General features: G+C 43.3%; 4 protein-coding genes and 1 long non-coding RNA gene across 5 annotated transcripts; 2 read left to right on the forward strand and 3 right to left on the reverse strand.

Annotated features, from left to right (window-relative positions):
• Positions 1-4,614: 4,614 nt before the first annotated feature.
• Positions 4,615-7,060, forward strand: LOC136487549 (uncharacterized). The gene is made up of 3 exons (XM_066484677.1): positions 4,615-4,804; positions 5,438-6,369; positions 6,661-7,060. Exons 2-3 carry the CDS (start codon positions 5,461-5,463, stop codon positions 6,760-6,762), a joined length of 1,011 nt encoding a protein of 336 aa, XP_066340774.1. The 5' UTR covers positions 4,615-4,804; positions 5,438-5,460; the 3' UTR covers positions 6,763-7,060.
• Positions 7,061-29,039: 21,979 nt separating this feature from the next.
• LOC136487550 (uncharacterized) lies at positions 29,040-32,850 on the forward strand. The gene is made up of 9 exons (XM_066484678.1): positions 29,040-29,196; positions 29,320-29,426; positions 31,062-31,164; positions 31,281-31,340; positions 31,610-31,672; positions 31,765-31,965; positions 32,046-32,157; positions 32,239-32,453; positions 32,594-32,850. The coding sequence occupies exons 2-9, from the start codon at positions 29,320-29,322 to the stop codon at positions 32,684-32,686; spliced, it is 954 nt and encodes a 317-aa protein (XP_066340775.1). The 5' UTR covers positions 29,040-29,196; the 3' UTR covers positions 32,687-32,850.
• Positions 32,851-43,445: 10,595 nt separating this feature from the next.
• On the reverse strand, positions 43,446-45,260 carry LOC136487552 (NAC domain-containing protein 45-like). Its single transcript, XM_066484679.1, has 3 exons — positions 44,952-45,260; positions 44,551-44,840; positions 43,446-44,404 (listed from the first exon to the last, which is right to left on the reverse strand). Exons 1-3 carry the CDS (start codon positions 45,136-45,138, stop codon positions 43,736-43,738), a joined length of 1,146 nt encoding a protein of 381 aa, XP_066340776.1. The 5' UTR covers positions 45,139-45,260; the 3' UTR covers positions 43,446-43,735.
• A 12,448-nt stretch (positions 45,261-57,708) lies between these two features.
• Positions 57,709-59,946, reverse strand: LOC136487553 (NAC transcription factor 29-like). Its single transcript, XM_066484680.1, has 3 exons — positions 59,621-59,946; positions 59,215-59,516; positions 57,709-59,129 (listed from the first exon to the last, which is right to left on the reverse strand). Exons 1-3 carry the CDS (start codon positions 59,817-59,819, stop codon positions 58,461-58,463), a joined length of 1,170 nt encoding a protein of 389 aa, XP_066340777.1. The 5' UTR covers positions 59,820-59,946; the 3' UTR covers positions 57,709-58,460.
• Positions 59,947-64,001: 4,055 nt separating this feature from the next.
• On the reverse strand, positions 64,002-66,402 carry LOC136484794 (uncharacterized). Its single transcript, XR_010766220.1, has 3 exons — positions 66,061-66,402; positions 65,477-65,552; positions 64,002-64,443 (listed from the first exon to the last, which is right to left on the reverse strand). It is a non-coding gene; the product is annotated as an uncharacterized lncRNA (long non-coding RNA).
• Positions 66,403-71,530: the final 5,128 nt, after the last annotated feature.

Below are 71,530 nucleotides of genomic sequence, written 5' to 3' on the forward strand. Positions count from 1 at the left end.
TATCGAATCTTTCGACACATGCATGGAGTACTAAATATAGACAAAAAAAAACTAATTGCACAGTTAGGTGAGAAATCGCGAGACGAAACTTTCGAACCTAATTAGTCCATAATTAGACACTAATTGCCAAATACAAACGAAAGTGCTACAGTTGCCAAAACCAAAAAATTTCATCATCTAAACGCGCCCTAAGCAGTGTGTGTGAGTATGCTAGTTTTTTAGTACCACCTCGACGTCCCAACCAGCGACAAGGCAGCAAGCTGCTTATATATGGCGCCACAACACTAGTGAGGGAGGGCACAACCACACTGCAGCTGGGTTACGCTGAGGCCTGAGGGCACAATCAGTGAGTGGACTGGGCTGTCTGCAGTGGGCCAAATTCGGTTCAAACCAAATTTTGTAATCAGGATATTTTTGAATTAAAAGTAGAAAAATAGAAATTGGTCGAAAAAATGTCTAAACTGTTTTTTTCCTAATTTTGAATTTGGTGTTTTGGATTTTGAACTGAATTTGAATTTGTTTTGATCGGATTAAATATAGAAAACGATGCGGTCGGATATTTCCGTTTTCATTGTAGGTGCCTTTAGTCTAAAAAAAATGCCACCCCGGTCGAGTTAGTTTAAATTTGATCAGTTTGTAATAAATAGTATTAACATTTACGTATTCTATAAAATTTACTATAAAAATATATTCTATAACTATTTTAATAAAATTTACTTTTTATCATAAATGTTATTATATTTTTTATATAACTTTAATTAAAATTCAAACGGAAGCAACACAAAGACACACAGGGTCAGGTGGTCTGTGTGTTGTGTGCTCTCGTTGCTGCAGCCTCTGGTCAGCTAGAGCATGGCTAACGGTGTGTCTGCCAGGTATTCCTAAAACAGTTTTAGTTACAACTTATCTGATAAAATAATTTTTTTAGCTCCAACTTCTCTTAAAAAACATTCGATAAAACACATTCTTTTTAAAAAGAATAGAATGTCCATAATACCCCTCTAGTTTTATTTTTTCTTTTTAGATTTATTTTTCTTCTCTTATATCTTATTTCTTTCCTTTTCGATTTTATCCGGTAGGTACATCACCCACGCAAGTTGGTTCTCTTCTCCAGCCTTGCCTCCGATCGCCGCCCCTCCCCTCCTAATTCGCCGTAGCTCGGCAGCCCATCTCTAACCCGCCTCTCTCTTCTCCGGACTTGCCTCTGATTGCCGCCCCTCCCCTCCTGCTGCACCGCAGCCTCCAACGGCCCTATGCCCAGTACAACTGTTGCTCCTGCGCATGATGGAGGAGGGTGGCAACGCCTCGTCTCCAACCTCCTGATCATGCCAAAGCTTGATTTAAAGTGGCCCATTTGGTCGCAACGCACGCAAATCAACTTCTAGCTACCAAACTTGACCTAAGACTGTCTCCAACAGTCCGAACCCATACACGAGACGCATTGGGTGGATTGGGTAGCGTACAGCAAATGGGTGCGTGACCCAAAACTCTCCTTTTCCAACAGCCCACACACACTCCACGCGAGCCCTGACTTCATCGCCCCCATCCCAATCTCCGACGAGTCCGCCGCCCTCGCGGGTGGCATGCCGGTGGCCCCCTCCGCCTCCGCCTCCTTCCTCCCTCTCTCTCTGCTGTGATTTGGTGTAGGAATGGAGACCTGAATCCTCTCGTGTCCTCCGTGATTCGTCACTCTATGATTTTCATGTGATTTTGTTCTTCACTGTGTTCTTCGTTCTCGTTTCTTTCCCCTTCTTGATTCGTGCTCGATTTGAGTTTTGCTATGAGATTTGTTTAGTCAGATTGATGCTTTCACGAGTGTTGAACAATCCTACCAAGTGATTTGAATCAATTCCACTCGTGCATCAAGATCCAAGCCGATCTTCATTTTGGGGGAAAAACTCGTTCTTGCTCGAATTTCTTCGATTTACAGAGTTACAGTTAAAATTGAGCAATGATCTCATAGGAGTAGCTTTTTATCTTCATTGCGAATCGTTGTGCAAAGTTTGGGAGCGATCCATGAAGATTTGAGTCAGATTTCATCGATTTTCTTGGACGCTCCTTTTCTGTTCTTCGCGTGCGAGCTCTCTCTTCGTCGTGTGCTAGTTGATTTGGCTCCTGGCCGAGCACACCAGCAGCGCCCAGCGCTGATTGGCTCCCGGCCGAGCAGTAGTTGCCCGCACTGCTCCTGCCGCGGAAGACTTTACGTCTCGGAGAAAGACGACGCAAATAAGCGTCCTGGTTGGCCTCGTACCCAAAATGCATCCTGCTTTTGCGTCTTCTGTCGGAGTCGGTTTTCTTCAGCTAAAACACTGTGCATGACCGATTTTGGATTTATGTCACCCTTTGCATGAGCTATTGGAGACGGTCTAAGTCACGCTAGTCTTGGTGTGGAGGCCTTGCCTTTGGTTTGAAGAGGGCCCCATAGGTTTTCAATCTTCTACAACTAAAAAGACTAAAAGTAAGACTACTTTTTGGTGCGATTTTTTTTAGGGTCGCTCCTCCCAGCCATGCGATACCCCGCGCGATAGAAAAAAAAACTGCCATCCCTGCGATCCTCGCCTGCTTTAAAGGAAATAAATCGATCACCTGAGGCTACATGCATGGAAGAAAATAATAATCATGCATGGAATGAAACAATTGGCAAAGATCAAGCAGGACTCCTCCCTTCCGGTCATGCAATACCCCGCGCGATAGAAAAAAAACTGCCATCCCTACGATCCCCGCCTGCTTTGAAGGAAATAAATCGATCACCTAAGGCCACATACATAGAAGGAAACAATAATCATGCATAGAAGGAAACAATTGGCAAAGATCAAGCAAGACGATTCAATGAGGTTGGCCCTTAATTTTAGTGTTTCCAGCATGCAAACCTGAAATTGAAAAGTGGCTGCTCCTTGAGAACATCAGTGGTGCCAAATAAAAGATGTGTAGATTATGAGACTGGTGAACCTTCTGCAATTTCCTAAACGAATATTCCCACCATTCGTATATAGGTCCATTCCCCTGCGTTTCTTCGTGCTCCAATTAGCATATAATATGAAAGTATTGTTGTGTTCATCACGACTTTCAGTTGACTACTCCCATTAGCATATACTTTCTCTGCCCCAAAATATAAGTCGTTATGGGATGTGTGTAGGTCAAACTTTCTCAACTTTGACTAGGTTTGTAAAAAATATGTGCAACATTTATATCTCCAAATAAGTTTATTATGAAAATATATTCAATGGTCTATGTAATGATACTAATTATGTATTATAAATATTAATATTTTTTTATATATAATTGGTCGAAGTTAAAAAAAAGTTGACTTCTCGGGAAGTGAGAATGAATTCTATTTTGTGACATATGGAGTATACGAAAGCAGTGTTGAAAATATTTTAACAATCAAGTTCGTCTCTGTCTGATTGGTAAGCTTAGACATCATAATGGCATAAAAATTTTTGACTCTCATGGACACCCTCATGAATCAGTGCAAAGCATCCCAATCCTACAGCATACACAAATGACAACCTTAAAGTTATGATATTTTCAAAGGATGGACAATAAAGACCATCTTAAACATTCTGGCATTAGAGTATATACGTGCAGACACATAGGCATGGTGGTGCAAGTGAGCAGCCAACAAAAGTCCAGAGTTAGATGTTTTTTGATCCCAGGACTAAACTTTAGTCCGTGTCATATTGAATTTTTAGATATCAATTAGGAGGACTAAACATAAGCTAATTATAAAATTAATTACATAAGTTGTGGCTAATTCACTTGCCAGCGCCGTGTACAAGATGGTATGGAGATGTGGTGGAACTTATTCGTGGATTTGTTGGCACACGAAAGAAATGGATATCGGAAATATTTTCCTACCGGTATAAAAAATGATCTTAACCGCATCACCGAAAGATCTACACAGCAGAGTTTGTGAGCCTGCGACGCCATGCTCTCTGTGACTTTGTAAATTTCACGAACTTAGCCTTTTGGATTAAATATCACTTTAACGTCGGTCATATACTTTTACAGTATTATTATCTTATAGTGCGATCCGTGCGTTTTTAGTACAAAAGTTTAGCTGTCCCACAGCAACGCACGGGCACGAACCTATTTACATATATACTCGAACCTGTGTGTACATGATTATATGGAGATACAGTGAAACTTATTCATGAATTTGTTGGCGCATCAAAGAAATGACTATCGTAAAATTCTTTCTGCCGATATAAAATATTATCTTAGCCGTATCATGAAAAAGTCTATACAGTAGAGTTTGTGAGCCTGCGACGTCGCGCTCTCCGTGACTGTGTTAATTTCACGAACTTTGCTTTTTGAATTAAATGTCACTTTAACGTCGGTATTTAATTTAACATTATTATAATCTTATCGTACGATCCGTGTGTTTTTAGTATAAAAAATTTAGTTGTCCCGTAGCAAAATACGGACACACTACTAGTTAAATATATAAAAAATAAAATGAAATGAAAACAGAGCACCGCGTCCTCCTCATCCACGTAGGCGGAGGGGAAGGGACAGGCAGCTGCATGCTCGGTTGACCGCTCGCCGGCCGTGTCCGTATTTGGGGTGGAAGCCTGGGAGGTGGGAGGTGTTGTGTTCTGCTTCCCACGACTCCTCCATTCAGACAAAGACAGAGACAGGCCTGCCTACCTCTCCCTCTCTTCTCCTCTCCCCGCGCCCAACAACACGCCACCCGATCCACGCCGGCCACAATCCGGGCTGCCCAAGGTGTCCTCCCCTCCCCTCCGTTCCTGGACGCCGCCCTCCCGCCCGCCGCCGGCTGATTTCTTCTCTCCTTCCTCAGGTACGTACGGGAACGGAACCCCCCCTCCCCTCCCCTGCGTTGCTCCGACCTCCGATCCATCGGTGGTGGTCTGGTGGGTGTTCTCCACTTCTCCTCCGCGGTCCTTGACAGGCAAGCAGACACGTTTCTTCCCGCCTCGTCCGCGACGAGCCGCTTGGCCGCCGCGGCTCTCTCCATGCGCGGCGCCGCCCGGCGTGCTCTGTCAGCGCGGTCTCCGATCCAACCAGGGAGGCAATGCAATGCTCTGTAGAACAACGCGCAAGCCAATAAGGGTTAATTAATGGATAACTAACATTCCACAGGATTGAATGCGCTGCACTGCAGTTCGTTCCGGATTAGCCCCCGGCCTGCCCCTTTGACTTTCTTTGATTTGATGGAAACAGACTGACCCGATCCGAACCCAAAAGCTTCCTTTTTCGGGATGGGAGATGGAATGGGATCCAGACCACATTGCCACAATCTTGTTATGCATTTCTTTGCTGCGAGCCCTCAAATCCCCCCACCTAGAATCGGAAAATGCTTCATCTGGAAAATTAGTTGCAGAGATCGAGCCACGGCTGTATATCTCTGCATTATCTTCCATCCCTCACATGTTCATCTGAAAAATTCAGAACGCTAATCCTCCGTATGCAGGTTCCTGACCACAAGTAGGCACGATGGACCTCCCGGTGGCGGACCCCGGAACGGAGCGAGGCGAAGGCCCGCTGATCCAGTGCCCATACTGCGACTCAGAAGCGATGCACAAGCTAGCCCAGATCCTCCTGCCCGGTCTCGCCGCGGTCTGCGTGGACGGCACGACGGGGGACCTGTTCCGCAACCCGTCGGTGGTGGCCGTGGACCTCCGGAAGGAGATGGTGGACTACATCACGCAGCGGAGCGACACGTTCATCGCGGACGCGCTGATTGAGTCGGAGGCGAACCAGGACGGGCCCGAGGCGGAGATGCCCGACGACCCGTTCGAGATCGTGTCGGTGTTCATGGACGACTTCAGCAGAACCAAGCGCAACATCATCGGCCACGTCTCCGGGTGGCTGCTCAGCGACAGCCGCGACGACAAGATCGACGACTTCGTGCAGGAGATGGAGATGACCAAGTTCTGGCCGCTGGAGCGCCGGGAAGCCATCGCCGAGGTGCTGCTCAAGAACGTCGACCTCAAGACCAAGTTCCACTGCCCCGAGAAGTACGAGAACGAGGAGCGGTTGGCGGACCACAAGGAGCAGTGCAGCTTCAGGCCCGTGGTCTGCCCCAACGACGGGTGCCGGGCAAAGGTCTCCGTTCGGTGCATGAAGGACCATGACGCCGCGTGCTTGTACAAGGTGCTGCAGTGCGAGCAGGGATGCGAGAAGCGGCTGCTCAGGAGGGATATGGATCGCCACTGCGTCACTGTGTGCCCCATGAGGCTCATGAAGTGCCCCTTTGGTTGCGATTCCTCGTTCCCTGACCGTGATCTTGAGAAGCACTGCGCCGAGTTTCTTCAGGCGCATTTGGTTAAGGTGCTTAAGGCGATTCATAAGAAAGGGCGTTCGGAAGATGAGCTCAAGGAGCTTGCTCAGAAGCTGGAAAAGGTTTGCCTGCCTTTTCACTGACCTTTGTGAATTACATATATGCTTTTGAATTGATGCTATTTGCTTCCCAAATATTTCTGATGAAATTGAGTTAACAGGATGCCAATCTGATCTAATCGCTTTGCCAGTCTTTTCATCTGATTATAGAATAAACCTTTTTTTTTGACAAAAACAGGTGCCATTTAATTTGGTGACAATTTTTTTTTCATGAAATTAGATGCACAGGTTGATCTGATATCCCTTCCCACTTTTTTACCTTAATAACCTGACTGTCCATTCTACTTTCTGCAGTTTGATGCAGATGGTAAACTGGCTAAAGCTCTGGATGCAAGACCTCTTACTAATGTTGTGAAGGACCTCGAAGCCAAGATGAAAGCTGAACACTCAAGTTAAAGGGGTGGGTCTTTTATACAGACAAACTTCACAGGATGGATAACTAACATTGTTTAGTTGAAGGGGTGGTCCTACGTGCAGCATATATACAGAGAAGAACATAAGTTTTGTTTTATTCCTATCTCCTTTATGATTTTTTGCTTCATTTTCTCCCCTCACAATCAAATTAATTCTCAGTATGTATAGTCCCTCTTGCTCTGTACCTTGAATTTTGTATGAGGATATTGTTTGTTTTGGTATATAAATCAAAGATCGGGTCATGTTTCCAGCAGGCTTGTTCTGTACCAAATTATGACTTGTTAATTGTGATGAATGAGCTCTGCTGATATTCAAATTCAATGTGTGTTAGGTTAAGATTCACATTTAACAGCAGCTAGGTTAGTGAATTGCCTGGACCAACCAGTTGAGCTAGTTAATCTGAACCATTATTTACATACACTGCCTTTGACGCCGCAGGTTCCTGGTGTGACAAAAATAAACATGTTCTCTGTCCTCGACTCCTAGTAACAAATGCTATTCTACTGCAAAACTGTAATGATTTTTTTTGGAATGTTAGCTGTGAGAACCATAGTTTACAGATAGTGTTTGATGATCCAGGGTGCACTCAAATAATGCGAGCATTCAGCCATTCAGGGATCATTGCAGCTTGGAAGTCGCATGCTCTATTCTGCAGTCCATGCTCATTGCAATAGATGGCCTTGTGGTCTTGTGGACTTGGTTGATGTGATCTTGTACCTCCGACTGCAGTTGATACGACCTTGATCTTGTTTCTTTGATCCATTGATTGATCGGCATCGGCTACAAGGATCTCGCTGGGCACTTCAACTCATCTGGCATCGCCTGGTAGATGCCACCTGCGATGGAACAGGCAAATCTACCACATACTGACACAGGCATATGTTCCTTCTGCTATCAGTCACGGTTCACATACGACCTATCTATTATTATCTTAAGAAATAAGTATTTTTTTTTATTATCGAACTATTGTTGAAGTTTTATTTTGGCCATCAAACTCAAAACTAGGATACTTTGACCATTGAACTTTGGCCATCGTACTCAAAACTAGATGTTTTTACCATTGAACTAAATCTTTACAAAATGCTTTTTGAAAATGCTAACTCAGTGCTAAAGGAATTATTGTCATTTGTACATCATTTAGGGAGTTAACCATTTGAAAAAGGTTTTTGAAACGTTGCTTGGTGGAGTGTTTCTGCCACCACCGGAATAGTCTGGTGGTGCCCTACAGAAACCACTAGAGAAAGCAGTGTGTGCCCGGGGTTGTGTTGTTTACTGTGCTGTATGGACACCGATTTTTGGTCATGTCCTTAAGGGTCCGTTCGGTTGATCAGGAATGCACCAGGAATTATTACAACCACTCAAAACTTATATAAATTTGGCAACCAATCCAGGCAGAAACGAATCTAGGGCAGGATTCACTGCTAACCGAACAAGGCCTAAGGGGGAACCGGAGAAAGAGGTGATCATGGGCTGTAGCTAGGGTTTGCTACTGGAAAATTTTTATGGCCCCTGCTACAGACCACCGGAGAAAGCGGTCCAAAGCGAGGACACGAGGATTCAAACATGTTTGCAGTACTTTGTCCAGTGCTAGGCACCAAAGTTTTTCTGGTGGTGGCTCGACCCTCTCGGGTTGTTCACTAGTAAGGTTCTGAGGCCACTAGATTAGTCTGGTGGGTCCCACTAGAGAGACATTGGAGGAAGCATGCCAGTTGGGCCGCTTAACAGAGAGTGAGCATGGTCGCAGAGATGTCTAGTGATCAGGCACCTAAGAACAGGCACTCCAACAGTGAAGTGACTATTTGAATTTGACCGTTGGATGACTGACACGTGTTAGACCCTTTCCTCCCGTGGTGTTTTCGGTGGGGCATCGGAATTTCTGGTGCTGCCGAAAAAGCTATAGTTTGTTCCCAACAGCTAGTTTGGGTGAGCAGGCTATTGTATATGTGGGTTGGCGGGCCATTTCAAGGGGCTGAGTTTGTTGTGAATCCAACAAATTATAAAGGAGCCCGAGGAACACTCTCCACTCACATACACTAGTAGTAGAGATCATATTCGGGGTAAGATTGGAGTGATCTCATGCATTTGCTTGAGAGAGATAGCATCTAGTGGCACTAGGGTTTTGGTTAGCAAGCTTGAGGGCTTTTTACTCTTGGAGATTGACACCTCCTAAATAGCTTGGTGGCAAGAGGCTCCATTGAAGCACATAAGAAGTTGTGCGGTGCTTCGAAGAGAGCAATTGTAAGGGGCACTTGTGCTCGCCCTTGCGGGAGATCACGAAGAGCAACTCTAGTACAAGCGAGATCTGAAAAGCACCATGTGGTCTAGCTAGGTCAAGTGCTATTGCTCACGTTGAGGGCTGGGAAGAAAGCAAATCACCTACTACGAGGAGCACACAAAAGTGGTGGCGGCGGTGTGATGAGGCCAGGGCCGGGAAGACGATGGCTGGAGGAGGCGGCGGCTCTCGGTGCGGAGCCACGGAGATCAGCCGGTGGAGGGAGTTAGGGATGTCGGCAGAGGGATGGGTCACACCGGCCTCCGGCGTTGGTGTGGTGGCGGGATGGGCAGATCCAAGCACCGGCGGTGGTGTGGCGGCGGGATGGGCGGCTCCGGCCTCCAGCATTGGTGTGGCAGCGGGATGGGTGGCTTCGGGCACCGGTGGAGATGTGGCAGCGTAATGGGTGGCTTTGGGCACCGGCGTTGGTGTGGCGGCGGGATGGGTGGCTCTGGGCACCGGTGGAGGTGTGGCAGCGGGATGGGCGGATCTGGCCACCGGCGGAGGTGTGGCGGCGTGATGGGCGAGTGCTGGTGCTAGGTTGAGGGCAGGGAGGAGGAGGCCATGGTCTGCGGGGAGTGGAGATTTTTCCCCTTTGTCTGAGCGGCCAAGAGGATAAGGCAGGTTGCGGCCGCGAGGGGAATTTTGCCCTTCTTAAGCGGGAGGCGTGGTGGGTCCCATGTGTCGGTGAGCGAATTAGCGTGGGAGAGCTGTGAGGTAGCGGCCAAATTTTGGTCTGGCGCGGTGGGTCCGCTATGTCAGTGGCAGAGCCTGCGCTGGCCAATTTTTGGTCCTGGCGCGGTGGGTCCGCTATTTCAGTGACCGTATTAGTAGTATTAGGAATTCAAATAGATTTTTGGGATAATAAATGATTTCAAATGGAAAAAATGTCAGAAACAAAGTTGTATAACGCATCGAGATCTACCACTTTGATTTTGGTCATTTTTTCATATGACTTTGTTTCGACAGTTTGAATTTTGAATTTTAAAATATTAGAACTTCGAACAAAATTTTGGGGTACTATGTAATTTCAAATGAAAAAGTCATGAACATAAAAGTTGCACAACTCATCAAGATCTAGAACTTTTATTTTGATCATTTATTCATCCGACAAAGTGATAGTAACATAGTTCATAAATTTTACATCTCTCTTATATAAACTATAAGAGAGATACATAAAATTTGTGAATAAAGTTACTATAACTTTGTCGGGTGAACAAATGACCAAAATAAAAGTTGTAGATCTTGATGAGTTCTACAACTTTTATTTTCATGACTTTTTTAGTTGAAATCATTTGGAGTTTCAAATTTTGGTTTAAAGTTGTCATTTGTTTGAAATTCAAAATTTAAATTGTTCAAACTTTGTCACATGAAAATATGACCAAAATCAACTCAATAAATTGATATATCATGATTTTAGAAAAATTTAGGGAAAAAAGCATCACATTTAGTGTTAGTATGTGGGAGAAATACTAGTTACAACTTTTTGCCATAGATTAAAAAGAGAAATGATGTTTGCACAATGAATTCATTACAAGAGAGGCTAATTAGCATGCAAGGCCCACATGTCATTCAAACGTTGGACCCATATGGCAGTCAAGGCTAATTAGCATGCAGGGCCCACATGTCGTTACCAGGGGGTACTTTGCATGCTGTGGCTAAGAAGCAGAGCAACAGAGGGCAGAGGTCGGCCACGTGAGCTCTGGCCGGCCACATCTCGGCCACTCTTGTCATCGACCACCAGCCTGCCATCTCGCCGACGACCCCACCTGTAGCCTCACCAGCCCCCCTACCAGCAGCCTCGCCATCCACCCCAGCTGGCAGTTGTTGCCTCGCCGGCCATTGTACAAGGTGAGCTGAGTCAACCATAGCTCTTCCCCTTTAGATTTGTTATTGTAGTGCCTTTAGTTGAATTGAAGGATAGAATCTCGATTTGTAACATTTTGGCACCTAAATTTATCCAGGTCGAGATGGACAGAAGCTGGATTTATAATAGTACACCATTTCATGATCCCGATATGTCTGGTGTTGAACAATTCATGGAACATGTCAGAAGTAGATTTAGTGTAGATGAAGAAATCAAGTGCCCATGCCATCGATGCCTGAACCAAGTAGAAAAAAGTCAAGATGAGGTAGAGGAGGATATCCACATCAATGGTATTTCTAGGTGCTATACAAGGTGGATTCACCATGGAGAGGGAGATAATGATATTGAACAAGATGATGGCACACTCGCTGTTGGTACTGAAGATATATCATGGGATGGAAATGACCAGGCTCCACTTGATGATGAAGGACAAGCTGAAGATGTCATAGAAGATAGTGCACGGGGAGTTTAGGGGTTGATTCAAGATTTGTACACCGCAACAAGCCATGGCTTCAGTGGTAACTTATATCGAGAAATCTTGGAAGAGGCAAAGCATGAACTTTATCCAGGTTGCACCGAGGAGTCTAGGTTGACTTTCATTATTAAACTGCTGCATATAAAAAGTGTACAATCGGATGACAAATTCTGGGTTCAATGCATTCCTTGAGTTGCTTTCAACATCGTTGAAGAATGTTCCTGGCCTCCCTAAGTCCTATAACAAAACTAAAGCTCTACTTAGGAAACTTGGTTTTGGTTATGTTGCTATTCATGTGTGCAAATATGATTGTGCCTTATTCTGGAAGGAGCATGAAAATGATGATCATTGCCCAGTTTGTGATGAATCAAGATGGAAAGTGAATAAGGAGAGCAGAAGGAAAATTCCTCACAAGGTCCTGCGTTACTTTCCAATAATTCCATGCCTTCAAAGTCTTTTTATCTTAAAGCAGCGGGCACAGTATGCAAGATGGCACAAGGATAAGAGGGTACCAGTTAAAAATAAAATGAGACATCCTGCTAATGGAGAAGCTTGGAAATAATTTGATGATACTTTCAAGTCTTTTGCAGATGATCCCCATAGTTTGAGGTTAGCCATTGCTACTAATGGATTTAACCCATTTGGTCAGATGAACAATTCATATAGCATATAGCCAGTGATAGTGGTTCCATATAATTTTCCACCATGGATGTGTATGGACCAATCCAATTATATGCTTGCTTTAATTATTCCAGGCAAAAAATCACCAGGCAAAGATTTTCATGTGTTCATGCAACCTTTGATAGCAGACATGCTTACCCTTTGGGAGGGTGTCTCTACTTATGATGCATATGAAGGCAAAGATTTCAGTCTACGTGCAACGATTTTGTGGAGAATCAATGACTACCCTGCATTAGGCACCATGTCAGGCAGAACCACTAGGGGTTACTTCACATGTGTGCACTCTGATGAGAATCCATGCTCCGAATGTCTGAGAAACAAAATTGGGTTCATAGGCCATAGATGTTTCCTCCCAAACAACCATCCCTAGAGGAAAAACAGATCTTTCAATGGCCACCATGAAAATAGAGAGCAGCCAAAGAAATTTAGTGTAGATGAGGTTATGGCAAGGTTGGATGAAGTTTCCTATGTTCTAGGCAAGATTCATGATAAGCAAAAAATAAGAAAACGATGCCGTAATGGAGAACCAATATGGCATCTCAAGGTTAGCTTGTATGATTTGCCATACTGGTCAAAATTAAAGCTATAGTACAACCTAGATGTTATGCACATAGAGAAAACATATGTGAAAATATTTTATCAACTCAACTTAATATTCCGAAGAAGACAAAGGACATAGTCGCTGCTAGACTAGATTTGGAGGACAAAGGTATAAGAAAAGAGCTTCATTTGCTGGAAGAAGCTGGTAATTCATCCACAAAGCCCAAAGCTTGTTACGTTCTAACACCAGAAGCAAAGAAGTTCTTGCAGTTTGTTAGCAATGTTAATTTTCTAGATGGCTATGTCTCTAATATATCAAGATGTGTTAATATGGAGGGAGGAACAATGCATGGGCTGAAAACACATGACTATCATATACTGTTGCAGCGTATTTTACCAGCTAGCCTTCGCGGTTTGGCGTGCAAAGATGTATATGAAGTAATTGATGAATTGGGTAGGTTTTTTAGACAACTTTGCTTGAAAACTCTAAAGGTTGATGCACTACACCAGATGAAGAAAGATATTATAATTATCCTTTGCAAACTAGAGAAAATTTATCCTCCTGCATTCTTCGATGTTATGGTTCACCTAGTAGTACACTTACCTGATGAGGCACTCCTTAGGGGACCGGTTCAGTATGGATGGATGTATCCCATTGAGAGAAGATTGGGCACCTTTAAGCGTTTCATCCGCAATAAAGCAAGATCCGAAGGATCTGTTGTAGAGGCATACACTGCCTATGAGTGTATGACCCAATGCTCAACATATTTCAGTGAAATTATTACTAAGTTCACTAGGCCTGAAAGAAACTTAGATGGAGCACAGAACATCTCACTCATTGATTTCTCTATTTTTGGTCATGGTATTAACTTGTTGTGTGCTTCAAAACTTCATTACTAAGATAATGACTATGACTCCATGGTTTGGTTTGTTCTAAATAATTGCGAAGAGGTTGATGAATACAAAGAGTGAGTAATTGTTGTCATTTCAATTCTACCAACTTTATTCAATATTAATGTCACAATAAACTATTTAACTTCTTCCTTTGCAGCATGTATAGGGAAGAATTGGAACAACAACAGGTCAACAATATTGAAAAAAATGATGTCAACACAATTCGCTGCATGGTTCGAGAAACATGTGCGTGCAACTTTTACAATCTGGCTGAATCATTTATGATACAATAAATTTCCAAACTCACCAATTCTCTATGTTTTCCTGTAGATTACCAGATTGAAATACAAAGGCACAACAAATGTTGATGAAGACCTATACTCACTCGCATGTTGGCCTGATAGGCGTGTGCGATCATACACAACCTATATAATCAATGGGGTATGGTACCACACTATGGCTTGTGAGGCACACAGGAAAACACAAAATTCCACCATCAAGACTGCAGGTATTCACAATGATGACACTATTGACTTCTATGGGACAATCACAGACATTATTGAGTTGAATTACACTAAGAACAGCAAAGGAGATAGATCTGTTATCTTACTACGGTGTCAATGGTACAATCTTGAGGGAAGGACATACCAGATGAAAGATGATGGTTACTTCAAGAGCATTAACATCGAAGGTCGATGGTATAAGAATGATCCTTTCATTCTAGCCACAGAAGCTTCACAAGTATTTTTCTTAGAAGATACAAAGTTAGGTCCATGTTGGTGAGTGGTACAAGAATTTAACCACCGACATATATTTGATGTTGAAGAGTCCGACGGAAAACAACAAATCAATGAACAAGTACAGATGAGATGTCAGGAGGCATACCAAGAGGACAATACTTCGTCGAAAGATTGTACAGTGGGAGACATTTATCCTGATATGGATTTGTTGCACATGGATAATCAACCAGGCAGCCCTATTAGTGCAGACCTTGTCAAGAGCATCCGTCGACATCAATAAACACCTCAAGGTGATGAAACAGACAGTGAAGATGAATATGAAACCTTCCTTGAGTACCATAGTCAACACGAAGCGAGTATATTAGAAGAAGATAGTGATGATGACTAACCTTTGCATTTCTGGAGCTATTTGTGAACCATGAACTTCTATTAGTGATTCTGTTGTATCTGAATTATGAAATTATAAGACCTTGTATGCAATGATTTTGTTTCAATGTTAAACTTTATTTATGAATTCTATTCTATGCACATGTAACCTATTGGAAGTTACATATAGGCTATATGCTGCCAAAATATCATGGATATGTTATATGCTGTCTAGAATTCATTGAGATGATATATACTACAAAAATTCTGGGTTTTTATGACAACCTAACAGTGTCATGGAAATTACAGGATCTGTCATGATATATATACGTTGGAAGTTACATACATGCTGCCAAAATTTCATCACACATAGGTTACATGCTACCAAAATTTCATCACACAGACAGGTTACATATCCATGCACACAAGAGATGTCCAACAGCACAAAGGCACATATTTCATACCAACTGCAAATACATCCTGGATAACAGGTTCAATACAACATGTCCCACCCTACTTCATCATCATAACCAAAAGCATATCAAATGTGGCCAACATATCCAACCTACTTCACAACATGTCCTACTTCATCATCATTGCCTACTTCAACACTACAGTTACAACCAAAAGGATGGCCAACACCAGGAATGTTACATTCAGACAGCCACACACAAGACAAATGCAGCTTCACATGCATTCCCTATTCTTGCCAACCATTTCCTTCACCTTGTTCAGATTCTGCTCTAAGCTATCAATTTTTTTTCACCAGCTCAGGAACTTCTATTGTTGAAGCTGCTGCAATGGTCGAGGAAGCTGGTAGTAGATAACCATTATCATGAAGGAACACCACATATTCTTCCTTGAACCAATACCTAGTACATGTCCCCTGCATTCAAATTAAAACAATAGGCAAATTAACATCTATAGTGCAGCCACTAAATGTTAAAGACACTACCATTCTCAAGCATGCCCATTCCAACAAGAATGAAATTTGGCCAATGCAAAATGATTATAACACTGACATTTCGATAGTTCTTCCTAGAGCACTTGAAAAATCCCTTTCTAGTGTTATACTCAGACTACATGGTAGTGGCAGCAAACACCCTCACGTCCTTGCAATCTAGGCACATTATCAATGGCAACCCGGTCACATCATCAATCAGCGCCTGTAGCTCGACAGCAGTGGGTGGAGGCACTACAGCAACAACAGCAAGGGGTACGGGTTACAGGGAAACCCTAGCTGTGCTTGACCACCGAGTGCGAGTGGTAGATGACGACGCCTACGACATGAGAACTTGAGAGAGCGGGGATTGATTAGGCCTCACACATCAACTGGAAAGGGGGAAGGTAAGCGATGGGGAAGGCAACAGAAGGGGGACAGGAAGGGGATGAGGGTAGCACTACCACAATGGTGCAACTGGGGACTAGGAGCACGCCGTCGACCAACGAGATGGAGTCATCGCCGGTCACCGAAGATCCGCGCTCCGTCGGGCGGGCTTGCAGCGGATCTACGCGCTGGCTCCGCCCAGAGGCCGCCGCGCTATCAGTTGGGGAGATGGGGAGCTGGCTCCACTTAGAGGCTGCCCACCACCCACCGCACTCTGCCCAGAGGATGCCGTGCCGTCAGATGGGGAGATGGGGAGCTGGCTCCACCTAGAGGCCGTCTGCCGTCCGCTGTCATCTTTAGTTGGGGAAATGGGGAATGAAACTAGTCGATAGAGAGGGGTCAAGGGTCCACCTCCTATTTGAAATAACAAATAGTGATGCTCCACAGCCATCACATAAAAACAACATGTATCATCATAAAAATGCCACCGTCAACTGGCTCCTGTCAACTTACATTTTGTGACGACACTTGGTACCTTTATGTGACAAAAAGAACAGTGTCATCATAAATAGTTCTGGCTATCCTGATTTTATGACGCTATAGACTTTTATGTCATATTATGATATATTATATGACAAAAATTTGCCCCATCATGAGGATTTTTGTCATAGAAAGAAGGATTTCTTGTAGTGTGTAGTCTCTGCTTTTGCCGAATTGGTTAAGTCACATGGTGGTTGGTTATTGATAACTGATACCTTGCTCTTGAGTAGTTCCTCGGGATTGAGTTGGTGTTGATGATATCAATAGGTTGGATCCTAATCCATGTTGATGTTCTCTTCCAATCCGGATATGAGCCTGACCATGGCCATCCGGGGATTTCCACAAGGTGCTTCATGGGGTTATTGTAGTCAAGCATCACGTTGCGCGTTGCGAGTCTTCATGGAGGGTTGATGGTCAACTCCTTTCGATCATTAAAATGGTTGCCTAGTGTTACAGCGAACTAGGGTCGTTATAGAAAAACACCAACAGAACCAAAACTTTATTTATTCTTCTCTAGCCTTATGCACATTGGATCATGATAATTGTTGATGTTATGTGCATTGTTCATTCTTACAACATGGGTGATAAAATTAGGATGATTGTGACATTTGAATACATTTATCAAAAAGAGTGGAGTTGCTTAACCTATGGAAGGATTGTCCATCTTTACAAAATGTATCAAACTTTATATGATTATAACTATCATCTTCCAAAGATAAGATATGCAAAATTTTAGCTCGTTTGGTTAAGACTATGAGATCAAGAAAGTGGTGCTATGGACAAGCTTAAGGAACAAGACATGTTGAGCTAATCAGGTTGAATCAAGCAAAGCTGTAAACATGTTTGTTTCTTCATTTGTGTAAATAGCAAGATCAGAGGGAAGCTTTTTAAATAATGAACACTTACCTTAAGATGTTACCTTCTTCATTGGAGTGTGATGACACCCTATGATGAAGGGTAGATGACTTGTGTGGTGATATTTTCTTCCTACTTGAAGCTTTCCTTGCTTGAGTTGTTCATGAGCATCTTGTCTCTTATGTCGCACTCATTCTTTCTCATCCTTTTATCGTACCATCCTTTTGTCCTTTCTTTCAACACTTTATTTGGACCTTATGCTCCTCTCTTCCTATCAATGAGGGCTTCATGGCTTTGGGTCCATTGAGCAAGACCTCTTCTTTCATTTAGCTTTTCTTTGCACCATCCGATCCTAGAGATGAGGATACAGACAACTGCATGCTCTTCTTCCATCAACCTTTCTTGATTTCTGTTGATTCTTGGTTGACGAGTTGGGGTTCATTGGAGATACAAACTCAAGTTCCTTTTTGATTGTCTAACGGCGTGGTGGAGAGTTGTTCTTCTTTGTTTGTTAGCGATACACCAGCCATCTTGATAGTCAAAGAAGGAACCTTATTGGTACTTGTATGAAAGCTTCATCTCTAATGGCTTAGGGATGACTTCCTATGCCCATGATTTTATGAGACACCATTGGCAGACCACCATGGATTGATGACATTGATACGAGGATACATGCCATGATGTAGTGGCATTTGTCATCCTAGTCCTTGCTATCGACGTGCGAGATGGTCTTTTCGAAAATGATGAAAGCAGGCATATTTTGGCTAAAACAAGGTGGGTTGCATCCTGCTTCTCATCAACATCCTAGCTTGAGTCTTGGGAAGGCTCAAAGCTAGGTTGTCTTTGATGTTACTCATAGCCCGTCGATTTGTTCGTCCACTTCCTATGAGTGAGTGCTTTTATTATAGATCCGTTTGATGGCACTCTCCTTCTTCCACAGCTGTAGTGATGGTTTGGATTGGGTTTGCAGGTTCATACCAAACCATAAACAGGCATAGCTTATATTTATTCTTCCTGCAAAATGTTATTGGACACATACCCGAGGGAATATAACAAATTTGAAGCTTGGGTTGTTATCCATAATTTTTGTGATTTTTTCCTCTATGCTAGTGAAAGGATGGTTTTTAGAATTACCTTAGCATAGATTTTGTTTATCATGTCTTATAGCAATTTTTATGTGGTTGCTGCATTCTAGCATGGTTCAAGGCAAAGATAACTTGCAACAAAAGATAAGTGAATAAACCTTGATACTCATAGTTCTTCCATTTGTGATGAATGAGCTGTGTCTTCTTGGTGCAAAGTTATTGAAATTCATCATATGCCTTGCTCCATCTACCCAGATTGGATTTGAGAGTTTCCTATAGGAGTTAGTCCAACAAAATATCTAGTGTCTACACAAGCAATTTTTAGTTCAATAACCAAACTAGACTCCATGTCTAATTTGATTAAGGAAGGCTATTTAACCTAAGCACCATGCTTAATTTAAATGCCTACGGAAGTATGTGCAGTACTTCCAAACCAAAACTTACTATGGCAGGCAAAGGTAGCATGAAAGCACTATAGAGATGTATTCAATTTAGAGATGAAAGAGCATGATCATTGTGAGATTTTTTTAAATATGCAAGTGGGATGGATATATGAACGGAACTCAATGAGATGGATGCATGGATTATTTGAAGTAAACATGCAGTGGAATGCAAAAAGTTAAAAGATAACTACTCATCAAATTTAAAGTCCATGAGCAAGACTATCTCACCTTTACTGATCAAACTCACCATGACTCACAAGATGGAATTTATGAGTAGTGCAGCATTTGTTTCCATCACTTGAGATGTGATTTGAATTCTTGTGATGTTGATCTTTTTCTCCAATGTACATATGGTTAGAGAGTATATATATATATGTCCATACAAACTTGTGAGATGGCAAGGTTCCAGTGTTGATGGATCTTGAATGCTCAGGCACCCTAAGTTCTTCAATATTTCTTCTTTTCTTGTGAAAGCTTGCCGGAAGGTCAAAACCACATGTGTTGTCCTATCTATTTCACAATATAACAGAATAAGAGCAATCCTACTAAAGCTAACAGTATGTTTATGACAAATCTTTACGTCAATTGTTTCCCCGGCAATGGCGTCAAAAATGCTTGTTGGTATTTATAAGTGCAAATAGAATATAAAGGATTCCGCAAGCGCACAGAATACCATTGTAGCATTTTACTAGGAGTATTCTAGGTATTGTTATTTATATTTTACCACAGGGACACAATGGAGTAAAGATTTATTGGGTAATAGCAAAGGAGTATCTATTAACATACCAACATAGCTAGAGCAGGGGATAAATGTAATGATAGGAATTAAGCATAATGACACTCAGGGGATAGATCGTTAATGATAAATAACTAGTTAACTCGGGAGAACAACGGGTGAGGTAGATTCTTGTGACATTCTTATTACATGGTCCAAGTACAACCAACTATAGCTAAGACTAACTCTACTCTTGTGCACTTCGAGACGCCGCTAGACGGTAGAGTTCCACAAAAGATAACTCTACTAACGCGACTATGGTCCTACAATTTAAGAACCTGCTCACATGGGGTGGACTACAGAGGATAGACGGGGATGTCACCTCCTGCTGCTACCACACGGCTAGGGAATAGGGTGCACTCATAGGCAGGGCATCGTATAAGCACCATGCTTACATGAGACTCGGCTACTTAGCCTTACCGGTAAACTAGCAAGCTAAGCGCTCTATAAACCCGCACACAAAAGTAATGATAACCTTAACTAAGTAAGATATATATTCAAAGTAAGCATAGCCATGCATGTAGATAGGAATATGATAAATTAATAATAAGTCTTACAAGATATAGAAGTGAAGATACAAGGCTTTACCGAGCCTCCAAGACTAGTTCCAAAACTTGAGCATGAGTCCAACTCGACCCTCACTTCCGAGCTACTAATCTACTACATTAGAGAGTTCTAGACCTAATCCTCCTGGTGTGTGTTGATCTGAATGAGAGATATGAATTAGGGTTTTAGGATAGCTTTAGGGAGGGGGCAGGGGCTGCTATATATAGGGGGAACAACCAATTCTGAGCCCTCGGATCAAACTGACTAGAAACAATAGCGTAGATTTGATCTTTAAGGCGGTGGAAAACTGACGTACGAAGGAGAGACCGACAGGTGGACCCACTAGGTCGGTCGGCCTACAGGTGGGGCCGGCCAGCCCCACTTGGTAGCCTCTTGGCTCAATTTTCGGTGGAGAGTCTTCTGGAGTGTTCTAGAGTCTTCCCAAGTCAGTACCATCGCGGATAACGTGATTTAATCTAACAATTAGGTCCACCTTGATGGTTTTCTGAATAAATCCTCCAACAAATACAGATTGGCCAAAACTTGTGGAATTTATTAGCTTAAACCCCTAGACCTATGTTTGGTGATGGAATTAAGTACATATGTAGGATATGTTGACGGTTTATGATTGATGTTAACGACCGTCAACAATGGGGCAAGGACCGTCCATGAGCTTGGCGTAGTTGGCATCGTAGCTGCGCTTAGCACGAGTGTTGATGATGTTGAAGGAGCTGTTCGGCCTATGCCAGTGGTTCTGCCTGCCTCTTGAGCCCTCCGGCCTATCATCGCATCGATGGTCGCGATCATTGTAGCGGCGGTCATGATCATCGTGGCGGCGTTCGCTCTCATCATGGCACCTCTTGTTGTGATGGTCGTCGATACAGTGCTAGTGTCAGTCAGGACAGGTGGCCCGATCAGCTTCTTCAGCGTCGGCGTAGGCATTTGCTGTTTGCAGCAACTCATCGATGGTCGTTGGCCTCTTGCGGTACAACTTCCCATGGAGTTGCTCATGATAGAGGAGCCCTTTGGTGAATACGACGATGGCTTCGCTATCGCTGATGTTGGGGATGGAGTTCCTTGTCTCCGAGAAGTGCCTAATGAAGCTATGTAGGGGCTCCCTGGAGGTTTGATGAAGCTTCAAATCATACTTGGTGCCAGGCTACCCGCATGTGGCTATATAGTTCATGACAAAAGCTCTCTTGAGGTCTTCCCAAGATCCAATGGAGTCTGACCTGAGGCCGAGGAGCCAATTATTCGTAGATTGGTTGAGCATGACGGGCAAATAGTTTGTCATCACATCTTTGCTTCCGCCAGCGGCGTGCACGACAATCTCATATAGCGTCAGCCACTGCTCGGGGTTGGTTTTGCTGTCGTACATATCCACCCGAATATCTTGAAGCTCGTGGGCCACCAGACGGCTCGCAATCTTACCATGAAGGGGCGGAGTCCGGTGGTGTTGGCGACAGGCGGTGCTCGAACAGCACTAGGCGCTCTGTGCTCAGCGTCATACTACTGCCGGCGCTGGATCTCTACATCGTGACACGCGGATCTGCTGTTCTTGATGCAACATAGACGTCGATGTTGGCTTTGATGTGCTCACGGACGTCATACGACAGGGGTTGATTGACCTCCTGGTTGCCGTTGTAGTGGTTCCCCTGGCCTCCCGGTGGGCGAGGAGGGTTTCCATCTTGGTCCGGGTACCCTTTGTAGTTGCCTCTGGTGCCTCTATAGAGATAGGGTCCACCTACTTGATAGCAAGGGCATTCGGAGCCCTGGCACTTGCTTCCCCTATCATGGCGAGAGCTATGAGAGCAACGGCTGTGAGCTGACATAGTCAAGTAGGATGGGGCGGGGTTTTAGATATCGTTGACTTGGACTTGGGTCGCTTTAACATGCGTGGTGATTTTCTCAACTTCCAGAGTCTATGGGAGCCTGGCTAGTTCATTGAAGACAATGGCAAGGTTGTCACTCAACGTTTGCTGCACTGGCTGGTTGCCCACCATGTCAAACTCATCGTCGAGGTTGCGGCGGATGCGGTGTGGGGCGTTTGGATCCCCATCGGCCGCACAGGCGGCTTCTTCATCTCTATGACATTGCTATCGACGTTCTTCGCCAAGCGAGCATTCCGCTCATCAGTAGTTTCACCATCCTTGGTGACGCTATCATGGCTGATGTGGAAGAGCTCACCCCCAAACCCTAGCACAAAGAAGGGGTAGCTAGAAGCAGTCTCGGTGGAGCCCTGGGAGTACGACCCGAGGCTCTCCTCCAAGATGTCATTGATGGAGTCGTTTGGAATCTAGCGAATGTTCACAAAGTTCACCATGGGCGCGGGTTGATCAGTCTTAGGCAGATCAATCATGTAGAGGTCATTGATGTAGTCATGCTCGGCTTGGTTGATGAAGAGGTGGTGGATAGCGTCTTGATACGCGGATCCCACACCCACCAGCCCAAAAGGATAGGGCCTCGCCATATTCTCCGTCGGGGCTTCATAATCGGCCAAGCACAGGGGGCCACTATCGATGAAATACGGCCGGCAGTCTACCAAGGGGTATGCACGTGGTAGTAGATGAATCAGTGGAGGTGCACGAGATATGAACTAGATGGTGACACAGAACACAGAGACAGCGATTTAGATAGGTTCAGGTCGTTAGCTTGACGTAATACCCTACGTCCTATGTCTTTGGTGGATTGTGTTATGAGAGGGGTCCCTACCTGCCTTATATAGCATGGGGGTTAGGGTTATAGGTCGGTTGAATCTACCTTGATCGGTTTACATGATAAGGATTACAAAGATTGCGGTATCTAGCATATCCGAACAGATTTTCCTTCATGGTCAAGGATCTTCACGTAGTCCTACGGTGCACACCGACCTATGCCATGCTCCGCATGGCGTAGTCTAGTGGGTTGGGCCTCCCCTAGCAGCTCAGCCCATATTCAGCCTAGTGGGTATATGGGGTTATACCCCCACACCGATGCTACCAAGTCCGGTCGAGGTGACGTGGTAGTGCATGGCATGGTGGCATAGGCATAGCACTGACCGGACTTTGGCCGAGTCCGATCACCCTAGACCGAACGCGTCTGGTCGGTAAAAACCGTCTCTAGAACCTTACTAGAAATGATAGGACCCTGACTGGCCGCGCGTCTGGTCACCTGTCAGGCGTGTCCGGTCCGATCCTCGGTGAGTTGAGCATGTGTGCGAGCACGCGTGATCGGACATAGGCTAGAGTCAAATCAGTGAAGCAGCGCATTTGGTACAAACTTAACAACGCGCGTGTGGCCTAGTGACCATTGGGAATCAATGTTTGGCATTTGAAGGAGGCAACACGTGGCTGCATTAGCACAACCAGACCCTGGTGTGGTGCGTCCGGTCTGGTCCTCAGGTGAGTCCGGTCACCTCGTAGTCAGCCCTTTGAAGGGGTATAACGGCTCTATTTCATTTGGGGGCTCTATAAATATCTGTTGGCTGGCTTGGGCTCACTCTCTTAGCCATTTCATTGAGAATACAACTTTGTGAGCCTAGCCATTTCTCTCTAACTCATCTTGCTTGATTGATTCATCATTTGGTGGGATTGGAGAGCATCCAAGTGCATTGCTTGAGTGAATGCATCTAGAGGCCCTTGGTGATTGTGTTTCGCTGTGGATTTCTCTTGTTACTGTTGGTGTTTGTCGACACCTAGACGGCTTGGAGTAGTGAGGATCGTTGAGCGGATGGTGGTGTTTGTCTCCGGCTCCGATCGGTGGATTGTGAGGGGTTCTTGTGCCTTCCCCGTGGGAGATCACAAAAGACAACTCTAGTGGATTGCGCATAGCTTGTGGATCCCCATCTTGTGTTGGTTGTGCGGCACCTGGTTGTGGGTTAGGCGTGTGATGCCTATTAGCGCGTGAACCTCCAAGTGGGTGAATCACTACAACGGGGACATAGCTTGTCAGCAAGCAAGTGAGTCTTAGAGGAAAAATCACTATGTCATCTTGTCTCCGTGGATTTCGTTGGTATTCATTGTGATTGATCTCTTGCTTGGCTCGGTATATCATTTCCTAACACTTGTATTTACTTTCCTATTTACTTGTGTAGTGCTAGTTGTAGCTAGTGAGTAGTGTAGCTTAATTAGTTGTAATTACTCTTGCTAGCTTGCTCACTAGTGGTAGAAGTAGTGACTTAGCCATTGTTTGATACATAGAGGTCATAACAAACTAGACTTGTGAATGGGTGGCTTGCAACACAAGTAGTGCTAGCGCAAAACTCGCATTACGCCATTTAGTTGTCTAACCATTTGTCTTAGTGTTGTTGTAGAAAATTTTTATAGGCTATTCACCCTCCCTCTAGCCATTTATTAGGACCTTTCACATGTGAACTATTCCATAATTGTCTCAACTATAAGAAGCTAGCCGTGGTTCTTCATCTAGCTCCCCTTTGATAGACTCTTTCAGAACAAAGCGGAAAAGGCAAGTGATGAATCAACAAAAAGCTTTTGGCAACCAAACAATTTAAGCTTCCAATGTTAAGGAAGTTGAAGTCTCCCATGGTGATAGGGTCCCCAAAGATGAGGCTACTAGTGTCTCTATTAGTAATGTGGTCAAGGTCACCGAAACTTAGCCACATAGTGCAGCTGCACATTCAATCTCTCATGATTAGGGTAATTATGGAACTCAGCATGTATGCATGATGCATTCTTTTGGTGTGCACTAATTAATTATATCATTTTTGTCACATTTAAATGATTCTCTTACATTAATGTGACAAGTAAATAAACAAAGTTGAGATCTATTATTTGGAAGGACATGAAGCATATTTATCATGAGGGAAAAGTTATATAAGGTCTATACAAGCACTACTACGAGGTATTTTCTACTACACGTACTTCAGGGACTTAGTCATATGCATAGACATTTGGATGTTTGTGAGAGCTAAAACTTGATACATGGTATGGTGATAAGTTATAATCACGGTGAGTCGTTCTCACAAATTGGAGGTTTGATCATAAACTAACTCTCGATGTGAGCTTGTTTCGATGATTGCGTTGCATGAACTTCCTTTCTCTTTTGTGGAATATGATGGATTTCATAAGTATTCAAATAGCTTGACCCTACTTGCATAAACGGTTTCTAGGACAACAATTAAGGAAAATTGCATATATAGAATCCTATAATAACCACATGATAGCGTTGTCAAACTAGAAAGTAAAAACTTGAGAACATAGTTTAGGAAAGAAAAATCACAACCAAAAGTACGACACTTCAGGTGAAGAGTGGCAAAGGGCCCATGTGGTATGCAATTTGTTAAAGATCTTCAAGAAAGTTACTGAAATTGTCTCTATTTCAACATGTCCAACATCTAATCTCTATTTTTATGAAATGTGGAGTGTAAATTTAAAAAAATGTAGTATTCAGTACAAATACAACTATTGCAGCCATGTTTGAAATGGAAGCAAATTTGGGTAAGTACTAGATAATTTCGTACTTGAAAAATTGTGAACTAGTTATCCTTGATCCTTAGTTCAAAATTTGTTTTACTGAGTTTTGTTTGAAGCAACTGAGAGGAGTGGAGTGAGTAAGTGAGAGAGCAATCAAGAGAGCGACTAAGTCCTCCTCCACCTTGCCCTTCCCCCTTTTATAGTGGAGGAGGTGGGAGGTGGAGGTTTCCATTTCTCCCCCCAGTGGGGCTAGCAATTACAAATAAGTCCCTATAATTACAAAAGGACCCTCAAAACTCATAAACACAAGCCCCTAGGCTTAGTAATTGGGCCCTTTTACACTCCAATGGGGGTCCCTAACACATATGCCTCACCCCCAATAGAGACCATGCAAGTGTTCACCTTGATAAAGTGGAAGTTATTAGAACATTATTCATTGTCCACTCTTCTCAAATGGCAAGTTCTTCTAAAGTGGAGACCCATGGAGATGATATGACAGATGCAGTTAAAGTTCACTCTTGGTCTGATTGGGAGTAAACACATGTGTCGGAAGTATTAGCTCCAGCAATACGGGTCAACGTATTACACATAGGGAATCAAATGGGGTAGCACACGATGACACGAGGGTTTATACTGGTTTAGGTATGTGGTACCCTATGTCTAGTTTGAGGTGGATCTCTTATCTCGTATGCTAAAGTTTACAGGGGCGCTGATTGTAGCTTGCAATGTACCAGTCGAGGGTCCCTACCCCTCCTTGTATAGTCTAGGGAGATAGGGTTACAAGATTTGATCGGTTTATAGATATATTTCCTAGTCAGTAACATGGAAAGTATAACAACTAAATTGTCGTATCTCCGTAGGAATCGGTGTCCAAATCTTCCTCGTAGGTTTCTAGTTCACCATATCTGCTGACGTACCCTAGTTCTAGCTAGTGGGCCTCTTCCTCATCATATTTGGCCCGTCCTAGCAGTATTGGGCTAATATACAGGTGATGAGGTACCCTGGGTCCATATCATTGACAACATGACACAAGTGCCTGAAGAAACCAAGTAAACGGTGAGTATGATAGGTATCTTCGTGATGAGTTATTCCCATGTGATGATAGCATGATTTATATTCCCATGTGACGATTACAGTTATGACATTCTAAACTGCTAGAAAATGCACGCATCTAAGTATAGTGGTCATGTAGTCATCATTGATGACTAGGCTAGCAGGCAACACAGTTGAAGCTCTAGTATGCTTTTAGGACTAGCTTCGAGGAGCTAGTATGCAATGCATTTAATCTCCTTCAATTATATCTCTAATAAATGTAACATATCAATTGACAGTGTAAATTTTAAGGGACCAAATGCCTAAGAGCGAGAGGGTGAATTAGGCTTTCTAAAAACTCTAAACTATGTTAGCCTCTAATTCCTACTTATCAAAACCTATGCAATAAATCTATTTATGTGCAACTAGATTTTTGCGAAGTGTTGTTATCTCAGCCGTAAAAAGAGTAATGCAACCTAGGATCCAAACCTATTAACTAGCCTTGCAAGCTAAACTAGAAAGATAAGCACTCAACCTAAGTACAAAATTTAAATGTGGAAGCTTAAAGGGTAGAGCATGCAAACTCCCATTGATAGCTCCTGATTTTTACTGAGGTATCAATAAGCTCAAGTTTTCCCTAATCCTGGTTGGAGCCCCTTGCAAGGGCTTAGCTCCTAGTCGAGTAACTCTGTGGGTATCCCCTAGTCCTTCCTCACGTGTAAGTGGGCCTTCGAGATGGCCTCTCTCGGACTGCTCCCCATCGTCTTCACTATCGAGCTTTCGGTCAAAATGCCTCAGACCTTATCTCCTCCAGTACACTGTAGGCGGCCACACCACATCTCACAAGACTTACAAGCCTCTCTATGTACAACAATTATGTGCGCAAGCACCGAGCTTTTTAAGGTATGCAAACCTCGCAAACACTAGGCCTAAGCCTAAATCAAGCACTTCAGCGGTGGTTTAACTAGCCAAAGCACATCACAAAGCACCTACACTAATCACCTAATCATTTCCTTAAGCACTATGGTGACAAAAGCACTAGAATGGACCCTCAACTCCCTTGGTATGTTCGTCAACTCTCACACCTCTCAAATGGCCGATTGGAGAGGGGGTATTTATATCCTCCCCACAAGAAACTAGCCGTTGGAGGTGAACAACTTTTGTAGCACTGGAATTCCCTGTGCCCCACCAGAGTTTTGCCACATGGACTAGTTGTTGGATCTCCTACCGACCGTTGCTCCATTCTCCGGTGCCTCCTTATTCGGTGCCATCTGAGTTTTCCGAGGAACACTCGGTGCGCTCGGTTTCCCTTTAGAAACCCATCGGAGATGACTCCTTTTCTCCGGTGCCTTGCACCACACTATTCCGGTGTCCCTTTATAGCTTCTGCAAACTCTTTTTGGACGCCATCCTTTTCTCTGGGTGATGACTTTAGTTCTCTGCAGAACTCTATAGCCTGGCACCCTTTCTCTGGTGGCTCTTTTCAAGTACACATCGGATAATTCCAGTGGGTATCAAACCCTAGCTCTATAATGTGCTCGGCCTTTTCTCCGGTGTAGACATGTTGTCAGTTTGCTTGGGCTGAATTCGTATGTGCTGCAATATGTGTACCATGGGAAATGAAAAATGGGATTTACGACTAGTTGTTGGTGATTACCATGGTAGGTACAAGGTTCAATTTTATCATGATACTACAGGGTTGAGACGCACTGCCTGACCTAGCTAGGTGGTTTTGGCTGTAGGTTCAAGATATTTTGGTGCAATTAGTTGTCCATTTGTTATCTATACAATATGGTACTTGAGAAATAATGCTATCTCAAAAGGGCTTTCATCTAAACGTGATATCTAATCATTGAAGACTGATTGAAGAATTGACTAACTGAGCAACCTTAATTTGACTAACCATCGCTACGTGGGCGCTGCCACACCCGCCATCGCGCTGAGGGGTGGGCGGACGAGCCGCGGGTGAAAGGAGACCGGTAAGAGGATGGGAGATCGCAAGCCGAGGAATGGTTGTGAACAAATGAAAAAAATAAACAGTTACCCACCAAACAAATTGGTCCCCATGTGTCAAGGAGGTAAAGAAAATACATTTTTCTTTAATATATGTGCTCAATACACGAATTATGTTTTCTCAAATCTCCTATAACAAGTGTTAAGGAAAATAGAAATAGAGAGATGCCTTAAGGTTTCAAATACTGTATAAAGTTTTTGCCAGTGTAAAATCCTCACGAACAAAAGAACCTTTTCATCTGCGACATTGTACTGAACATTTTTTACATTTATTTATTTACGACAAAATTCGACAAATAGGTAAATTGTATACGGTGACGGTGTGACGCCCACGTATCACAACACGAACTCGGACACACAAGACAGCAGCCTCTGTTATCCTGGCCCACACGTCAGCCTCCCTGAAGTAAGCGCGGTAGTTGCCCCCGTGGCCGCGTCACCTCCAGAAGTAACCATACGGATTCAGATCGCGGCTGCGGCGACCCCCCGATCAGAAGAACCCGACCGAGCGCGGCAGCGCAAATCTCCAATCTCAGATCCCTGCTGCGAGCGAAGGTATGATTTTTCCAAGATCTCCGTGCTCGATAGCTAAAATCGATTTCCGCCAGCGGTTTTCCTCAAATCTTCTGGTCTCTCTCTTTTTTCCCCCCGGCGATCGGTCGGGATCGATTCGAGCAGATGGCGGCGGCATGGGCGGTGCTGGCGGTGTTGCTCGTCGCGGCGCAGGTGGCGTCGGCGGCGCCGGTCACGGCGCCAGCGTTCCTCTGGGCGCCCAAGAACTACGGGTGGGTAACTCTTTGCGCTTACCTTTTCCGTCCGTAGCATGAGATCCCGTGTTTGTTAGATAAGATGGGTGATATTGATGTTGAGGGTTCCGGTTGTTCTGCTTCACTTAGACAATAAGTAGAATCCATTGTGAATTTGACAATTTGTGTACAGATCTTTGCCATACAGATGGAAATTTCCGAATCTTTGTTCAACGAATAGTTTCTTTACCTGCAGTTTGCTCATTGTTGCCTTCGTTAAATAATATAAGTAGTACGTATAAGATTGCCCAATCAATAGGATAATTAGCTCATGTTCTTAAACCTTGTCTGTCGGCTTCCGTGCTATAGAATAGCACATTACAACTTATTGGGATTTGGGAGGAAATAGCAGTTCATTGCAGCTGCATTTCTGCTTTACCATATTATACCAGAAGATTTTTTACATTTAATTAATTTTTTAAATGCATGTCCATCCAACATACTGTTGAAAGTTTAAGATTTTGACTTTAGGACTAGGGAATTCATAAATTCGGTGGCCCTTGCGAACATTGACAAAACCAAATTTGCATCTTTGAAGTTGCATGAGATCCCATGTTTGCTAGATAAGCTGGGCTTGGGGTTCAGGTTGGTCTGCTTCACTTAGGGCTCGTTTGGGAGGGCTCCGCCCGCGCAGCTCCAGTGCTAGAGCCACCGGCTCTGGCTTCTCCCATGAAAAGGGCTCCAGCTCCTCCCATTCACGAAAGCGCTCCTCACTGCCACCGTGTTTGATGCGGCTCCGCCAGCTCCGGTGCCAGAGCCCGTGGAGGAGCCGGTGCGGGAGCCGCACCAAACAGGCCCTTAGAAAGTACAGACCATTGTGACTTCGTGTACAGAGCATTGTCATACACATGAAATTTCGTAATCTTTGTTTACAAAATAGTTTCTTTGTTTAGTTTGTTCACTATTACGTCGCTGAATTAATATAAGATAAGATGGCTCAATTAATGGAATAATTAATGTGTTGTCCATGGCCTTCCTGTAGAAGAGCGTAGCACATGTTATTGGGAGGGAACAACAGTTCACTGCAACTTCGATTATGCATTACTACATTATATCAGATGTCTTTTATGTTTACAATTGAAAATGCATGTTCATCCAACATACTGTTGAAAATTCAAGATTCTGACTTTAGGCCTAGGGAATTCATAAACTCGGTGGCCCTTGTGAAACTTTACAAAATAAAATGGAAAATTTGCATCATTGATGTTGCATAGTGCTCATTGTGGCCTACTATAAGCTAGTGCTCAAAATATTGTGTCCCCTTCTTTTGCTACCTGCAGCATGGACCTGGAGTTACTTTTGGCTTTTACTTTTTCTGGGTCACCTGTAGCCTCTAATTGCAATGGAACTTGAAGCCATGAGTTCAGTTAAAAAACTATTTATCAGAGAATTTGACATCAATTCAATGACACAACTTTAGTACTCATCAGTGATATAAGGTTACTTGCTTACTAGACCCAATGTTACCCTGTTCAATATTGGTGTCTTTTCAGTTCGCTTAGTGTTAACCATAGTCGAATTTTCTAGTTCATGTCGAATATTTATTGTAAGCGAGAATAATTGAGCTTATACTTTCCTAGAATGACCTACATTCCATCCACCTTTGTCCTCCAGATTCCGCTCTGATGACGCTAAGGAGGTAGTCCATTATCAGACAATCTCACCAAAGAGCTTAGCTAAATCTGTTCTCGAGGAAGGTGGCTGGTCAAACTTTATGGTAAGTATCCCATTGGTGAAACTTAAGCTCTCATGCAACTTTTTTTTTCAAATTATCAACTCTTGCATCGAAACAAGTTCCATAAGTTCCCTGATGTCATGAGTTTCTATTCTTAGTGTTCAAGGGAGGATACTCAGAAGAGTGTTGATGTTGCCATTGTTTTTATTGGCTCAAAGGTACTTAATACTCATCTAATATTTACTTGTTTGAAATAATCTGCTTGTGCAAATATTGTTTCAATGAAATACTTCCTTTAAACTGAAGCAGTGCTTGCACATAGATTTGAAATTCAGCAGTCAATATTTATGATATTTTGTTTATTGATTCCATGAGGCTATAAAACTTGCAAATTGTTCACCATTCTAATCTATATATGGTGAAGTTATTACTGAGAAATCCATTGCTTCAGTTGTAACTGACCATTGATTTGTTCTCTTTTACTTAGCTTCAATCGTCAGACATATCTAAAGATAAGCAAGTTGATCCAGCTTTAGCAGACACATTGAAGGTAATCATTGTCCCTCATTCTTTCTTCTGTCAGATACTGTTTAACTGAAGCATCAAATTTTCCATGGCTTATAATCACTATGCTTCTACCAGCTCTCCTTCACAGATTCAGAGTTTTCCATGGCATTCCCCTATGTTTCCACATCAGATGATGAGAAATTGGAGAACTCATTGCTATCTAGCTTTGCTGAGAATTGTAACAGTGCTTTTGGAAGAAACCGTATCACCTACACAGACACGTGTACTGTAAGTGGTCAAGATGTGAAGAAATATCACAGCATGGATGCTATCGATGTAAGTTACTATGTATTTTCCTGTTCTGCTTCTGTTTTATATTTGGTTTGCTCCGTGTATTGACTGAACATATTTTGCAGGACTTGGTACGGTACGGGGTAGGGTCAAGGAGAATTAACCCAAGTGAACAGACTGATATAATCGTCTTCTGTAGCGGTGGGTTCGAGAATTTTTTCACTCCGAAATCAGAAGGTTAAGTTAAAGACTTACCAGTATTGTTCTTTCACTTTCAATTGTACTGCTGAAAGCTAAATTTCTACAATGACACTACAGGAGAGTTGCTTTCCCAGCTTGTTCTCTTGCTGGAGCAGTCTGGGGCTAAATACACGATTCTTTATGCTTCCCAACCATCTGGTTTACTGGAGAACCCTTCCAGCTTGCCACTAGGTAGGTATCTTGCAGAGAAGACTAATGGTACAAAAACTGGCCAGGGCAAATGTGATGGAGAGTGCCTAGTTAAATCAACTCTTCTTGAGGGAACTTTTGTTGTAAGTTCTTTACTTGTACTCTGGTTTCATTACTCGTTAGTTCTATTCTGAGTGTGGGCTTGCATGTAGAATTAATGTTTCCGTTGTCAATGTACCTTGTACCCTTGTGTTATATTCTCACATTGGTCTTCAATGTGCAGGGAATAGTGCTTCTTATCATCCTGATATCAGGACTCATGTGTATGATGGGAATCGATACTCCCTCGAGGTTTGAAGCTCCCCAGGAATCTTGATCTCCCGTTGAAGCAGAATCTGGGGATTTGACTAGGCAGAGTGAAGGGACCGATGTTTGTCGGTCTGCACCGTGGATATTGTTTAGTTTGCCCTTTGAAAGTGCCTTGTGTATTTTACTGAGCCAACTGTTATTTACAATGTGCTAAATTTTTTTGTGTCATTACGTTTCATGTCTACGGACATCTAGCTGAGCCATTGCAAACAAATGCATGTGTGACTGAGGCTTGTGCTGTACTAGACATAGCATTGCCTCCAGTGTTTTCTGTGAATAACCTGAAATTCAGGTAACCAATAAGATGGGTACTATGCATCAAATAAAATTAATTCTCGCTATTTGTTTGAGCAGAATCAGATGTTGCTGCACTTGAACCTGTGCCACATCTATTACATATTGTGCCTCAACTAAAACTGTAAACTGTTGGGGTCTCTGTTGTCAACATCCATGAACAGGTACTGCGGTGCTGCAATGCATTGATCCTCTGCGTGTGTAACGCGCAGGCTGATTGGCATTGATCCTTGTACCTGATGAAACTTCTTGCTTATATTTTCTATATCTCGTTACTGTTCAAGGCATGTCTGGGCCCCACCTGTGCATGCCGTTTCTTTTGTTTACTTGCTAATGAATCAACAGGTGCTACTGCTAGACCATTTCAGTCGAAGTACTTGGCTGATTAGGACAGAAACTAAAAGCCACTTTTGTAGCTTTCACTTGTGCGGTTACTGTCATGGCAGCCTTACCGCGCAAGTCAGGAGCCTTATCTGCTACTCAAAACAGGATCCAGTCCAGTCTTTCCTGTGGTCAATTTGTCCTTTATGCCGTGACTCGAAGTCAGTCGCCTGTCTTAGCTTAGCACTAAAGCACCAAGAAATTTGTGGCCCCTTCATAGATAAAATGTGCACATCTTTTTCCTCGTTGATGGAGGTAAATGCAACCGGGATAACTGCATATATGAAATGTGGCTCCTGCATGTAAATCTTCCTTGCTTTTTCCGCTAGAACTTTTTGTTGCTCTTTTCCTTCCAGTGGTGCAACTTTTTTCTTCGTAGCTGTTTCATTGGTTGACCAACATCGATCCTCACATACCAGCGCTACGGCTTGCATTTGCCACTTGTTCATTCAGTAGCTACTAGAACACGCCAATAGACCCATCGTCCTCCCATGCTTGCAATCTCTCTCTGATTGACACAAACCGGTTTGAAAATGACGCACAGACGAAAGCAAAATTGTTCAAGTCTATGCATGTGCATTTTCGTATGGTCGGTGCTGACGACGATGGCGACATGCATGCTGGCCATACGCAGGCTGCCAGATCAGCGCGTGTTAGGCTCTGAGGAACCATGCCGGGCGAGTCGCCTGCAAAACATTGCGTGTAAGGAAGGCCATGGCAGAAATATGATCGATTCCTAATAATGTAGCTGCTGGTTGTGTGAGAGGGAAACACTGTTCCGGCTAAAACCGGCTGAAAGTGCTACAGTAACCCACTGAGACACTTCCAGCCGATCCAGCACCAGCCGCCGCCGCGTGAACGGAGCCAATATATATGGACGGGATGGATCGACACGGAGTTTTTGTAGAAATTATTGTGAAGGTACACAGGTACGTAGTGATCACTTCAGAGTAAAGAGATCACACTTCAGTCTCCAATGGGGAAGTCCGATGTGTGTGCTAAAAAACTTGAACTTGCTCTAACATATTTTAGAGAAAAGTCCATTTTACAACTCAACCATTAGCTACGAAAGCATTCGCACCTTAAGAACGTCGACTCCAAATTAGAGTGGTTTTCAGTGACATGACCAATGCATTTTTTTATTTTCAAATTTATAAACCACTTTAAGATTTTGTAATAACTTTCACAAACACTTTTTTTATAAGTGAAATAAATAATATAGTAGTATTGCAAAGCATGTTAGCGCATAAAACCAAATTAAACCCTTTTCACTGTGTTGACAAAAAGTCCATACCGAATTTAGTTAGGTTTTGGATAATCCTATTTGCAATTGAAAATTTTTAAAAAACGAAATCATTTATATAAATTAAAGTATCAGGGGAACCATGACAAAATTTGGCAAATTAATATATTTATTTATTTTATGTCTCTAAAATAATATCATATGCAAATTAACTCTCAATTAAAAAAACAATTTGCTCTAGAGGAAATTACATCTTAATTAGGACGACACACTAGATTATTTAATATCTTTTCAAACGAAAGATATGCAAATGATGCTTTGTCTCAAATATATATGAATAATATAGTTAAGTTGTAGATAATATAGCACGATCAAAAATCTTTTTAAGTTATGCTATCAATTTATAAAATATATTATATTTAATAACTATTTCGGCTTTGACCGTGTTGCCACGTCGATGCTGAGTCACCGTCAGACCACCTTAGCATTGAAACAAGGTTAAAAAAATGAAAGGTTTTAATAGTTGACGAGTGAACTGTTTCATAGTCGAACGACATATAACTACTTGCACTGGCTTTTGATGCTGGAAAGATATGCCCAAATCCAGGTATATACAAATAAAGGCGGTTCAAAGCAGTTCAATTTTCCTTGCACTTTTCTTCAGCCGTATACATATGCTATGCAAGCTGACGGGGTCTGAAAAGTAGATTCCAGTACGTTAATACCACTTTAAGATGATTAATAACCATAGTGGAAAATGGCATGACTCCTCACTACTGTTTTCAGGTTTCTCTCACACTTTTGATCAGCAATAGCCAATAGGTGTAAACACAGTTTTGTGCACGGCATCTGTACCAAACAATGTGCTATATTATTATATATTATTGTACGTTGGCATTTGGCAACCCAACCAGCCAAGTCATTAGGCCCTCGCTTAGTTGGCCCGATTCGGCGGCGGCAAATTCACTTTAGCGTTTTGTTTTTATTTGGTAATAATTGTTCAATCGTTGACTAATTAGGCTCAAAACGTTCGTCTCGCAAGGTACAACTAAACTGTGCACTTAGTTTTTGATTTCGTCAACATTTAGTACTCCATGCATGTACCGCAAGTTTGATATGACGGGGAATCTTCTTTTTGCATAGTGTCTGTAGGACACGTGGACGCCTAAGAGGGGGGTGAATTAGGCAACTTAAAAATCTAACTCTAAACTATGGCCTCTTTTTCTACCTCTAGCAAAACCTATGCAAAAGATAATCTATCTAGATGTGCAACTACGGTTTTGCTAGTGTGTTGCTATCTCTACCGCAAAAGATAATAATGTGATCAATGTAAATGCGGAAGCTTAAAGAGCAAGGTAGAGATATGCAAACTCCCGTCGACGACTCCGGTATTTTTACCGAGGTATCGAGAAGCGCGCAAGCTTCCCCCTAGTCCTCGTTGGAGCCCCTCGTAAGGAATCCCTCGCAAGGGCCAAGCTCCCGGTCGGGTAACTCCGTGGATAGCCTCGGGCCTTCCCCACGCGCAAGTGGGTCTCCGATGTGCCTTCCGGCAAGCCTCTCCCGGATGCTCCCCGCCGTCTTCACTATCAAGCTTCCGGCCGAAACGCCGCGGGCCTTGTTCCCTTCGGTACACAGTGGCGGCCGCACCACAAACACGGTTGGTGTGATCTCGCAAGACTTTAAGCCCCTCCGATGTACAACTCTTGTGCTCACAAGCACAGGGTGGCAAGAGGTATGCAAACCTCACTAAACACTAGGCATACACCTAGAGCAAGCGCATAAGCGGTGGTCTAATCAGCCTAAGCACTTCGCAAAGCACCTACGCTAATCACCTGATGAAACACTAAGCACTATGCAAGTGGATATCACTAAAATGGTGTATCAACACCCTTGGTATGTTTCCTCAGCTCCACACTTCTCAAATGGCCGGTTGGGGGTTGTATTTATAAGCCTCACTGAGAAAGTAGCCGTTGGGGTCGAACTCCCGCAAAACTGCTACTGACCAGACGCTGAATCGTCCTGACCGGACGCGTCCGGTCGTCCCGACCGTTGCAGCCGTGAACTACCGATCGGACGCTGACAGCGTCCGGTCGCCTACCACCGGACGCGTCCGATCGCAGTTTCGCGCGCCTGGAACCTCTCTGTACTCGATCGGACGCTGCGTGCCTGCGTCCGGTCGGTTGCCGCCAGCGTCCGGTCCTCACGTCCGGTCGCCTGTCTGTCGAGCCACCGGTCCAGCGTCCGGTCGCGCTTCCAGCGTCCAGTCCAGCGTCCGGTCGCCTCTGCGAGCTCTTTTCTTCGCGATCTTGCGTACGGCTTGGTTCCTATCTTCATGCTTAGACTTTTGCTTGATATCTTGGGTCTTTTCTTGTGCTCCTAGGGTCTTGCTTAAGGTGTTGATCATCGGATCATCACGTTGCCTTTGTCCAAGTCATGTCTTGCACCCTATTGGACTACAAAACAAACACTTGCAAATTCATTAGTCCAATTTGGTTGTGTTGGTCATCAAACACCAAAATCCAAAGTAAATGGGCCAAGGGTCCATTTTCCTTACAATCTCCCCCTTTTTAGTGATTGATGACAACACGACCAAAGCAAGCAAATAATAAAAATTTTGAATTTAAAAAACTATCTACTTGCTAGGATGCAATGCAAGGGGCAAGGTTATATGATGCTAAGAGATACTACTTGAAAGACTATGATACCAATTGAAGACCTAACTTGCCCTTGCAAATGTCCCCATGTGGCATTATGGATTAAAGTCTTGCTTCTTATAAATTCTCCTCATTACTTAGACTAATCCATAATCCACTATCCTCCCTTTCTCGGACCATTACTATTTGTAGACATTAACTTAATGCTTGCCTTTGGTCCTCCAAATTCTCCCCCTTTGGCATCAAACACCGAAAAGGAAGACATTAGTAGCACAAGGGAGGGTCAAACTTTGTGATCTTTTGTATGTAGAATTGGATCGATCACAAAATTTGACTCTCACATTATGTAGACTAAGCTCCCCCTAAATATATGCATACATATGATAGAAGGCAAAACATATGCATAATTGGCAAAATATTGCACAAAGAAGTTTAATCTATATAATGTATGGAGAAAGCATATAAATATCAAAATGGAGTCAACATGATGATACCAAATGAAGAACGATGCTTATCTCCGAGGACTCCATTTTCCTTGCAATGAGACTACTACACACGTGATAAACTTGAAAAAGGTGTTAGTCTCAAAGCGTCCATCTTGTAGATGATCCTCCCCCTAAATTTGTGCATGCAAGCGCGGAATACTTGTAGTACTTATGCACATTGATTTTAGAATCAAAATACCATTTGAAGATGATATTTGGGAGAAAATTATCTACAATTTGGACTTTGGCACATATTAAATGAACAATTGTAAGACAAGCTATGTGCCTTGCTTCTAAACAATTTTAAACCATGTAGGTTTGCTCCAAGGGTTAAGAATTAAAACCGAGCAAGCCTATCATAAGATATACCTATTGTATGCATGGCAAATGATTTAAACATGTAAATGCAAACATAGGCATGGAAGATAACTAGATACTTAAAGATACCAATTGTAGGAAAATCTAATACCAAATGAAGTAAATGAAATCTAGTTACCTAACATGGGAAGGGGAATTTGGGTCTATAGTATTCACTAACCCACTTGGCAATTTCTTTATCCATCTTGATGCACCCCATGAAATGCACCCATTCTTTGCCAAGTCTCCAAATTCCCCGAATTTCTGACGGACTTCTCACTTCCCTTTCGGGATCCAAACCTTCTTGGTGCTCTTCATATTTGAGATGATCTCCCTTGGCACCCAAAAGCGTTTGACCCCATTGTTGGCTTGCTTGTTCACCATGATGGCCACCACCTTGTCATTTTTCTTCTTCTTCAAGAGATAAGGTGTGGAGGTTTTCTTGTCCACCTTGTTGGTGTAGGTGTTGGAGAGCTTGCTTGTTTGTTTTTGCTCCTTCTTCTTTGCTCTTCCCCTATTCTTCACCTTGCACTCATAGGACTTGTGGCCTTCCTTGTGGCACACGTAGCAAACCACGGTTTGTCCTTCATCAAGCTTCTTCACTCCCTTGACGGTGTTATCTTGATGAAGTTGGGTTTGCTTCGCCTTGCCTTTCACTTGAGTTAAGTCCTTTGTGAGGCGAGCTACTTCTTGCTTGAGTTGCTCATTCTCTTTTGCAACCTCTTGTGTGCATGTATCTACAATCACTTTCTCAATACAAGCTTGGTTGCATAAAGGTGAGTCTAAACATAAATCATTGCAAGAAGTAGAGGCATCCTTTTTAATTATTTCAATTCTTTTAGATGCCTTGGTGGAGGTTAAATTGACGGCCTCAAGATTAGCAACTTTATTAGTTAGATCATCACAATGTTTGCACATGATTTCCATTTTAGCAAGCAAACTTTAATAATCATTTTGTGAGATAGCTAACTTTTCTTTTAATTTTTCATTTTTCTTTGCAAGTTGCTTATCATTGATTGTGCATTCATTTGTTGTTGCACTAGCCTCAAGTTGCTCAATTTTAGTAGATAGTTCAACATTGAGATTTGCAAAGTTTTCATATTGTTCAAGCAAATTCTTGTATGCTTCTTGTGAACTACCTAGCTCTTCTTTTAAATTTTTGAGCTTCTTTTGTTGACTAGTGCAAACTTTAGCATATTTAAGATTTTGTTGCACAATTGTATTATAAGAAGGCAAATCATCATCACTATCGCTCTCACTAGAGGATGAGCTTTCGTTACCTCGTGCCATAAGGCACACACGAGAAGAGCTTGATGATGAGTGCTTGCGCCCTCGCCTCTTGTGATGGTCTTCTTCACTTGAAGAATCATCCCATGACCTTATTGATGTGAGGGCTTTATTCTTGCACGCCTTCTTCTTTATCTTGGGTGTGGGCTTGTTTGGACAAACTTCCACAAAGTGCCCCAACTCGCCGCATCCATAGCATCCTCTCTTTCTTTGCTCGTTTCTTTGGTTGGTGAAAATGAGGTCTTGAATTTGGATGGGCACACCCTTGACATTTAGCCTTTGGATCATCTTCTCCACCTTGTTGATAAGTTTGAGTGATTCTTCATCAAGGTCGGAGGTGGAGGACGAAGATTGATCATCACTTGATTCTTCATCATCATCATCATCTTCTTCTTCACTTGAGGAGCTTGAGCTTGACTCAACTTTCTTGCCCTTCATCTTCTTTTTCTCGCTACATGCGAGAGCTTTGCCTTTGCTTGATGAAGAGGCTTCTTCTTGACCCATCTTGCGTGACATTTCAAATGCCACTATCTTGCCAATGACAATGCCTGGGGTCATGGTGCTCAAGTCCTCCATATTGTGAAGGATGGTGATGATGCTTGAATATTTCTTTTGTGGTAGCACAGAGATGATCTTCCTCACGATGTCCGCATCATCTAGCTTTAATAATCCTATAGAGTGGAGCTCATTGATAATTAGATTCAATCGAGAATACATATCACGAACAAGCTCATGTTCATTCATTGTAAAAGAATCATAATTTTGCTTAGCTAGACAATGTTTTTGCTCACGGACATTTCTTGTGCCATCATGGAGCTCTTGGAGTTTTAACCAAATTTCATGTGCCATATTTAAAGTAAATACTTGGTTAAAAACATCCATGCTAAAAGATTCAAACAAGCAATTTTTAGCTCTAGCATTAAAATGCAATTCTTTTTCATCACTCTTCGTGGGTTTTTCGGGATTCTTAATGGGTTTCATCCCGTCACGAGTGACTCTCCATACCCCTAAATCAACCGCCTCAAGATGACAAGCCATTCTTGCTTTATAGTATGGGAAGTTAGGGCCATCAAATTGCGAAGGCCTAGCGGTATCCATCCCAACCACTCTAAATAGCGTCGGCTCAACGGCGGTTAAGCCAAAGGTCCAAAATGAGCCAACCGGCTCTGATACCACTTGTAGGACACGTGGACGCCTAAGAGGGGGGGGGGGTGAATTAGGCAACTTAAAAATCTAACTCTAAACTATGACCTCTTTTTCTACCTCTAGCAAAACCTATGCAAAAGATAATCTATCTAGATGTGCAACTACGGTTTTGCTAGTGTATTGCTATCTCTACCGCAAAAGATAATAATGTGATCAATGTAAATGCGGAAGCTTAAAGAGCAAGGTAGAGATATGCAAACTCCCGTCGACGACTCCGGTATTTTTACCGAGGTATCGAGAAGCGCGCAAGCTTTCCCCTAGTCCTCGTTGGAGCCCCTCGTAAGGAATCCCTCGCAAGGGCCAAGCTCCCGGTCGGGTAACTCCGTGGATAGCCTCGGGCCTTCCCCACGCGCAAGTGGGTCTCCGATGTGCCTTCCGGCAAGCCTCTCCCGGATGCTCCCCGCCGTCTTCACCATCAAGCTTCCGGCCAAAACGCCGCGGGCCTTGTTCCCTTCGGTACACAGTGGCGGCCGCACCACAAACGCGGTTGGTGTGATCTCGCAAGACTTTAAGCCCCTCCGATGTACAACTCTTGTGCTCACAAGCACAGGGTGGCAAGAGGTATGCAAACCTCACTAAACACTAGGCATACACCTAGAGCAAGCGCATAAGCGGTGGTCTAATCAGCCTAAGCACTTCGCAAAGCACCTACGCTAATCACCTGATGAAACACTAAGCACTATGCAAATGGAGATCACTAAAATGGTGTATCAACACCCTTGGTATGTTTCCTCAGCTCCACACTTCTCAAATGGCCGGTTGGGGGTTGTATTTATAAGCCCCACTGAGAAAGTAGCCGTTGGGGTCAAACTCCCGCAAAACTGCTACTGACCGGACGCTGAATCGTCCTGACCGGACGCGTCCGGTCGTCCCGACCGTTGCAGCCGTGAACTACCGATCGGACGCTGACAGCGTCCGGTCGCCTACCACCGGACGCGTCCGATCGCAGTTTCGCGCGCCTGGAACCTCTCTGTACTCGATCGGACGCTGCGTGCCTGCGTCCGGTCGGTTGCCGCCAGCGTCCGGTCCTCACGTCCGGTCGCCTGTCTGTCGAGCCACCGGTCCAGCGTCCGGTCGCGCTTCCAGCATCCGGTCCAGCGTCCGGTAGCCTCTGCGAGCTCTTTTCTTCGCGATCTTGCGTACGACTTGGTTCCTATCTTCATGCTTGAACTTTTGCTTGATATCTTGGGTCTTTTCTTGTGCTCCTAGGGTCTTGCTTAAGGTGTTGATCATCGGATCATCACGTTGCCTTTGTCCAAGTCATGTCTTGCACCCTATTGAACTACAAAACAAACACTTGCAAATTCATTAGTCCAATTTGGTTGTGTTGGTCATCAAACACCAAAATCCAAAGTAAATGGGCCAAGGGTCCATTTTCCTTACAGTGTCAAAGTTGAGAATTTGGGAGGAACTAAACACACCCTAGGCACTCCATCCAGCCCAATTGAGCAGCTGCCTAGGAGAAGGAGACCATAGTTAGCAAATGATGAGGTCCTCAAGGACTGCATGCTCAAGTCACATGCATGAATCATGATGACAGTTGATCCATGCATGCATGACAGCATCTGTGCAATCCCAAGCCAAAGCCAACATATGGATTATGGATCGATATACGCTGGCATGCATTGGCTAGCAGCTGTCACATCACATTTTTTATCATATATATCTATATATGTATCTAGCTATCTACGCGCTTTCTGTGGTGATCCCTCCATTATTATATTTTCATGTATGTAAAAGCTAACGAGAAGCATCAAGCAGTTTGATGAATGGATGGAGCGTGTGACGTCACAACGTGGACTGGGGCTGGATGCGCCGTCCAACATGCCTGCCTGCACCGACTTGGATGCTGCAGCATGCACTGCACGTGATCTTCTGACATGATTAGCTTGCACCAAGCTGTGTAGCACGCAGCAGCATATCCAGCGGGGACGTCGCCACGCACTAGCTAGCTCCCATCCCATTCTGACTTGTGCGCGAAGGTACGCAAGCCTTTGGCTTCGTCTTTAGTTAATTAGTGACAGAGATCCAAATGGCTTTAATTAATTTAATACATATAAGATCTGTCATACATGCTGTGTACTAGTAGCAACTAAATTTAAGTCTTCTGAGGATCTCTCGACACCCCTAGCTTAATTTACTTGGGGAGTGAGAGAGACTTTTTGCCGTTCTTTAATTTCCAAGGTACCAAGATTGCAACTTTGGATTTTAAATTTAATATATATACACATGGGCACCGAAAAGCGCACCAAATTGCAGTGGAAGGCTTCGTCTTTAGTTAGTGGTATGTAGACTTAAGCCAGGTTCAGCATGATTCATCCGGCTCCGGCTCCTTGCTATGGTGCTTGAGGGAGTTAGAGCCAGTTAAGCAAAAAAAAAGTGGTTTTATTGGATCCTAATTTATTTTGAGAATATATAGAGATAAAAACGACTTATTGCTACAATATAGCTATAGTGCGCGGAGGAGCCGAAGCCGGATGAGACTCCACTAAATGGGGATTAATTTAAATGGCTTTCGTACTCTAGGAATCAAATTAAATCTTTTTTTATCACGTTTCCTATAGTAAAGATGCCTGAAATCAAGGATTGAGAGAAAGATCGAGAGGAAGAGAAAGTAGACGTACAGTGTTGGTTTTCTTGATGGATGGATTTAAGATCTAATGGCTACTACTCATCGTCTGATCAGGTATCTGAGAAATAGCAGCTCCATTCTTTGGGAGGCACCAAAAATTACAGGTAGCTAGGATTTTGATATATACACAAAGGCACCGAAAAGCTAAGGTACCTTATGTACCTTCCAAGAACTAGAAAAACAATTGAGCCGTGCAGTATACCACGTAATATATAAGTGGTTTAAAAAAAGATATATAAGTGTGTTCTTCCGATCCACAATTTTGGTTTAGTACAAAAGACATGTAACATATGTATCCGGCAATGATATCAAAACTATATATAGCAAGTTCCAAACTATGTGTCACGTATAAAAGTATATATATGAGCACCAACTAATAACAAGGAATAAATCCTCACCAACTAACGGAATCACTGTTACGCATCGTCCTCTCGCTACCAGACTAATAATGAATCAAGCAACCAACAAAACTGCCACACAACTACTAACACAATCCATCACTAAATTTTCAGCAGCATTACTTGCTTGTATGGTAACCTGCAGCATAATTTCCCCCGTAGTTCCCAGCAAGCCTCTGCTGCAGCAGAACATTCTGGGAATTATGTTGCGCAATTCGGCCGGCCGCCGCCACCGACGAACTCGGCAAACCAGCGGCGAAGTTCGGAGAGGTTACGCCGCCGCCGCCTAGAGCTTTCGCCACCATTGCCTGGTGGTGCAAGCTGTAGTTCGTCCCCATTGCTTGTTGGTCTGGCGCATGGCGAAGCATGTTCCAGGAGGAGCTGTCGTTGTTGTTCGTTGCAGTTGCTGCTGAGTTGGCCACGGCCGCCGCGTGCTGTGAGTTGCTGGCGTCAGTCGGCAGGCCGACGAAGCAAGTACTCGTAGTCGTCGTCAATCCAGCGTTGGCGGTGGTGGTGGTGGTGTGAACAGGATACAAGTCCGCGTTGTACGGCGGCGCTGCGGCGCTGATGGTCGTCGTCGTGCTAGGGGGCAAAGGCAAGCTGGAGTTGAAGTAGCTGAAGTAATCCAGCAAGGAGTCAACGAGGAACTCGTCGCCTTCAACGGCCTCGACGGAACTGACGTTGGGCGTTCCGGCGGAGGAGTAGTTCTCCTCGCCGGCGGCGGCCTTCTTCGTACTGCTGCCCTCTTCGCCCCCTTTGTGGTGCACCTTGCACACGGCCCATTCATCCTGAACAAGCAAATTAATTAAGGAGAAAAATTAAGGAAAATTGAGTTGCTAGCGCTTGACTAAACTGCAAAAGGCACGATTTTTCAACACGCGACCAAGAAGTTGTGTTGTTGAAGTAGCAGTAGAACTGAACCACACGTTACTACCTTGGGATTGAAGCGTAGGGAGTCGTTGGTGTGCCTGGACTTGCCCTCAAGGCGGAACTCGTGCATCACCCAGTTGGTCTTGGTGCCCCGCGGAGCCCTGCCCATGTAGAACACCAGCGTCTTCTTCATCCCCACCAGCTCACGGTCAGGCTGCTTGAAGATCTCCCTGTCCTTGCCCGTGGCCTTCCAGTAGCCCTCCTTGGTGGCGCGGTTCGTGCGCGTGCCCGTCGGGTATTTCATGTCCTTGTGGCAGAAAAAGTACCACTCCTTCTCACCCATCTTCGCCTTGCCTAACAAGTGGCAACATAAATGGGGAAAAACATAGAAACATTACATATAGCTCAAAATTATCTATCTAAAAGAAAAAACAAATGAAATCAGTATATATGTATGTAGCTTACTTGGGAGATCCCATGGCTCGCACTTGTTGAGATCCACCTCCCCGATGGCGTGCGGCGCGAAGCTAGGGTTCAAGAACTTCTGCAGGAGGTAGCTGGTGATGACCTCTTCATCTGTGGGATGGAACCTGAAGCCAGGAGGCAGGAACAGGTCGACTCCATGCTCTGATTTAACACTACGCTCCACCATGGCCGATCTCTTGAAGCACTGCTACGGACCACTGCTGCCTGACTAGGGGGAAAAAAGCAGCAGAGACAGAGAGAGAGCTAAGCTTTCTAGAGGAGGAGGAGGAAGCTTGTGGGCACAAGAAAGGTGGACGGAATCAATAGAAAGGGAGAAAGAGAGGAGGAAGCCAAGTTTTATAGTGCTGTGGTGGCCGAGACCTGATCCTTGCTCTGGAAGAGGCCTGCCTCCTATGGCTTGCCTAGGAAGGAAAGTCTTCACACGGTTTTGATTAATTAGGACAAATAAATATACTATTAGTGAGCTAGGTCTAGTTAACTGCGTATCAATTGGCTAGGTCTAGTTAATTAAGCCATCATGCGTGGCCATGGGATCAGAATTAAGATGTGTCAATGTGTCATCAGATAGATAGTATATATGGTGATTTAGTTTATCGCCCTGTTCGCTTGAACTTATCAGCCGTACCGTTTTAGCGAAATAACAGTGTTTTTCTCTCACAACAAATCAGCGTCAGCATCAGCATAAGCCTTTTTCCAGCCAGATGAACAGGGCCTATAGCTTTTACAGATTTGTCTTTTTTTCTACAGTGGTGTGAGTGTGACAGCTATTTACAGCTGGGGTGGGGTACTAACTGAGTAATTGTCACAAAGGCTTCTAAAGTAGGCCACATGACCCATATTTTTTAACTTTTAATCATAGTTTGTTGTAAAACATCATTATGCATACAATCACTACCCAAAACAAAAATTTTCCCGTCGGACTAGACTACTCCTGGGTGGCACACTCTGCCACTGGCAAGTTCGGTTTCCCTCATGGTATGTCACCGACGGTGAAGACAATGACCTGGGCTGTTTGGATCTAGGGACTAAAGTTTAAAATGTACCACATAGGGTGTCACATTGAGTGTTCGGATAGTAATAATAAAACAAATTACAGAAGTCGTCAGTAATCCACGAGACGAAATTATGAAGCCTAATTAATTCGTCATTAGCACATATTTACTGTAGCACCACATTGTCAAATCATAGACTAATTAGGTTTAATAGATTCATCTCGCAAATTAGTCTCAATCTGTGCATTTAGTTTCGTAATTAGTCTATATTTAATACTCTAAATTAGTGTCTAAACATCCGATGTGATAGGAACTAAAAATTAGGAGAGAAAACCAAACAGAGGCGACATGGAAAGTTCAATTTTTCCCTGATGGTACACCAACCGATCAACAGGGAAGAAATTCCTGACGATACATGCAAAAATGTCAGAAAAAGTTTTCCATGACAGTAGAAACCGTCAGGGTTTAGTCCATGATGATCACCAGGATAGATTTTCCCTAATAGTGAGACAATAACGGGACATCCCTGACGGGCACTGTCACGCAAAACAGCATTCCTGACTGTTTCTTGCCCTTTTCCTAATGGTTTCGTCCATCACAGAAAAATTGTCAGCGATAGTGACTGCATGCTAGAAGTATTTATTGATCGACTGATTAGTAAAGAAAAATCTATTGAATTCCTCGCATCACAATAATTAGTGGCGCTATATGTGTCATGGAGCCTATTGCTCCACCTTCGGTGACACCCACCTTCATGAATTTCTATGTGGTTTAGAGTTGGGGTTTTAGTTTGGATTAAGGGCCTGTTTAGTTCTCAAAATTTTTTGCATAGTACCCATCACATCGAATCTTGCGGCACATGCATGGAGTACTAAATGTAGACGAAAAAAAAACTAATTGCACAGTTGGGTGAGAAATCGCGAGACGAAACTTTCGAACCTAATTAGTCTATAATTAGACACTAATTACCAAATACAAACGAAAGAAAGTGCTACAGTAGCCACCTAACCTAAAAAATTTTGCATCTAAACACGCCCTAAGGACGTATGGATTTTTGCGTTCCTTCTAGGCCCTATGGCTTATAGCTTCAGTGTTTGGGGAAGTTGCTAGATTGGTGCTGGATGCGGGAGGACAATATGGTTGTAGTCTGGTAGGGGAGGGACAGGGGGTGATTGGATTGGGGATGGCCATGGTTGCACTCTAGAGTGGCTAGTTACGGTTGATTGTGGTCGGACAAGAGGGGATGCACACAACATTGAGATGAAGACATTGGATGACAGAGCCTCGCCAAATGGAGTTGGGGATGATGATGGTGAGCCAACAGGGAAGGTGTAGGGTGGTTGTGCAGAAGTGGAACACAAAATGGTGGCAGCGGCTAGCAAAAACAATAGGGTTTGGGGTTTGGGCAAACCTTTCTGTACAAAATGAAATTGATCCCGGCCGTTGACTGAAGATCGGACGGATAAGGAACTATCAAAATTTAGTGAGATAATTAACTACTACCTTAGTCCCGCAAGGAGTGTCATTCTATTTTCCTAATAAGTCAAACAATCTGAAGTTTGACTAAATTTATGTGAAAACATACCAATATCTATGATACCAAATTAATATCATTAGATTCAACTAAAAATATATTTTCATAGTAATTTTTTTGTGTCATAAATGTTGACTACTTTTATCTATAAACTTGGTCAAACATAAAAAATATTTTGACTTAGGACAAAACCAAAACCTTACTCTTTAGTAGATGGTAAGTATTTGCCATCTTTACGGGTGAGTGCCAACAAATTTAATTTGACACTTGAGTGGGTGATGTGAGAGGGCAACCGTCATCACTGTGCATTGGTAAAAAGAATCAAATGCCGCAGCCCGCAGTCTCAGCCGACTAAAAAACCGTTTTTTCTTCCCTTCCCTTGAATTTTTCTATACACAAAAGAAATTCTAGTTTTGGGACGGATCGATGAAGTTTGTCCAGGTCATTCACACATATTTTTAGTCAGGTATACCGGTAGGAGATGGTGATTTTTAATTCATTATATCAGATGTTTCGGCAACTGGTGGGGGTTCGGCTTCTTGGTAATTGCCATCTCTTTTGACAAAACTGAGCACGTCGGTGTCACTCTCAGCCCGAATTCACGGCTGGAACTGCATGCATGGGCGGATTCCTTCTTTGCCAAGAGGCGCCTGCAATATTTTATATTTTTTATAAGAGGCGCCTGTAGAGTTGACAAATACGTACATGACTGACAGAGTGACGACAGATGGGATCTTTCCCTTGTATGATGGTGGTCAGAGATAGCCTGAATGATGGAATGACGGCTGTTCACACAGGCCACCATGTTCACTCAGGCCTTGGGTCCAGTTTAGTTTGCAAAAAATTTTGCAAAATTTTTTACATTCCTCGTCACATCGAATCTTTGGACGCATGCATGAAGCATTAAATATAAATAAAAAATAAAACTAATTACACAGTTTAGACGAAATCCACGAGACGAATCTTTTAAGCCTAATTAGACTATGATTGGACACTATTTACCAAATAACAACGAAAACGCTACAGTAGCCATTTTGCAAAATTTTTTGCATCTAAACAAGGCCTTGGTTTAGTTCCAAAAATTTTCACATCGAATCTTACGACACATATATGAAGTATTAAATATAGACGAAAATAAAAATTAATTGCACAGTTTGGTTGGAAATCGCGAGACGAATGTTTTAAGACTAATTAGTCCATGATTAGCCATAAGTGATACAGTAACTAACATGCGCTAATGATGGATTAATTAGGTTTAACAAATTCGTCTCGCAGTTTCCAGGCGAGCTATGTAATTAGTTTTTTTATTAGTATCAAAAACACCTTCCGACATCCGCAAAACATCCGATGTGACATCAAAAATTTTCATTTCGTGAACTAAACACACCCTGAAACTGGTCACTTGGTGAGCATGGGATTCCACAGAACCTCATCATGTACTAGGGCACGTGCATGCATGCTGTAGCTTGGTCCAGAGTGCACAGTGCTTGTACGCACGCGCCGTCCATCTGCAAGGATGATCTGGCTGGCCCCGGGCAGACGGACGGTGCTGGTTGCACCGGTATGGTGTGCTATTGGATAGATTTGGCGGCCAGCCGGCGCCGTAGTCGTTGAAAGCCGATCTTGACCCGTCCAGCTAGGCTTGCTAGCTAGATGGACAGATGATATATGATGATATGATAAGCTCATCTCCGTACATCTGTGGAAAGTAGCAGTTGTTGTTGGCATAGTTTTTTTGCTGACTACTAGTGTCAAAAAGACGTGAAATATCTATAGAAAGGGGCCAGATCACACTGTTCTTCTTTTAGGACAAAAAAAAATCCAATGGATAATAAAAACCTATTAGAATTATTGGAGTATATATACAGGACAAAACCTATTAAAATTTGCCCCTGAGCCCTGAAAGTGACCTCCCTTTGCTGACGGACACCGAAAATAGAGCGATTTCTTGGACACTTTTATTGTTGCCAAATTTGATGAAGGACACCAATGCATTAAAATATTTATTTCTGGCTTATTAGGAGGTGATAGAAGAGTGGTGAAATGTCCTTTTTGGCCCTTTCTTCTTCCTCCTCTCTCGCTTTCTTTTCTTTCTCACCGGCGGCGGTAGTGGTGACGAGGGCGAGAGGCGGAGATGGATGGGGGAGCGAGGAGCGCAGGCACTGGCGACACGAGAGGAGACAAGCGCGTAGGCCGCCTCCCTCCACACAAACCTCGCTACCGGTGAGGTGCTCCGCCGTAGGTTGCTGCTCCTCGCGGCTGGACTTGCGCTCTGTGCCACCGCTTGGCCCACCGTCCTCTGGGCCTGCGCGAGCACGCCGATCTACGCACACGCGCCCCGCCACCATTCACGCAGACCCGCACTAGGGCTTGCGCGCAGCCGCTCGCGTAGACCTACATCGGGGCTCGCGCCTCCGCTCCGCTTGGCTCACGCTGGGTCCCACGCGCCACCGCCCTTGTCTGGCCTCGTCGTGCCGAGTGTAGGCGCCGGTGCTCCCTTGTGCTCCGCGGCTCCTTGCCACCGCCCTCGTCTGGCCTCGCTGCGCCAAGCGCAGGTCCCGACCGACGTCGGTGAGCCGTGGGGGAGAAGAACAGGGACAGAGGAAGAAGAAAGAGGAAGGGAAAAAGGGACATTTCACTGCTCTTCTCTAACATCCCGAGCCAGAAATGAATATTTTAATGCGTTATGTGTCCTCCAGCAAATTTAACAACAAAAAAAGTATCAACCAGCCAATTGCTCCATTTTTTTTGTGTCCGCCAGCAAAGAGAGTCCACTTTCAAGCAAATTTTGCCTTATGTTAAATGTCTACTATGTGAGCATGATTCGTGTCCCACAACACCCAGAAGAGGCCACAGGACGTGATACAGTAGGTCAAAGGAAGAGATCATATATAGGATAGGATATGGAGTGACGGTGACACTCCACGTACGACCCTGATGGTTGATTAGCTAGCTAAGTACGCCATGTCCAGCTAAGCTAGCTTAAAGCAGGGAGATGATGTTTGCCATTATTATTAGAGCAACTTCAGCATTTGACTAAACCCCCCCCAAAAAGCCTGGTTTTGAGGTAGGAAAAAAGTCTTAGAAAAATTGCGTCCATCCAAGAGTGCCCTATTTTTGGAGCCAAAACTGGTGATATACCACCACCAGCCGGCTAAGGGTGGTGGCCCAAGCTTGGCCATGAGTGGCTAGGGTTGACACGGGAGGGTTACGTTGCCATGGTTGAGCAAGGGCGGCTAGGACATGACTAGGGCATCTAGATGGTGTGGATGGCAGTATGAGTCACAATCCTTCCTTTTTCCAAAAGGTAATTGGATAATTTTTGCCATGGTTGAGCAAAGGCCATGTCCAGCTAAGCTAGCTTAAAGCAGGGGATGATGTTCGCCATGAGAGGAACTTCAACATTTTGACTAAAATTTCCAAAAAGCCTGGTTTTGAGGTCGGAAAAAAAGTCTTAGAAAAAAAAGGGATTTGCTATTTTTCATGTGTCTGAAAAATAACATTTGTTTAGACAACGGATGTGAGCCAAAGATGCACAAATCTTGAAGCAAGACAAAAGGACCACGTCGTCGCCTGAACAAAAGACAGATTTTAGGTTTAGGAAAAGTGAAAAAAAAACCCTCCTTCCAAGACCAAAACCGGTGATACCACACCTAGAATAATCAGTCAAAACCACACTGGATATGGATGACCAGCCACCACCAGCCGGCTAGGGGTGCCCAAGCTTGGCCATGAGTGGCTAGGGTTGGCGAGAGGGTTGCCATGGTTGAGCAAGGGCGGCTAGGGCGTGACTATCATTATCTAGATGGTGTGGACTACGGTATGAGTCACAGTCCTTCATTTTTCCAAAAGGTAATCGGTCGTCATCCGACAATCAGCCAGTTCGGCTGGGGCTGAAACGATCGTATACGATCGTGGATTATTACTGCTGGCTGGTTTGGTGTGAGAGAAAAATACTATTCTGTCTGAAAATTTACGATCGTTTACGACTAAGCGAACAGGCCGAATAATGACAAATTCATTTATTGTGCTGCTCAAATAGTGCAAACTTTTTTGCAATGTCCAAAAAAAAACATGACGACTCTGTTCCAGGATATGTAGTGCTTCATAAAGATAGAGAAGGTGGGCAGTCAGGAATGTATCAGGATTACTTGACTGATGATCCTACCTGCCTACTAATTTTGGATGCGGGTTTGTACATATATGTTTTGTTTGGTTTAGTCAATCCTATATACATTATACTGGAATTCTAATTATTCTTTATTTGCGTAGGATTAGAATGACTCAGGATCTATCTATATCTTTTATAAAGCTAATCGGAACTACAAGTTTATCTCAACATGCAAGCCATCCGTGCCATCCCTCACTAACTATCCACATAATCTCTCATTAATAGTCATGTCACCCCACTAACTTCTATCCTCTTAATTGCAAGTATCCATATTATCTTCACTTAATTTCATTTTAATTTTTTCACAATATCTGCAGCGACACACGGGGTATAATCTAGTTTTTACACATTATGAATGCTGTCGAAGATAATGATAGTCACTTTGTGCAGAAGAGAAATACAGGTTATTCACTTTGATTAAGTTGCTTTAAGAAAGTCGCTGTGGCATGCATTCTGTATGCTAAATTATGGAGTTCCGGTAGATGCTATTGACGAGTACGTTTATATTGGATATAGTACGACTACAAAGAGTCTGAGAAGGTTTGTCAGTACAGTGGTTGATGTTTCAGAAAGTACAGTGGTTGAAACTTCTTAAGATAAATATCTGAGATCGCCTAGCGTGACTGATAACGCATTATCACTTGCAATTCGTACAGCAGGCCTTCTTCTTGCCCAAGTCCTCCATACCATTCCTACAATAGTACAATGAGTCAGCCAGTGAATTGTAAACACTACTTAAATATGATGTTCTTGATACGATATATGTATATAAACATTCAGGAACCGAGGCATGGAGACCACAGGAGCGGCGAGGTCGGCGCTAGCTCAGCAACCGGCAGATCAGCGCCTTTGGTGCTGGTGCAGACAAGTACAGAGCAGAGCATTCGGCAGAGTAGCGCTTTGGTGCAGACTACTCCATGGTATCCTCAATGTCTGATTGTTTAAGTCCAAACTGTAATTGTTGCGAACTGAATGTTACTCCAGAATGTAATTATGAGATCTGAGACTGGTGGTGGGTTTGCAGCCGCTGGCATGTATGTATGCTCTCTTCTAGACTGTAATTGATCTGAACTGAATGTTACTAGATATCGAATTGATCCTAGAATGTCTTCTTGCAGATATTATGCTCTCTGAATATCCAGTGTCTCTAATATGGATGTGTGCTCCCTGATACTAATTTCCAATGAGTTGCCATCAGTCGGCAATACGACATGGGTAACTTACATGATGGAACTGCATCATTGACTTCATGAAAATGAAACAAGAACAAGACTGCACATGACGCTACATCGAGACTGAAATATAGTGCAGGTCAGGTGGCAAAATTCAGTATGGCGAAATGCTCCGTAACCAAAAATTACAGAAATGGCGAAGTACGAGACTAGTGGATAGATATGCTGACCAAGACATTGTAAAACCATGCCATGATCACCAAGTACATGTTATGGCGCATATTCGTAGCTAGAGAGGAGCTATGAGATTGAGTTATGCACATGTTCCCTTCCATCCTCAGGACTGTCAGATTCTATTTGGAGTGGAGGGCAGATCTAACCTGTATACATCTTCACTGAGTTGCCTCTGACATGGCAAAAGAGGACTCTAGACTGCAGCAACAATAAGCTACGCTGAGACACTGTAATCAAGCAGCTCTGCTAAGCCATGTGTGCCAATAATCTACATTCATGTAGTTGAATCAGTAACAAGATGCGATGATCGGATTTTGGGGGAAAAAATCGTTTCTTTCTTTCTTTCTCTTTGTAAATATTTTTGTTCCCACGTGACTTTTTGGAACAATTAAGTTTCTGCCATGCACAAGAAACGATAAGGTATCATTTTTGGGGAAATCTTACCCCTCCCATTCTAAATTTTAGTTCTGAATAAAATATACAATAAGAAGTAGTGTTTCAAATTAAAAATATGGAAAAAAACATTGCAACTAATAAGATCAAAATCTGAAAGAGAAAATCTTGATTCACTATGTCATGGCAGGTACAACTAGAGCTAATATAAATTAAGACCTTAAGACAAGGTGGTTTCACCAAGCAAATATTGAAGACACACACAGTTGTCACATGAAAATTAAAGAGGAAAACTATGAATGTATATGAAAAATATATTTAAAAAGTAATTGGTCAATCTATCTATTTGGGTATTTTGTTAGAAAATAAATACAGAAATAGTAGAAAGATAAAACCAATTTGTTTTAGGTACAACATTTGGCTATGAACTATAACACTTATGTCTTATAAAATTCTACAAACTTTTAATACTTACTACCTCTGTTCTAAAAAGGTGTAATTCTGGGTTTGAATCAAGACAAATTTCCTTTAAGTACGACAAAATTTATAAAAAAATATTATTAACATTTATGACTAGTTTTGGATTGAGTTTCCTTAAGTTTGACGAAACTTATAAAAAATATTATTAACATTTACGACTCTAAATAGGTATGCTATTGTAAGGACTTGCTAAACCTATAAGGGGGGGGGGGGGTTGAATAGGCCTGTCAAAATAAAAACTTAAAAACTCTGTTAAAAACCTGAGCAACACTTTTGCTCGGAGGACCAGCACTGCTGTTCGGAAGAACAGCACTGCTGCTCGAGCAGCACTGCTGGTCACTCAAGCAGCACTGCTGGTCACTCAAGTAGCACTGCTGCTCGCACAGACCCATGAGCTTATAATTCAAAAACTGCCCAAGAAAAACTAGATCGAGTAAATTACTGAGCTTCCTGAGGTAGTATTGAACCTATTCCACCACTTGAATCAGATCAGAAGGTTATGCACAAGTAGATTGGAACCAAACCATAGAATCACCACAAACTCAAATATTGCAATGCAAATCACAAGAACACAAATGAGACACCGATTTATCCCGTGGTTCAGCTCGACATTAAGGCTTGCCTAAGTCCATGTTGTTGAGGAAGCCACTAAGGCTTGGGTTTCGCGGAACCCTATCCTCGTTCAAGAGAATGAATTCTTGAGATGAGGGGTGATTTCACTAGTTGATTGAGGTGATTACAAACCTCTTGGGGCTGCCACACAAGTTGGCAAGCTCCACGAGCAACGCTCTAGCCAGCTAGGAGCAAGCTTCAAGAGTAATAAATGTAATCCATCGGTTTGAACGTGAACCACGAGCTCTACGAGTTGGAGATCAGTTGGAGCAGCTCTCAATCAAAGTTGGAGGCTCAATCTCTCATAGATTAGCAAGGGAATCAAGGGAGAGAAGCTTGGGAGCTTGGAAGCCTTGCAATGGAGAGAGGAGAGGTGCTCTGGTTGCTGAGTCGTGGAAATGAGCGAGGTGACCATTGGAGGGGATGAGGGAGAGAATAAAATACCCCCTCAGCCCCCACGGTCATTTTAAGTCGCGGCAGTGCTCCTCGCTCACGTGGCACTGCTGCTCGGCCAAAGACAACCAAAAGGCGATGGAGTGAAAGGCTTGTTGTCTTGGCTAGATAATGAGGATATTTTGGTGGGTATTTGAGCTCATGGTTACACATTGAGGCTTGTGCATTGTATCCCCTTTTGTAGTGCGGTTTTTTCTAAACTCAAATTCGAAATACGAAATAATTAAGCGCCTTTGAATCGGTCACCGTGTTCTTTTGTAATTGGGGGCTCCACCAACACATGTATAATCCTCCTTGTCATTTTACCTGTTTGTCAACTTGATAAATCTCATTAGTCCTCTAATTATGTGGTCATTATCACCAAAACCCACAATAGGGCTTGATTGCACTTACATGTATAATAATATATTTCATGATGAATCTAATTACAATTATTTTGTATCATAAACAATATATTTTATATAAAATTTAATACAAATAATTTGTAGAAGCTAGAATCTTTTTTTTTTTACCAAGGGAGTGTACGAAAAGATTATAGCCCATGCATGTACGGGATCACACGTTGACAAGGGAGTGATGGCTAATTCTAAGTAGGGAGCAAATTTTGGGTCCATATGGCCCATTTGTGGTATAGAACTGTGCGCTGACCATTATGGCCCATAAAAGTTAGGCCCGGTTACTTGCTCTCCAGGACGCCATTTTAGCATCCGAGTTCAAGGCAAAACTGTCTGAATACAGGGCACCAATTACACTAGGAGCCATATCGTCATGATTACACAAAGCTGAATCAGGATCAGAACAACTGTTACGTGAGTTCACGTCACAGCAAGCAATCAATGATGAACGGCTAGTGGCTAGTTCATTCTAGAAAGGGAATAATCAACCGCCGTTTGACATAGCAGGTGCAATTCAAAGAGATCCTAGTAAGCTCTAAAACCTTTCATTAGCAACTAGTTAGCTTTTCATGAGCACGCTTAGAGCGAGATAATCTATTTTATGTTCTCGGGCATGACTTCAGCAACACCGGGCTTGGACCTTACCCTCCTCCTGTCTTATCTACTTTCTCATCATCGGCCATCATCTCTTTCAAGCTATAGAATATATGACCTTATTTGGCAGAGAGTTCGGTATTTGTATCATCAAGAAATCTCGTTTCTAGAGCTAATAATGGTACATCAACAGCGTTCAAATTTATCACTTTTTGCTTATAGTTAATCTATTTAAATCACTATTTAATCTCGAAGTTTAGATCTAACTTGGGTCTCAGAGCTAGAGCTATGCCAAATAGATCGTATATATATCCTTGCCAAGCACTTAAAAAAAAATAATGGATCAAATTCCGTATTTCAGACATCCTCTTTGGAGGAGACTAAACTTATTACAAGAATGTGACGGCTACTATATATACCAGCACTAACACTAGCACATGTCATAAGGTATATGTAGCCTGAGACATCAGAATATCGATCCAAACACATCACTGATGTATATAAGATGACCTAGATCTGATCAGGAAGGGCAAGCAGTTGGAGATATGGAGCAGATGGATGGAGGGCACCAAACGTACAGGCATGGTTAGGTTCTTCAGAATGCATCTGACGACCCCATGCTGCCGACTACAGCTAATAAGTAAAATTTCTTGGCGATTGCTTCTAAGAATGGGTTTGCAGAGGTTGATCGACCGTCTGGGGAAACTAAAGTAATAATATATAGCTGCATTGTTGGCATTATCTTCTTGTACTGCAGGTACCCGACGACTGATTATATTGTGTGCGTATGAAAGAGCTAGCTACAAGCTAAGCATAAACAAATCGCTGTCTCCAGTGAGGAGACTTTCTGAACCAAATGGGGGAGGATCAACCAAACCCTATATAGGGCTTATCTATGTGTGGACCATGCACGCATGCTTATATATATTATATATATAAATAAATAAACAACAAATGGTTCGGTTATTTACTTTTATGTAATATCGAAGTTCGAAACAGTCTGCTAGGCCAGTGACAACTGTAGGACCCCTAGGGCGTTCATTAGAAACGTGTCGTGTGTATGGTTAAACTTTTCTTCTTAATTACAATGATACGTAAATCTTTTGCGTATTCGAGAAAAAAAAACGTACGCCGCGGCCGTCGTTTGTCTTTCAATTGGTCCACTCACGCATATGCACCCATGGATGCCGATCCTTGCGTGTGTGACCAGTCCACATGCATGCTATGCAAGTAATCGTGGACTCTCGGGATTTAACCCGGCCGGTTCATTTGTCCTCAAGCATAGTATTTGTTTCTTGGACATTGGTTTCATCAGTGACAAATCTAAATCAGCAAGGACATTGTGAGATGTGGAAATGTGGAATTACTATATGTATATACACCTTCTGTCCATTAATGTAATTAAGGCAATAGATTTGTCAAACGAAATTCATGCATGCTTACTGTATAAAAATTCACTTTTCCTAAAAAGCACGTGCCTGAAATCTGTCTTTGGTTCAGGCGATAACGTGATCTTTTGATCATGCTTCAAGATTCATACATCTAATCCGTTAGATCTTCATGGCTCACAATATTCGTTGCCTGAATAAATGCTATTTTTCATGCACCTGAAAATAGCAAATCCCATAAAACTTAGTCCAACTAAATTCATGCATGTTTACTGTATATATATAAAAATCAGGCCAATAGAGTTGATTTGTACCCAAAGTACTTTTAACATGATGTTGATTTCATAAAAATTGACAATATATTCTAAGAAGCAATAGGTCAATATCTACTCTGCGTGCAACACAAACTATTCTACCATTACTTCAATGGCACAAGCTAGGACAAGGTCGATGCACTGACCACGTACGTTTTACTCTGATCCATCCGTAGCCACAACGGGATGAGCAGGTAGCAACAAGCAACAAAGGTATATTCCAATAGAACAACAGCTTTGGATTCACTCATCTAACTGGATAAGGCATACCAATTAAGCAGCACATGATGAATACAAATACTCCTATATAAATATATATGTAGTACAAGAAACGTGGTCGTCGTTCATTGATCCACAGGTGGCTTTAAGTCGTAGTACACCTCCTAGTTTACAATAAAAATATTTTACACTAAAAAAATGGAAATAAAATACTCAAGAGAAACTCAATTTGAATTGTGCGTTCCGGTCACAAGCAAGCGACAATCCAGTTCTTCCTCTCTGTGGATCGCCTCATCTCCAGTTGTCCTTCTCCACAGACGGTGACGACGTTCAAATGGCGGCAAAATCGATTCACCCCTTCGGCTCTGTTTGTTCTTGTGTTGCACTTGCACCCGGCGAAGTTTCAGTTGAAATAAACTTGTATATGAATTCATATCAAGATCTCTCAATTTCGAACGCGGGAAAAAAATTCATGTTCCTGCGTTTCTCATGTAAAATTAAACTGCTGTGAAATTCCTGCGTTCAAAACACTAGCTGCTACTGCATCTCCAGGAATGGGTAGCTCAGGAGGCTGCTGTGCTGAAACAACCCACTCGTGTCCACAACCTGCTGGTTGCAGTAGCTGCTGCTGGACGTGCTGCCCAAATGGCTGCTGTTCCTTGAATCAGTTGGCAGCACCTTCGGTTTGCTACTGAAACCGTTGCTGCCATAATCGAAGGACTCAACGCCGTCGTTCATGGCGGCCGTGGTCATCCGTTTCCTCTTGTTCACACCGTTGTTGCAGTTATTAGCAACGACAGAATCAGCTGAACATGCTGTTGCGTTTGTGTGTGGCAGACTTATTAAGTGGTTGTTGTTCAAGAAGTTGTTGTTGTTGTTATAGTTGAGTGCTTGGTGTGTTTCATGTGTTGTAGTTGGGTAGATTAGAGGAGGGTTCTGCTGCGGCAGGGCTTCGCTGCCATCAACTGGGCCGTCGAGGATCTGCGACAGCGCCGAGTAGTGGATGCTGTTGAGCAGGTCGGTGAGCGAGCACGACTTGGTCAGCGTCGTCTGATGGAACTGGAACTGGTCGTGCTCAAGAGGCTCGGGCTTTGGGGATTCTTGCTCCACCGTCGACGAGCCCTCCTGCTCCTGCTCCTGATGATCTGATGGCAACTGGAAGTCGTTGCTTTTCTTGTGGATCCTGCACAGCACCCAGTCGTCCAGCTGCAAACGTAAACTAACATGTCAGCTAGCCGTGAAAGTAACTGCAAACCAAGCGATATTCAGAGTCTCACACACACACACGCACCCTCATGGATCCTCCTCTGCGCTTGGCTGCCGTGGCCGTCTTGCCGTCGGCGGCGGTGACGAGAAGGTACTCGTGCATGATCCAGTCGGTCTTGACGCCCCTGGGCGGCCGGCCGCCGTAGTAGACGAGCGCCTTCTTGACGCCGATATGCTGGCCGGTGGGCGTGGACATGATGGCCTTGTCGGTGCCGGTGGCCTTCCAGTAGCCCGACCCGGCGGCGCGGTTGGGGCGCGCGCCGTTGGGGTACTTGCGGTCCCGCGGGCTGAAGAAGTACCACTCGCTCTTGCCGAACACCGCCTTGGCTGAACACAAATCAAATCAAATCAAATCTCAGGGCGTGTGTGTTGGTAGATAAACTATGCGTGATGGATGGATGGATGGATGGATGGATGGATTGGTTGGTTACCGGGGAGATCCCAAGGGTTGCACTGGTAGATGTTGACCTCGGCGATGATGGGGACGGGGCAGGGGATGGAGGCGACCTGGTTCATGAGGTAGTGGACGATGAGCTCCTCGTCCGTGGGGTGGAAGCGGAACCCGGCTGGGAGGTTTAGGTTTGGTACCACTCTGCTGCTAAGGCTGGGGCTGGGGCTCGGCATGGCCATGGAAACAATTAACAATGCTAGGTCACCCACTGATCTGTTGTTGACTGCAACCGGAGAGGGAGAGGGAGAGACAGTCAGAGAGAGAGAGAGAGAGAGAGACTCTCAAGGAAGGAGATGCGAGTGCTTAGAAGGGAGGAGAGTCTTGAAATTTTTGAGATGGAGGGCCTGGGGCTCCGTTTTATAGATGGCCTGCGCGCGCGGTAGGTGTGGTGTGGTGGATTGGCATGACGACGTCGTACAGGGGCAGAACGGACAATTGCCGTCGATAGCCAAGCCTCGTACGGGACCGCCACCGGTTTTCACACCAAAACAAACCGGATCAAGTACAGCGTTTAAAGTAAGTTAATGAATTATATTCATCAGAATACTATTTTTTATCATAATAATACTATTATTATACGGCGTCAAAGACGGGGTGATAGATGGGGCGGTGGAGAATGACTGGTTTGCCCTTGGGCCCGCGGTTATCGGCGTGGATCCACGTAGGACACCCGTGTGCGATCGGACGGAGTGGGGAAGGGCGCCTGGATAACCCAAGGCAAAACTATTGTTTTTTTTAACTGACAGGGATAGGGTGAAGACGACGACGTGTCGAGGATTGAGGCGGAGGAGAGCATCTACCGCGCCGGCCGGCCACGTGTCGAGCGGCGCTGCCTGCCAATGTTTTTTTTTTTTTTAGAAAGCTGCCCGCCTTCTGGAAACCATGCATGGCCTGCTCTGTTTTACAGTATTTTATTTCATAATAAAAAATATATCATTTTTTTGTTTTGCATTCTTGTCTTGCTATAGGAGTATGCATGCTTTGCTTCGCTATTGTTTGTATATATGTAGTTAGTTACCCGTCATCAGGAGAAAACTCAAGAGAGGATCGGAGGACCATGTGCCTCAAACGTAACTGAGTCTAGCTAGCTACTACCTGCATCGAATGGTCCCTGACTTCCAATACGGAAGATCGAGTTGGCGAAAGTGGTTGACCTTAGAGTAGAGATTCCACAAAACTACGTGTTGTTAGTCGGTGGATTCACAAAAATACAAATTTATTATATAAACAAGTTTATATATCGTGAACAAGGAGTCAAGGACCCATCCGAGATTTTAGGCCGGGATTCATTGCTCGAGTGACAGAATAAGAATCTGTTTGGATCATATCACTGGACTAAACCGGTGGACTAATTCTTTAGTCTAGTTCAACTGGCCGGTGGACTAATTCTTTAGTCTGGCCCAACTGGCTGTTCGTTAGCTAGTCTTCGTCAGTAGTCCATGTATCTAAATAACACACGACTGAACTTCAGTAGATGCCCAGAGTTGATTCACCTAACTTTAGTTGGGCTAATAACTAGTCCAGATGATCCACCAAACAAACCCTAAAAAACAAAAAGAATATACATATTGGTCAATAGCGCCAGTAGTATTGTTATCACCATAATTTTGGATGGAATCCAGGGAAGACAGGGTTATCGGAATTTACAACCACATATTTGTTTTGGGTTCGATGCGCAATATATATAGGAAGAAAGAGAGATACGATCTCCGGCGCAAATTTCTCAGAAATTTCCTCTATGCTCACACTCGTGTTCTTACTTCTTACCTTCAAGACACAATATATGGGCAAAAAGATCTGTTCAGTAAAATGATGTGGCAACCACATGCCAGACTCTCTAGTGTAAAATCCCGCCACATTGTGGCGTCCACTTTTGCCGCCACGAGTTAGGCACCGCCACAACTCGACGTGGCGTGTTGTGGATGGGAAGCAACCAAGCCCTAGCTCATTCATGTGTTACTCGTTTTGCCAGCATTCATCATAATTTGAAGGGCGTGAAATAAAACTGAATGTGGTATTGCTTAAATCTCCTTAGCTAAACGACTAGGGTTGTTACTTCTTACTTGAAAAAAGTTAAAGCTAAAAGGTTTCACTTAGAAACAAACATATATAAATTAACTTATATATTAGTAATATACTCTCTTGGTTCTAAAATAAATCAACTTCTCACAATGTGCTTGTCTATTACATGGCCAGAAGTTGATTTATTTTTGAGGGAACAGCAGGGGAGGCCCCTACTTAAATTTTTCATTATATATTTCTGTACAAGGTACAACGCTTTCAAAGCCCAAAAGGAAAAAGGAGGAAAACAATTAAGGGCAGAAGTTGATTTATTTTTGGAGGGAGGGAGTAGTTAGAAAATGTATGGCTACTATACACACACCTGTTCCAATACTTCGGGCACGTCACTGTGGCCCGTCTTAGGGATCCACAATGTGCTAAAAAAAGAAGGGAACGTATCTGGTGCAAACCAACCACTCTGTGCAACCTTGGAAACTACGAATCAGGGTCACAAGATGCTAATTCAATGGACAGGGTTAGAGGTGGGATTATTTTGCGCTTAAGGCCCCCCATCAGACGACCACTTTTTCAATACCCCCCCTGCCCCCTCACGTCCGTTTCTGGTTGAAAAAGTGGCCGGCTGGTGGGGGGCTTAAGCGCAAAATAATCCCACCTCTAACCCTGTCCATTAGATTAGCATTCTTGTAGCCCTGATTCGTAGTTTCCAAGGTTGCACGGGGGGTTGGTTTGCACCAGATACGTTCCCAAAAAAAGAAAGCCTTAAACAATAAACGCAGCATTTTTTCTAGGCAACGGATATTACGGAGCTACACTTTAAGAAAAGATACCTAAGGCCATTCTCAGTGGATAGTTTTATGACCTTGTTTTCAAGGTAATGAAACTTGGACGAAACACTCACTTTCAATGCAAAGTTTTAGTCTATAGTTTCATAGTCATTTAATTTCATGACTCATAGATAGTTGGTAATCGTGCCAAGCAAGTTTTATCTAATTGAAACTCATTTCTTCTCTCCCTTGTTAAATACACTGTCATGTCATAAAAAATGCCTGTGGCAACCTATTTAATGCAAATGAAACTCATTTAAAACTCTTACTGAGAATGGCCTAATGTGCACCATAAGCTTATGGTTTAGCCATTATAGATAAAAAATAATTTCTCTCTCTCTCTCTTATGTTCCCTTGTGCTTTACAGTTGACACTAGAGTTGACAGTATTTTATTTTCTATTGATTCAAGTTGCAGCTATTTTGTACTCCGTCCGTTCTGTAATATAGTGCATTTTATAAAATTTAAGACAATTTGAGAAAACACTCAGATGACGCATGTACCCATGGATTATACCTAACTAAGGAGTTAATCCTCAAATTATTGTTTCCTTTTTACAAACTTTAGTAAATCTAAACATAGTCATTATATAAAATGCATTATATTTCAGTACAAATTTTAGAAGTCACAATACACTACATTTCAGGACGAAGGTAGTAGACAATAACCATTGTGCAGCTTACCACAACAAATGCCAACTGTTCATGGGCTCTAGCATAAAGTTGAGTTGAGCAACAAACCTTGGCCTTGTATACTTCTTGACAATCTCAAATGCTTCAACACTACTAGCAGGATTGGAATCTTGCCGAGAAGATATGATGTGCGTGACCGGCGCCGATAGATGGAGCTTTCCAGGGAAAAAGCGTCGCCGTCGCCGTCGCATCGGCCGTTGCCGTGCATGGACAAACTATAGCCTCGCTCTAGATAGCTGCGGCGCCTCATCATCTTCTCGGCGCACCGATATACAGTGCCACCTGTGCCTCTCGCCGTTCGCTGCGTCTGCGTGCGTGCGTGTGTGACAAGCAATAATATCGATGATGGTCACAGACCGGCAGAAGAAGCCAATTATTGTTTGGCCATTCATTGGCCACCCTTTTGCTAGGACAGAGACATCCATGCCTATCGACATATCGAGGAAGCAAGGGTATATATGAACCTATGTGCAGATCATCCGATCCACACTACTAGAGAAATGATTTGTAGGGGCGATGGGTGAGGCTTAGTAGAGGCGGCTCGGCCAGCCGCTTCTATCATACCGTCTCTACAAATTATACATTTATAAAGGCGGTTTCCCAGACCGAGGGACGGCTATGTAACATCAGCCGTCTCTACAAGTCGATTTGCATTGCATTTTTCCACAAAAAAATAATAATTAAATTTATAATTCAAATTCGACTAGAATATATATATATATATATAATTCAAATCTGACCAGAACATATACAAAATGTTTTTCACGTAGTGTAACAAACAATTAGTATTAATTTACTGAAATTACTTGCGTTACATGCATATACTGAGGCATGGTACAAGAGTAGAATGTAGAGCACTGGCGTATAATAAATTGCACAGACAAGCACAATGTCAACTTACATGACTAGGTGGAATGTGCTTTCCACTGAGGAGATCAAACATGAATAGTGAACGCCATAGGAAATGGAAAACAGCCAAACACGATTCTATTGAAAGTTTACCTCTGTTTTTTTTTTTTTACTTCCGATAAGGAGCAGCTTGCCTTCAATAAGTGCACTAGTTATAAGCACCTAAAAAATCGTGGATGCTGGGAGGGAGCACAATCAACGAGATAAGGCGGAGTAGATATTTTTTTTATGTTGGGATTAGAAGTAGAAGCAGGACAAAGCTAATCGGCTCGAAGCCAGCTCAGCCGCTGGATCGGAGACCAGAGGGCTGTATGAATTTTGGGCGACATGGACGCCCTCTCCTCGCGTGGAGCCCAACTGAAATCTAGGAAGTAATTAACTAAAAGTTGTTCCATACATATCGAATTTGTTGTACACTTGAATTAGGTGGCATGTAAAAAACAATAATCTGTAAGTGCTTGCAAGGTACTAAACCATGAAGGATGGATTTGTAGGTACAGAAATTGTAAGGCTATGGGCACATAAGTATATTATTATGAAGACACAAGATTTCTAGAGATAAGGACATGCAGCTTTGTCGATCTTTCAAAATGTGTTCCAGGCAATTGAAAGGCTGGGCACATAAATATATATTTAGGTTAGAAGTAAGACAGCAGGTGACCATATATAAGCTTGTAGCATTTTCATACCGTCTTTGCATATCTCCATGTCCTTTAGCTGCAGTATGTGGTACTTTGGCCGCCTTCGTTCCATATCATATTAGTGGAGCAGGTTTCTGCGTTTAAACCAAAAGCTTCTCCCAAGGTACTAACATATATATATTGTAAAGGCTTCTCTCTGGTTTAGCCTCAAGTGGTCAATAGATATTACCTTGGTGCATCTTTTTAGATTGTATTTTACTGCCATTTCCTTGGCTTGTTGCTTGCAAAGCACACTTCTATTGTTCTGAAGCTATATAACAAATCCATCAGTATGATGGAGGAAGCCACGACACTGTCTTGGCTATGGCAGTGGCACTATATTGCAGTTGTTTCATTCCTAGTTCATATGTATAGGCATCTATGATTCATGGTAAAGGTGATAGATTTTTTTAAAGCAAAGCATGCAGATTTAACCGTAAATATTTTCATTCCACCACTGGATAATCGTCCACTATTATCCTATATTCGAAAAGCTAGGACTTGGATTTGTTTTAGCCCCAAATAACATATGGAACTGACAGAGCAACCAACCAATTTCAGAACAGTAACAAAAATTGTACCATATAGCTAGAATATGTCCCTTCCATGTATATTGGCATGACTAATTCCATTAGGGAAAAAATAATCTCATCATGCACATATGATATATTAGACTTAAAATGTGAGTGATGCCAATCCATCAAGTTTACCTTTCAAAAACAATACATGGAAGAAGATAAAAGAGCTGTCCCATGGCTTCCAGCATATCCACAGGTAGAAGATGATCTGCAAACAAATAAATTCTTGAGTAATTTAGAGTTCAGCAGCCCGTTCGGCTGGGATGGCTGGCTGGCTGGTGCTGGCCAGCCCCTCACGCGGGGGGTACTGTTCATATGAACAGTGTTTTTCAGCCAGAACCGTGTTTTCCTCTTACATAAACCAGCCAGCAGTACTTCCTCACGAACCAGCAACGAACAAGCCGGCCCAGCCGAACAGGTGGCAGATTTGAAGAACTGTACACCTTTGCTGGAGTAGCTTGCAACTACCTCTGCAGATGAAATGCAGGTTATAAAAATGATAGTGTGTATTGACCACATCTCATATGGACATTCCATCGAGCACATGGGATGCAGAGTCATTCACATCTTACTGAAGAAAAAAAATGGGAGCCACGAATCATAGAACCGAGATCCATATATATGCAAAATTGGGGAAATTAGAACCCTACATGCCTCCTAGTGCAGCACGCGCACGCAGGGAGAAGAGGTGGGAGGGAGAGGAGGCGATGACGCACCATGCTGCAGACGTGCCGCTGCGGATGGGTGGCGGCTGAGCGCAGCTGGGTGACTAGCCATGGAGGCACCGGATCCATTCATGGGCCGGTGACGGAGAGGCGAAACCCTAGGTCGCCGCTGCCGCCACCGCGCTAGGTGCCAGCCGCCCAGGTCGACGTGCCGCTCCAGGGGAGCCCACGCCGGGGCGTCGGAGACGGGCCTGCCTGATGCGAGCTCTGCCAGGACGCATGGAGAGGTCGCCAGAGGGAAGGACGGCAGAGGCCAGGAGCAGACGAGGAATCGAGGAAGCTGGAGGAGGCAAGGATTGGAGGGGGAGTTCGACATGGAGGCTGAGCTGCGTGGGGCGGAGGGGAAGGGGCCGGCAGCACGCCGCCCACGGAGGGCGCCGCCACCTTGGGAGCGACCGAGGGAGAGAGAGAGGAGGGCATTTTTTCGGGCCTTTTAACTGTGTGCCATTATAAATGGACACATCAGGGGTTCAGTCGTCGGATCCGGGACCCTCCTCACCGGATTGAGCTCTTCCTTGGAGAATCGAGCTCCTCCATGAGGAAGAGACACTAGTAGAGAAACGATTTTTGATCCACTTCGAAATTTGGCTTTAGTCCCAGTATTTTTCGCGCCCGGGACTAGAGAAACCTTTAGTCCCGGTAGGTAGCTCCAACCGGGACTAAAGGCCCCTGCTCAACGGCTACTGCGATAGGCTTTTGCTGCAGGGGACCTTTAGTCTCGGTTGGAGCTATCAACCGGGACTAAAGGTTAATTTTTACTCCTGGTTGGTCCCTCCAACCGGGAGTAAAAGTCTACTCCCGGCTGGAGGCTCCGTCCAGGACTAGAAAGGGACCTTTAGTCCCTGTTACTGTCTCCAACTGGGACTAAATGTCCCCTCCTATATACCCCTTCTTTCTCCCCGAGCCCGAGCCACTTCGAGCTTGATGGTGGGATTTCCATGTCGCTTTTGGACAATGAGTGATGAAAAAATGAAAAGATTTACGTTAAAATGATGTGAAAACAAATTTTCAATTGAAAACAAAAGTTTTAATGATTTAAATTAAACACTACATTTTTGCATTAACGAAATAATAATTATTAATGACATTATGTTTCAATATTTATAAGAAAAAATAAAAAAAAACTTTAGTTCACACAATTTTTCTATGTGCAATAAAGCAAAAGTAAATCCATATTCTTTTAAAACAATTTTATGCCTTGTATTTAATTTACTGTGTAATTAACAAGACTTTAACATTTTATAGGAAGAAATATAAAAAAACAAATGGAGCTTGAAACGGACAGGAAGTGAAACTGCAGCCCAACTTTAGTCCTGGGTAGATCTACCACCCGGGACTAAAGGTGGGCTGCATTTTTTGCGGTCCGCCAAAATACACCTTTAGTCCTGCCTCATAATACCAGCCGGGACTAAAGGTCTTTTCGTCCCGGGCGATTACAGGAGCCGGGACTAAAGGTCCATCCCCTATATAAGGCGGTCGTTTCTTCTTCCTCCTCACTCTTCGTCTTCGTCGTCCATCGCCACTGCCGCCGCCGCCGCCCTCGTCACTGTCGCCCGTGGCCACTTCATTGTCCTTGACCTCGCCGTCGTCGGACCCGGCGCCGATCTTCTCCTTTCCGACCTCCGACGCGCTCTTTGACTGTGCGTGGTCTGAGTCCCACGACTCCCTCTGCGCCGCCGCCTCTGGGGACGGCTCTGTGCGCCTCTTCGACGCCGCGCGGCTCCCGCCGCCGCAGAACCCCGTGCGTCTCCTCCGCGAGCATGCGCAGGAGGTGCACGGCCTCGACTGGGACCCCAACATCGGCCGCCCCGTGCGCCACCAACGTCGCCGGCCCCAACGTGTAGAATACGTATATTATTAGCAGCGTAGAATGCGTATTCGAAAACATATTCGAAAACCAAAACGAATCATCAATTGAAAATAGAAACAAAAAAAAAGAAAACCTTTAGTCCCGGTTGGTAATACCAACCGGGATTAAAGGGCCGGCCCACGTGGCCAGGCCGGGAGGCCTCTTTAGCCTCGGTTGGTATTATCAACCGGGACTAAAGGTGGACCTTTAGTCCTGGGCGAGAAACCAGGACTAAAGGAGGGGCCCTTTAGTCCCGGATTCGTGCTCCCGGTTGGGAAATAGGGACTGAAGGGGTTTCTCAACCGGGAGTACAGCTTGTTTCTGTACTAGTGAGAGCACCGGCCACCGGGTTGGAGAGCTGGGGAGAGGGAGCAGAAGAGGGGTGCTGAGGGAGCGGCGGCTCGCCGCCCCTACAGATATATTTGTAGGGGCATTTTCTGATTTAGTCGACCCTATAATTATTTTTGCATATTTTTTATAAATGTGTAAATGTATATATAAATATATAAATATAATAAAAATAATTTTCTATATTTTCCCTTGCACATAAAAAATTACTTGCTTATATATATATAGATATAACGATAAATTTTATTTTGTAAAATAAAAAAATATATTTAAAAAATTTTAAAATTTGAATTTGTGAACTTCGAATTGAATTTTAAGACAAAAAAAGATCTTAAATGGAAATATTGTAAACATCAAAGTTGTAGAACTCATCAAGATGTACAACTTATATTTTGGTCATCTTTTCATTTGACAAAATTTGAAAAGTTCAAGTTTTGAATTTCAATAAATGGCAACTTCAAATAAGATTTTGAAAACTTAAATGATTTCAAATAAGAAAGTCATGAACATAAAAGTTGTTGAACACATCACTATCTATAACTTTTATTTTGATCATCTTTTCATTTGACAAAATTTAAACAGTTTATATTTTAAATTCAATAAATGGCAACTTCAAACAAGATTTTGAAACATTAAATGATTTCAAATATGAAAGTCATAAACATAAAAGTTGTTGAACAATTCACTATCTACAATTTTTATTTAGTTATCTTTTATTTGATAAAATTTGAACAGTTCAAATTTTGAATTTTAATAAATGACAACTTCAAACAAGATTTTGAAACCTTAAATTATTTCAATTACAAAAGTCGTGAACATAAAAGTTGTTGAACTCATCACTATCTACAACTTTTATTTTGGTCACTTCTTCATTTGACAAAGTATTAATAAACATTGTTCACAAATTCAAATATCACTCATAGTTTCATGAACTATACGAGAGACATGTTGATTTGTAAACAATGGTTACTATCACTTTGTTAGATGAAGAAATAATCAAAATAAAAGTTGTACATCTTGATGAGTTATACATCTTTGGTATTCATTATTTTTTCAGCTAAAATTATTTGGTGTTTCAAAATCTTGTTAGAACTTGTCATTTTTTTAAATTTAAAAATTTAAATTGCTCAAACTTTGTCAAACGAAAAGAATGAGCAAATCAACATAGTAACTTGAAAGCACAAGATTTTAGAAAATTTTAGGAAAAAAATCATTACATTTGGAAGTTAGTTTGAGGAAGAAAGACTAGTTACAAATTTTACCCAGAGATTAAAAAGAAAATTCACAACGGTTTATGATGAATTTCTCTTTTTAATCTGTGGCTGAAACTCGTAACTAGTTTTTCTACCTCGTACTAACTCCAAATGTAATGGTTTTTTTTCTAAAATTTTCTAAAATCATGCTCTATCATTTTAGTCTGGTCATCTATCTTGTCCCTAATTTTGGATAATTCAAATTTTGAATTTTGAAAAATGACAACTTCAAACCTGATTTTCAACCACTAAATGATTTTAGCTGTAAAGATGATGAATATAAAAGTTGTTGAACACATCACTATCTACAATTTTTATTTTGGTCATGTTTTCATTTGACAAAATTTGAACGGTTCAAATTTTGAATTTCAATAAATGGCAACTTTAAACAAGATTTTGAAACCTTAAATGATTTCAACTATAAAAGTCGTGAACATAAAAGTTATTGAACTCATCATTATGTACAACTTTTATTTTGGTCACTTCTTCATTAGACTAAGTGTTAGTAAACATTGTTCACAAATTTACATATTACTTATAGTTTCATGAACTATATAAGAGACATGTTGATTTGTAAAAAAATGTTTACTATCACTTTGTCAGATGAAGAAATAGCCAAAATAAAAGTTGTAGATCTTGATGAGTTATACATCTTGGGTATTCATCAATTTTTTAGCTGAAATCATTTGGTGTTTTAAAATCTTGTTAGAACTTGTTATTTTTTTAAATTTGAAAATTTAAATTGCCCAAACTTTGTTAAACGAAAAGAATGACCAAATCAACACAGTAACTTGATAGGATATTATTTAGAAAAATTTAAGAAAAAAATCATCACATTTGAAGTTAGTGCGAGAGAGAAAGACTAGTTATAAATTTTATCCAGAGATTAAAAAATAAAATCACAACTGTTTATGATGATAATGATAAACAAGTGTGATTTCTCTTTTTAATCTATAACCGAAACTTGTAACTTTTTCTAGGCTGGGCCGCCTGCCGCGAGGACGAGGCCGCGCGGGAGGCGGTCTCCGGGCAGCTCTGTTATATGGCCGATCGCCTGGCCGCCTTCCTTCGAAGCCACGTAGGGCTGCCGATCGCGGAGTCACCAGCCGCGAGCGCTGCCGGCCAGACGCGGGCACCACCGCCGTTTCTGGTGCCAGATGCCGCCAGCAACCACCACCGCCATGCTCGGTCAACGCACGGGCCTCGCAGCCAGCCCACCGACCGGCGCGTGGACACCGTAACTGGTCTGGTCCGCAAAGGCGAGCCACCGCCGGCCGGGCGCCCGAGCACCGCTGTCGGTCTCAGTCCAGGTGCGCTGTCGGTCTCAGTCCAGGTGCGCTGCCGCCATTTCCAGCCTTGCGGGCAGGCGCACGGGAGCCACTGCCCCCGCTGGCTGGGCGCACGCGGTCACCGCCATTACCGGCGGCGGCCGCCGCCGGGGCGCCAGGTACAGGAGCGTCGCCACTAGCCAGGCGCACGCGGCCAAGCAAGCACCGTGGCCAACAACCGGGGGCTCGCGAACGCCGCCACAGCAGACCTCACCGGCAAAAGAGTTGGAAGAAATAATCTTGGCTTTCTTAGAAAGGTAAGAACATCGTAGATTAATGAATAACTATTATTTCTTACTGTACTCCCTCCTCGACGAAGACACCGTGGCATTTTATTCCAGTCTGATGCTTCGGTAGTTCGGTTCGTATCGCTGATGCAGTCTGCCGTCTTTGTTTCTTCATGCAGGATGCAGATGACGATGCTAGCCTAGGCAGCGTTGCAGTATGTGCGGACGTTCGCTGTTGTCGCCGGTGAGAACAAATGCATGGCCTCGGCAGCCTCCTGTTCTTCTCGGTAGTTGCTCAGTGGAGAACGAAGTGCGTGATAACGTGTTAGAATAGAAAGCGACGAGACAAAGCGAGTTGATGCAAAAAATTCTCTATTGTATTCCCAATAAACAGTGTATACATATATACAAAGGCCTATATGGACGGTTACAAGTGTGAAAGAGAGAGGGGTAAAA

This window comes from Miscanthus floridulus, chromosome 10 (genome assembly GCF_019320115.1).
Source record: "Miscanthus floridulus cultivar M001 chromosome 10, ASM1932011v1, whole genome shotgun sequence".
NCBI lineage: Eukaryota > Viridiplantae > Streptophyta > Magnoliopsida > Poales > Poaceae > Miscanthus > Miscanthus floridulus.

Excerpts from the sequence above, each read along its gene's own strand:
- LOC136487549 (XM_066484677.1), top strand. The coding sequence starts at position 5,461 with ATGGACCTCCCGGTGGCGGACCCCGGAACGGAGCGAGGCGAAGGCCCG. Across the intron at positions 6,370-6,660 it reads TTGCTCAGAAGCTGGAAAAG|TTTGATGCAGATGGTAAACT; the intron begins GTTTGCCTGCCT and ends TACTTTCTGCAG.
- LOC136487550 (XM_066484678.1), top strand. The coding sequence starts at position 29,320 with ATGGCGGCGGCATGGGCGGTGCTGGCGGTGTTGCTCGTCGCGGCGCAG. Across the intron at positions 31,966-32,045 it reads ACAGCATGGATGCTATCGAT|GACTTGGTACGGTACGGGGT; the intron begins GTAAGTTACTAT and ends CATATTTTGCAG. Across the intron at positions 32,158-32,238 it reads TTTCACTCCGAAATCAGAAG|GAGAGTTGCTTTCCCAGCTT; the intron begins GTTAAGTTAAAG and ends ATGACACTACAG.
- LOC136487552 (XM_066484679.1), bottom strand. The coding sequence starts at position 45,138 with ATGGTGGAGCGTAGTGTTAAATCAGAGCATGGAGTCGACCTGTTCCTG. Across the intron at positions 44,841-44,951 it reads CGAGCCATGGGATCTCCCAA|GCAAGGCGAAGATGGGTGAG; the intron begins GTAAGCTACATA and ends GCCACTTGTTAG. Across the intron at positions 44,405-44,550 it reads CCCTACGCTTCAATCCCAAG|GATGAATGGGCCGTGTGCAA; the intron begins GTAGTAACGTGT and ends TTGCTTGTTCAG.
- LOC136487553 (XM_066484680.1), bottom strand. The coding sequence starts at position 59,819 with ATGGCCATGCCGAGCCCCAGCCCCAGCCTTAGCAGCAGAGTGGTACCA. Across the intron at positions 59,517-59,620 it reads CAACCCTTGGGATCTCCCCG|CCAAGGCGGTGTTCGGCAAG; the intron begins GTAACCAACCAA and ends ATTTGTGTTCAG. Across the intron at positions 59,130-59,214 it reads GCAGAGGAGGATCCATGAGG|CTGGACGACTGGGTGCTGTG; the intron begins GTGCGTGTGTGT and ends TTACGTTTGCAG.